Raw genomic sequence first — 72,089 nt, 5'->3', positions numbered from 1 at the left:
CCGTTTGGTCCCATTTGGTCTGAAAAAACTGCTTCCAAAGTTCGAAACCAAGTCTGAAATTAGCATCCATAAAAATCTTTATTTTTCTAAAATTACAACTTGATAGAAATTATTTGACTGAATTCGATTTGACAACGACTCTCATCACTATTCCATAATTTAGCCCGATTGGTCCCATAGAGTCTGTCAACACTGCTTCCATAGTTCGAACCCCATTCTGAAATTGGCGTACATAAAAATCTTTATTTTTCTAAAAATAAAACTTCATGGAGATTATTTGACTGAATTCGATTTGGACAACGACTCCCATCACTTTTCAATAATTTCAGCCCGTTTGGTCCCATAGGGCTTGAAAAAACTAATTCCATAGTTCGAACCCAAGTCTGAAATAAGCGTACATAAAAAACTTAAATTTTTCTAAAAATACTGCTTAATGGAGATTTTATGACTGAAATCAATTCGAACAAAGACTCTCATCACTATTCAATAATAACAGCACGATTGGTCCCATAGAGCCTGAAAAAACTGCTTCCATAGTTCGAACCCAAGTCTGAAATTGGCGTACATAAAAATCTTTATTTTTCTAAAAATACATCTTTATGGAGATTATTTGACTTAATTCGATATGGAATACATATTTTATAAAAATTCCAAAATTTCAGCCCGTTTGGTCCCATAGAGTCTGAAAAAACTTTTTCCATAGTTCGAACCCAAGTCTGAAACTAGCGTCCATAAAAATCATGATTTTTTCTAAAAATACAGCTTTATGGAGATATTGTTACTAAAATCAATTTGAACAACGACTCTCATCACTATTCCATAAATTCAGTCCGATTGGTCAGATAGAGTCTGAAAAATCTGCTTCCATAGTTTGAACCCAAGTCTGAAATAAGCGTCCATAATTCGAAATGGACTACAAATTTCATTACAATTCCCAAATTTCAGCCCGTTTGGTCCCATAAAGCCTGAAAAAACTGCTTCCAAAGTTCGAACCCAAGTCTGAAATAAGCGTCCATAAATATCATGTTTTTTCTTAAAATATAACTTCATGGAGATTTTTTGACTGAAATCAATTTGAACAACGACTCTTATCACTTATCACTATTCCATAATTTCAGACCGTTTGGTCCCACAGAGCCTGAAAAAACTGCTTCCAAATCTCAAACCCAAGTCTGAAATTAGCGTCCATAAAAATCTTTATTTTTCTAAAAATACAACTTTAAAGAGATTATTTGACTGAATTCAATTTGGAAAACGACTCTCATCACTTTTCCATAATTTCAGCCCGTTTTATTCCATAAAGCCTGAAAAAACTGCTTCCAAAGTTCGAAACCAAGTCTGAAATTAGCGTCCATAAAAATCATGTTTTTTCTTAAATTATAACTAAATGGATATTTTTTGACTGAAATCAGTTTGAACAATGACTCTCATCACTATTATATAATTTCAGCCCGTTTGGTTCCATAGAGCCTGAAAAAACTGCTTCCTAAGTTCGAACCCAAGTCTGAGATTAGCGTCCATAAAAATCTTTATTTATCTTAAAATACAACTTTATAGAAATTATTTGACTGAATTCAATTTGGACAACGACTCTCATCATTTTCCCATAATTTCAGCCCATTTTATCCCATAGAGTCTGAAAACACTGCCTCCATAGTTCGAACCCCATTCTGAAATTGGCGTACATAAAAATCTTTATTTTTCTAAAAATAAAACTTTATGGAGATTATTTGACTGAATTCGATTTGGGCAAAGACTTTCATCACTATTCCATAATTTCAGCCCGTTTTATCCCATAGAGCCTGAAAAAACTGCTTCCAAAGTTCGAACCCAAGTCTGAAATTAGCGTACATACAAATCTTTATTTTTCTAAAAATACAAATTTATGGAGATAATTTGACTTAATTCGATATGGACTACAAATTTAATTTAATTTAATGACAATTCCCAAATTTCAGCCCGTTTGGTCCCATAGGGCTTGAAAAAACTGATTCCATAGTTCGAACCCAAGTCTGAAATTAGCGTACATAAAAATCTTTAATTTTTCTAAAAATACAGCTTTATGGAGATTTTATACTGAAATCAATTTGAACAAAGACTCTCATCACTATTCAATAATTACAGCATGATTGGTCCCATAGAGCCTGAAAAAACTGCTTACAAAGTTCGAACCCAAGTCTGAAATAAGCGTCCATAAAAATCATGTTTTTTCTAAAAATAAAACTTTATGGAGATTTTGTGACTGAATTCGATAGGGACTTAAAATATTATGAAAATTTCAAAATTTCCAAATTCCCATATGGCCTGAAAAAAAATGCTTCCAGGGTTCGAACCCAAGTCTGAAATTAGCGTCCATAAAAATCATTTTTTTTCTAAAAATACAATTTTATGGAGATTTTGTTACTGAATTCGATATGGACAGCAAATTTCATCACAATTCCAAAAATTCAGACCGTTTGGTCCCACAGAGCCTGAAAAAACTGCTTCCAAATCTCAAACCCAAGTCTGAAATTAGCGTCCATAAAAATCTTCATTTTTCTAAACATACAACTTTATAGAGATTATTTGACTGAATTCAATTTGGACAACGACTCTCATCACTTTTCCATAATTTCAGCCCATTTTATCCCATAAAGCCTGAAAAAACTGCTTCCAAAGTTTGAAACCAAGTCTGAAATTAGCGTCCATAAAAATCATGTTTTTTCTCAAAATATAACTAAATGGATATTTTTTGACTGAAATCAGTTTGAACAATGACTCTCATCACTATTATATAATTTAAGCCCGTTTTGTTCCATAGAGCCTGAAAAAACTGCTTCCTAAGTTCGAACCCAAGTCTGAAATTAACGTCCATAAAAATCATGATTTTTCTTATAATATAACTTTATGGAGATTTTGTGAGTGAAATCAACTAGGACAAAGTGTCTCGTCACAATTCCCAAATTTCAGCCCGTTTGGTCCCATAGAGCCTGAAAAAACTGCTTCCAAAGTTCGAACCCAAGTCTGAAATTAGCGTCCATAAAAATCATGATTTTTCTTAAAATATAACTTGATGGAGATTTTGTGACTGAATTCGATATGGACTACATATTTTATCACAATTCCAAAATTTCAGCCCGTTTGGTCCCATATGGGTTGAAAAAACTGCCTCCAAAGTTCGAACCCAAGTCTGAAATTAGTGTCCATAAAAATCAATTTTTTTCTAAAAATACAATTTTATCGAGATTTTGTGACTGAATTCAATATGAACAAGAAATTTCATCCTAATTCCAAAATTTCAGCCCGTTTGGTCCCATATGGCCTGAAAAAACTGCTTCCAAAGTTCGAACCCAAGTCTGAAATTAGCGTACATAAAAATCTTTATTTTTCTAAAAATACAACTTTATGGAGATAATTTGACTTTATTCGATATGGACTACAAATTTCATTAAAATTCCCGAATTTCAGCCCGTTTGGTCCCATTGAGCCTGAAAAAACTGCTCCCAAATTCCAAACCCAAGTCTGACATAAGCGTCCATAAAAATCATAATTTTTCTAAAAATACAACTTTATGGAGATTTTGTGACTGAATTCGATATAGACAACAAATTTCATCACAATTCCAAAATTTTAGCCCGTTTGGTCCCATAGAGCCTGAAAAAGCTGCTTCCAAAGTTCGAACCCAAGTCTGAAATTAGCGTCCATAAAAATCTTTATTTTTCTAAAAATACACTTTATGGATATTATTTGACTGAATTCGATTTGACAACGACTCTCATCACTTTTCCATAATTTCAGCCCGTTTTATCCCATAGAGTCTGAAAAAATTGCTTCCATAGTTCGAATCCAAGTCTGAAATAAGCTCACATACAAATCTTTATTTTTCTAAAGATACAACTTTATATGGACGGATACATTTGATATGGACTACAAATTTCATCACAGTTCCGAAATTTCAGCCCGTTTGGTCCCACAGAACCTGAAAAAACTGCTTCCAAAGTACGAACCCAAGTCTGAAATTAGCGTCAATAAAAATCTTAATTTTTCTAAAAATACAACTTTATAGAGATTATTTGACTGAATTCAATTTGGACAACGACTCTCATCACTATTCCATAATTTCAGCCCGATTGGTCCCATAGAGTCTGAAAACACTGCCTCCATAGTTCGAACCCCATTCGAAAATTGGCGTACATAAAAATCTTTATTTTTCTAAAAATAAAACTTTATGGAGATTATTTGACTGAATTCGATTTGGGCAAAAACTTTTAGCCCGTTTTATCCCAAAGAGCCTGAAAAAACTGCTTCCAAAAGTTCGAACCCAAGTCTGAAATTAGCGTACATAAAAATCTTTATTTTTCTAAAAATACAACTTTATGGAGATTATTTGACTGAATTCGATATGGACTACATATTTTATGACAATTCCCAAATTTCAGCCCGTTTGGTTCCATAGAGCCTGAAAAAACTGCTTCCTAAGTTCGAACCCAAGTCTGAGATTAGCGTCCATAAAAATCTTTATTTATCTTAAAATACAACTTTATAGAAATTATTTGACTGAATTCAATTTGGACAACGACTCTCATCATTTTCCCATAATTTCAGCCCATTTTATCCCATAGAGTCTGAAAACACTGCCTCCATAGTTCGAACCCCATTCTGAAATTGGCGTACATAAAAATCTTTATTTTTCTAAAAATAAAACTTTATGGAGATTATTTGACTGAATTCGATTTGGGCAAAGACTTTCATCACTATTCCATAATTTCAGCCCGTTTTATCCCATAGAGCCTGAAAAAACTGCTTCCAAAGTTCGAACCCAAGTCTGAAATTAGCGTACATACAAATCTTTATTTTTCTAAAAATACAAATTTATGGAGATAATTTGACTTAATTCGATATGGACTACAAATTTAATTTAATTTAATGACAATTCCCAAATTTCAGCCCGTTTGGTCCCATAGGGCTTGAAAAAACTGATTCCATAGTTCGAACCCAAGTCTGAAATTAGCGTACATAAAAATCTTTAATTTTTCTAAAAATACAGCTTTATGGAGATTTTATACTGAAATCAATTTGAACAAAGACTCTCATCACTATTCAATAATTACAGCACGATTGGTCCCATAGAGCCTGAAAAAACTGCTTACAAAGTTCGAACCCAAGTCTGAAATAAGCGTCCATAAAAATCATGTTTTTTCTAAAAATAAAACTTTATGGAGATTTTGTGACTGAATTCGATAGGGACTTAAAATATTATGAAAATTTCAAAATTTCCAAATTCCCATATGGCCTGAAAAAAAATGCTTCCAGGGTTCGAACCCAAGTCTGAAATTAGCGTCCATAAAAATCATTTTTTTTCTAAAAATACAATTTTATGGAGATTTTGTTACTGAATTCGATATGGACAGCAAATTTCATCACAATTCCAAAAATTCAGACCGTTTGGTCCCACAGAGCCTGAAAAAACTGCTTCCAAATCTCAAACCCAAGTCTGAAATTAGCGTCCATAAAAATCTTCATTTTTCTAAACATACAACTTTATAGAGATTATTTGACTGAATTCAATTTGGACAACGACTCTCATCACTTTTCCATAATTTCAGCCCATTTTATCCCATAAAGCCTGAAAAAACTGCTTCCAAAGTTTGAAACCAAGTCTGAAATTAGCGTCCATAAAAATCATGTTTTTTCTCAAAATATAACTAAATGGATATTTTTTGACTGAAATCAGTTTGAACAATGACTCTCATCACTATTATATAATTTAAGCCCGTTTTGTTCCATAGAGCCTGAAAAAACTGCTTCCTAAGTTCGAACCCAAGTCTGAAATTAACGTCCATAAAAATCATGATTTTTCTTATAATATAACTTTATGGAGATTTTGTGAGTGAAATCAACTAGGACAAAGTGTCTCGTCACAATTCCCAAATTTCAGCCCGTTTGGTCCCATAGAGCCTGAAAAAACTGCTTCCAAAGTTCGAACCCAAGTCTGAAATTAGCGTCCATAAAAATCATGATTTTTCTTAAAATATAACTTGATGGAGATTTTGTGACTGAATTCGATATGGACTACATATTTTATCACAATTCCAAAATTTCAGCCCGTTTGGTCCCATATGGGTTGAAAAAACTGCCTCCAAAGTTCGAACCCAAGTCTGAAATTAGTGTCCATAAAAATCAATTTTTTTCTAAAAATACAATTTTATCGAGATTTTGTGACTGAATTCAATATGAACAAGAAATTTCATCCTAATTCCAAAATTTCAGCCCGTTTGGTCCCATATGGCCTGAAAAAACTGCTTCCAAAGTTCGAACCCAAGTCTGAAATTAGCGTACATAAAAATCTTTATTTTTCTAAAAATACAACTTTATGGAGATAATTTGACTTTATTCGATATGGACTACAAATTTCATTAAAATTCCCGAATTTCAGCCCGTTTGGTCCCATTGAGCCTGAAAAAACTGCTCCCAAATTCCAAACCCAAGTCTGACATAAGCGTCCATAAAAATCATAATTTTTCTAAAAATACAACTTTATGGAGATTTTGTGACTGAATTCGATATAGACAACAAATTTCATCACAATTCCAAAATTTTAGCCCGTTTGGTCCCATAGAGCCTGAAAAAGCTGCTTCCAAAGTTCGAACCCAAGTCTGAAATTAGCGTCCATAAAAATCTTTATTTTTCTAAAAATACACTTTATGGATATTATTTGACTGAATTCGATTTGACAACGACTCTCATCACTTTTCCATAATTTCAGCCCGTTTTATCCCATAGAGTCTGAAAAAATTGCTTCCATAGTTCGAATCCAAGTCTGAAATAAGCTCACATACAAATCTTTATTTTTCTAAAGATACAACTTTATATGGACGGATACATTTGATATGGACTACAAATTTCATCACAGTTCCGAAATTTCAGCCCGTTTGGTCCCACAGAACCTGAAAAAACTGCTTCCAAAGTACGAACCCAAGTCTGAAATTAGCGTCAATAAAAATCTTAATTTTTCTAAAAATACAACTTTATAGAGATTATTTGACTGAATTCAATTTGGACAACGACTCTCATCACTATTCCATAATTTCAGCCCGATTGGTCCCATAGAGTCTGAAAACACTGCCTCCATAGTTCGAACCCCATTCGAAAATTGGCGTACATAAAAATCTTTATTTTTCTAAAAATAAAACTTTATGGAGATTATTTGACTGAATTCGATTTGGGCAAAAACTTTTAGCCCGTTTTATCCCAAAGAGCCTGAAAAAACTGCTTCCAAAAGTTCGAACCCAAGTCTGAAATTAGCGTACATAAAAATCTTTATTTTTCTAAAAATACAACTTTATGGAGATTATTTGACTGAATTCGATATGGACTACATATTTTATGACAATTCCCAAATTTCAGCCCGTTTGGTCCCATAGGTCCAGAAAAAACTGATTCCATAGTTCAAACGCAAGTCTGAAATTAGGGTACATAAAAATCTTTATTTTTCTAAAAATACAACTTTATAGAGATTATTTGACTGAATTCGATTTGACAACGACTCTCATAACTTTTCCATAATTTAGGCCCGTTTTAGTCTGAAAAAACGTCTTCCATAGTTCGAACCCAAGTCTGAGTTAGCGTTCATAAAAATCATGATTTTTTATAAAATACAGCTTTATGGAGATTTTGTGACTGAAATCAATTTGAACAACGACTTTCATCACTATTCCATAATTTCAGCACGATTGGTCCCATAGAGCATGAAAAAACTGCTTCATTAGTTCAAACACAAGTCTGAAATTAGCGTACATAAAAATCTTTATTTTTCTAAAAATACAACTTTACTGAGATACTTTATTCGATATGGACTGCAAATTTCATTCTTATGCCCAATTTTCCGCCCGTTTGGTCCCATAGAGCCTGAAAAAACTGCTCCCAAATTCCAAACCCAAGTTTGACATTAGCGTCCATAAAAATCATGATTTTTCTAAAAATACATGTTAAAACATACAATGTAATACATTATTTTCTATAATAATAATGTTAGTTTAAAAGTTGGCAACATATTGTGTGTGGCAACCCATTTGGTTTTCTTTTATCTATGCTCTGTACACTGCTGTCATCTTTCTTGTAATACGTACATCGTCAATAAAACCAGTTATTAAAAAGTGTTATATGTTTTAATTTAATAAACACAAAAGATTACAACAGGTTATGGGCCCAGCACGCTTCCGCTGCGCAACTCTGCTTAGTAGCAGAACGTGGTTCCGATCCACGGACCTCTGGGTTAAAGATTACAACAGGTTATTGGCCCAGATCACCACAGGCCACATACCTATCAAAAATAAAGTATAGTGAAGTGACTGGTTGAAAACAATTACCGGAGAAACAAAAATTAATCTCACACCGTGTTGGCGTTGGAGGTTAAGTTGCCGGGAAGGAGAAAAAATACTTGCTACATTCGGCTGCAAGGAAGGAAATACTAGTAAGAAAGGAATTGAAAGACACGATGGACGGAAATAATACAGTTATCAAACTGGAAGGAATAAAAAACTGGAATGTTTGGAAGTTTCAAACAATGGTGTTGTTACGGGGTCAAAATTTAATTAATGTCGTTGAAGGCGTAAAAGGGCAAGGCTCCGAGGAACAGAAAGCATGGGAGACACAAGATGCTAAGGCTCAAACAATGTTAGTGACCAGGATGACCGAGGAAGTGATGTTACATATATTATCTTGCACTACTGCTGCAGAGATGTGGCGAAAGTTAACGAGCATTTTTGAACAAAAAAGTGAAACAAGTATTCACATAATCCAGCAAAGATTCTTCCAATATAAATATGAAGAAGGAATGGAGATGTCAGTCTTCCTGTCAAAAATACAGGAGTTACAAAATCAACTCAAACAAATGGGTGAAGAAATTTCGGAAAAATTCATAATTACGAAGGTATTGATGTCATTGCCAGATATTTACAAACACTTCATATCAGCATGGGAGTCTGCGCCAGATAACAAACAAACCTATGATAACCTTGTCGCTCGTTTGTTAGTGGAAGAGGAGAGAGTAAGGAAAAAGGCTGAACTCGCATCGCCGTCATCTGCGTTTATGGTAAAGAAAACTGCTCCAATTAAAAGAAATATAAAGTGTTTCAAATGTAATAAGATGGGACATTATCAATCTGAGTGTATGAGTCATGTGAATAATTACCATCGTAACTTTCCAAACAAAAGTGAAAAAAAGTGTTTTTATTGCAACAAAGTTGGGCACATCAAGAGTGAGTGCTGGCATAAGAAAGGAAATGAGAAAAATGCGTTTGTAGTACAAAAAATACCTAAAAAACTGTATCAACAGTCAAAGTGGTTGGTGGACACAGGAGCCAGCGAACATATGTGTCAAGACAAAAATCTGTTTTCGACATTTTCACCAGAAGTGTCACAAAAGTCTGTGATAATAGGTGATAGTACTCAAATAAATGTTATTGGTTGCGGACAAGTGGAACTAGAAGTATTCAATGGACACCGGTGGGTCGAGACAACCATATATAATGTACTGTGTGTGCCAGACTTAAAAATAAACTTGTTCTCTGTAAATTGTGCGGCTGACAAAGGTTATGTCATGTTGACAGATCAAAACATTTGCAAATTTTCCAAGAATAATAAAGTATGTGCGGTAGCAAATCGTGTTGGAAATATGTATATTATGGATGTTCGTTATAAATATAAAAACTGCTTTGCAAATGTAACTACAGTTAAATCAAGTTTGAGTGAGTGGCATGAGAAACTTGTTCACCAGAATATACAGCAGGTGAAAGACGTGTTAGAGAACAATAATATTAAAGTCTCAAGTAATTCTCTTCAGAAGTGTCAAGGCTGCTTACAGGGTAAATTACACCGGCTGCCCTTTATGAACTCTGAGACAAAAACTGTTAAAACATGTGAACTGATACATGCCGATGTTTGCGGGCCGATGGAGGCAGTATCTGTCGGCGGGGCGAGGTACTTCTTGATTTTAAAAGATGATTACTCTTGCTATAGAACTGTATATTTTATTAAAAAGAAGGACGAAGTGATTAATTGTATTAAAGATTTTGTAAACAAAGCTGAAAATGTCACGGGTAACAAAATAATCACTTTTAGAAGTGACAACGGCTTAGAATTCATTAATAAGGCTGTGTCAACTTTGTTCTCAAACCGGGGTATAGTACACCAAACTTCTGTACCATACACGCCACAACAGAATGGCAAGGCGGAACGGGAGATAAGAACCTTAACAGAAGCAGCAAGGTCAATGCTGTGTGCCAAGAACCTTAAAAAAAAATTATGGGCAGAAGCAGTCAACACTGCAGCCTATGTTCTCAACAGAACCAGTAGAAGTAATGAACCAGGAAAAACACCCTATGAATTATGGACAGGCAAACATTTTGATCTCAGTAACCTACATATCTTTGGTACGCCCGTAGCTGTTCATATTCCAAAAGAAAAACGAAGAAAATGGGATTCTAAAGGAGAAAATGGAATCATGGTAGGGTACGGAGAAAATGTGAAAGGGTATAGAATTTTTTATCCTGATAAAAATGATGTTCAAATAAAGAGGGATGTCATTTTTCTGGAACCTGTTATTGGGAAATGTAATAGCTTAAACCTAGAGTCTGTAACAGAAGAATACAACGATGAAACTGACAATAACCAGCAAGAGTTAGTAGAAGATGTTGTGAGTGATCCAAACATTACAAATCAGATGTCAGATGATGAGCAGCACAGCTTATATGAACCTGAAGAAACAAGTGATGAAGATAGTGAACGCGATAGTGATAGTAAATTACAGCCAGCTTCTCCTCGTCAAACCAAACGTGTCAGAAAGGCGCCACAATTCTATACTTGCCAAAATATGTACACTGCAGAGACAGAACCAGGCACCTATAAGGAAGCTATGCAGAGGAGTGATGCCTGTCAGTGGGAAGAAGCTATAAAACAAGAACTGGATACTCTCAAAGAAAATAATACTTGGACAGTTTGCGCTGTACCTGAAAAACAAATCATTATTAGTAGTAAGTGGGTATTCAAAATAAAGAAAGTTGATAATATTATTCAATATAAAGCAAGATTGGTTGCCAGAGGTTTTGAACAGAATGATACAAAAGATTTATATGAAATTTACTCACCTGTTGCCAAATCGTCAACATTTAGATTATTTGTTTCAGTTGCTACAAAATTAAAACTATCAATACATCAGATGGATGTCACTGGGGCTTTTTTATATGGGGATATAAAGGAAACTGTGTTTATTAAATTACCGGAAGGGGCATATAATGGTTGTGATAATATTGTAAAACTAAATAAATCATTGTATGGGCTAAAAAAATCCCCTAAATATTGGAATGAAAAATTTAACCATGTAATAAGTAAAGCAGGCTATGTAAAGTCAAAGAATGATCCTTGTTTGTTTACTAAATGTACTGGAGAAAACCAAACTTATGTCTTACTTTACGTCGATGACCTCTTGATGTTTAGTAATAATGAACAGGAATTAAGTGATCTTAAATTAAAATTACACAATGCGTTTAAGATGAAAGATTTGGGACTAATTTCAAATTTTCTTGGTATCAGTGTTAAACAGAATTTGAAAGATGGTGTAACTGAATTATGTCAAAGATCTTATTTAGAAAATGTATTAAAAAGATTTAACATGGAAAATTGCAAACCCATGTATACCCCTATTGATCAAAATTTTAATGTAAAAATCTTAGAATCCAAAGAATGTAAGTCTGACAAGGATATTGAAAATACTTGTAGGAAAATTATTGGAAGTTTAATGTATGCGGTCTCAGGCACTAGGCCAGACCTTTGTGTAGCGGTATCTATATTAAGTAGGTACCAAAATAATGCAAGTGATGTTTTGTTGACTCATTTAAAAATTTTTTTAAGATATATAAAATATACTCTAGATTATAAGCTGATTTTCAAATGTAATGATGATGGACTTATTGGGCATTGTGATGCAGATTGGGGTGGTGACACAAGAGATAGAAAGTCTACCACTGGCTACTGTTTCAAGTTCTCCAATTGTATTATATCGTGGTGTTCTAAGAAACAGTGTTCCGTAAGCTTATCATTTTGTCAAAGATTTAATTAAGGAATGTAAGATATGTTTAGTGTATGTTAAGACTGAGGATCAAATAGCTGATATGTTTACTAAGTCATTAAACAAAAACCTATTGTTTAAATTTGTTACTCAATGTGGCCTCCTGTAAAATCTCTCAGTTATAACATAGGTAGTTAAAAGTTATAGATATAGATAATGTAAGAATGTGTTACATTGAGCGGGGGTGTTAAAACATACAATGTAATACATTATTTTCTATAATAATAATGTTAGTTTAAAAGTTGGCAACATATTGTGTGTGGCAACCCATTTGGTTTTCTTTTATCTATGCTCTGTACACTGCTGTCATCTTTCTTGTAATACGTACATCGTCAATAAAACCAGTTATTAAAAAGTGTTATATGTTTTAATTTAATAAACACAAAAGATTACAACAATACACATTTATGGAGATTTTGTTACTGAATTCGATATAGACAGCAAATTTCATCACAATTCCAAAATTTCAGCCCGGTTGGTCCCACAGAGCCTGAAAAAACTGCTTCCATAGTTCGAACCCAAGTCTGAGTTAGCGTTCATAAAAATCATGATTTTTTATAAAATACAGCTTAATGGAGATTTTGTGACTGAAATCAATTTGAACAACGACTTTCATCACTATTCCATAATTTCAGCACGATTGGTCCCATAGAGCATGAAAAAACTGCTTCATTAGTTCAAACACAAGTCTGAAATTAGCATACATAAAAATCTTTATTTTTCTAAAAATACAACTTAACTGAGATACTTTATTCGATATGGACTGCAAATTTCATTCTTATGCCCAATTTTCCGCCCGTTTGGTCCCATAGAGCCTGAAAAAACTGCTCCCAAATTCCAAACCCAGGTCTGACATTAGCGTCCATAAAAATCATGATTTTTCTAAAAATACATATTTATGGAGATTTTGTGACTGAATTCGATATGGACTACATATTTTATCACAATTCCCAAATTTCAGCCCGTTTGGTCCCATAGGGCTTGAAAAAACTGATTCCATAGTTCGAACCCAAGTCTGAAATTAGCGTACATAAAAATCTTTAATTTTTCTAAAAATACAGCTTTATGGAGATAATTTGACTTAATTCGATATGGACTACAAATTTCATTACAATTCCCAAATTTCAGCCCGTTTGATCCCATATGGCCTGAAAAAACTGCTTCCAAAGTTCGAACCCAAGTCTGAAATTAGCGTCCATAAAAATCTTTATTTTTCTAAAAATACAAATTTATAGAAATTATTTGACTGATTTCGATTTGACAACGACTCTCATCCTTTTTCCATAATTTCAGCCCGTTTTATCCCATAGAGTCTGAAAAAACTGCTTCCATAGTTTGAACCCAAGTCTGAAATTAGCGTCCATAAAAATCATGTTTTTTCTTAAAATAAAACTTTATGGAGATTTTGTGACTGAAGTCGATAGGGACTAAAAATTTTATGAAAATTTTAAAATTTCCAAATTCCCATAGGGCCTGAAAAAACTTCTTCCAAAGTTCGAACCCAAATCTGAAATTGGGGTCCAAAAAAATCATTTTTTTTCTAAAAATACAAATTTATGGAGATTTTGTTACTGAATTCGATATAGACAGCAAATTTCATCACAATTCCAAAATTTCAGCCCGGTTGGTCCCACAGAGCCTGAAAAAACTGCTTCCATAGTTCGAACCCAAGTCTGAGTTAGCGTTCATAAAAATCATGATTTTTTATAAAATACAGCTTAATGGAGATTTTGTGACTGAAATCAATTTGAACAACGACTTTCATCACTATTCCATAATTTCAGCACGATTGGTCCCATAGAGCATGAAAAAACTGCTTCATTAGTTCAAACACAAGTCTGAAATTAGCATACATAAAAATCTTTATTTTTCTAAAAATACAACTTAACTGAGATACTTTATTCGATATGGACTGCAAAATTCATTCTTATGCCCAATTTTCCGCCCGTTTGGTCCCATAGAGCCTGAAAAAACTGCTCCCAAATTCCAAACCCAGGTCTGACATTAGCGTCCATAAAAATCATGATTTTTCTAAAAATACATATTTATGGAGATTTTGTGACTGAATTCGATATGGACTACATATTTTATCACAATTCCCAAATTTCAGCCCGTTTGGTCCCATAGGGCTTGAAAAAACTGATTCCATAGTTCGAACCCAAGTCTGAAATTAGCGTACATAAAAATCTTTAATTTTTCTAAAAATACAGCTTTATGGAGATTTTATGACTGAAATCAATTTGAACAAAGACTCTCATCACTATTCAATAATTACAGCACGATTGGTCCCATAGAGCCTGAAAAAACTGCTTCCATAGTTCGAACCCAAGTCTGAAATTGGCGTAAATAAAAATCTTTATTTTTCTAAAAATACATCTTTATGGAGATTATTTGACTTAATTCGATATGGAATACATATTTTATCACAATTCCAAAATTTCAGTCCGTTTGGTCCCATTTGGTCTGAAAAAACTGCTTCCAAAGTTCGAAACCAAGTCTGAAATTAGCGTCCATAAAAATCTTTATTTTTCTAAAATTACAACTTGATAGAAATTATTTGACTGAATTCGATTTGACAACGACTCTCATCACTATTCCATAATTTAGCCCGATTGGTCCCATAGAGTCTGTCAACACTGCTTCCATAGTTCGAACCCCATTCTGAAATTGGCGTACATAAAAATCTTTATTTTTCTAAAAATAAAACTTTATGGAGATTATTTGACTGAATTCGATTTGGACAACGACTCCCATCACTTTTCAATAATTTCAGCCCGTTTGGTCCCATAGGGCTTGAAAAAACTGATTCCATAGTTCGAACCCAAGTCTGAAATAAGCGTACATAAAAAACTTTAATTTTTCTAAAAATACTGCTTTATGGAGATTTTATGACTGAAATCAATTCGAACAAAGACTCTCATCACTATTCAATAATAACAGCACGATTGGTCCCATAGAGCGTGAAAAAACTGCTTCCATAGTACGAACACAAGTCTGAAATTGGCGTACATAAAAATCATTATTTTTCTAAAAATACATCTTTATGGAGATTATTTGACTTAATTCGATATGGAATACATATTTTATAAAAATTCCTAAATTTCAGCCCGTTTGGTCCCATAGAGTCTGAAAAAACTTTTTCCATAGTTCGAACCCAAGTCTGAAATTAGCGTCCATAAAAATCATGATTTTTTCTAAAAATACAGCTTTATGGAGATATTGTTACTAAAATCAATTTGAACAACGACTCTCATCACTATTCCATAAATTCAGTCCGATTGGTCAGATAGAGTCTGAAAAATCTGCTTCCATAGTTTGAACCCAAGTCTGAAATAAGCGTCCATAATTCGAAATGGACTACAAATTTCATTACAATTCCCAAATTTCAGCCCGGTTGGTCCCATAAAGCCTGAAAAAACTGCTTCCAAAGTTCGAACCCAAGTCTGAGATTAGCGTCCATAAAAATCTTTATTTTTATAAAAATACAACTTTATAGAAATTATTTGACTGAATTCAATTTGGACAACGACTCTTATCACTATTCCATAATTTCAGCCCGTTTGGTTACAAAGAGCCTGAAAAAACTGCTTCCAAAGTTTGAACCCAAGTCTGAAATTAGCGTACATAAAAATCGTTATTTTTCTAAAAATACAACTTTATGGAGATAATTTGACTTTATTCGATATGGACTACAAATTTCATTAAAATTCCCGAATTTCAGCCCGTTTGGTCCCATTGAGCCTGAAAAAACTGCTCCCAAATTCCAAACCCAAGTCTGACATAAACGTCCATAAAAATCATAATTTTTCTAAAAATACAACTTTATGGAGATTTTGTGACTGAATTCGATATAGACAACAAATCTCATCACAATTCCAAAATTTCAGCCCGTTTGGTCCCATAGAGCCTGAAAAAGCTGCTTCCAAAGTTCGAACCCAAGTCTGAGATTAGCGTCCATAAAATCTTTATTTTTCTTAAAATACAGCCTATGGAAATTTTGTGAGTGAAATCAATTTGAACAACGACTCTCATCAGTATTCCATAATTTCAGCCCGATTGGTCCCATAGAGTCTGAAAACACTGCTTCCATAGTTCGAACCCCATTCTGAAATTGGCGTACATAAAAATCTTTATTTTTCTAAAAATAAATCTTTATGGAGATTATTTGACTGTATTCGATTTGGGCAAAGACTTTCATCACTATTCCATAATTTCAGCCCGTTTTATCCCATAGAGCCTGAAAAAAACTGCTTCCATAGTTCGAACCCAAGTCTGAAATTAGGGTACATACAAATCTTTATTTTTCTAAAAATACAACTTTAGGGAGATAATTTGACTGAACATGATGTGGACTATGAATTTCATTACAATTCCCAAATTTCAGCCCGATTGGTCCCATAGAGCCTGAAAAAACTGCTCCCAAATTCCAAACCCAAGTCTGACATTAGCGTCCATAAAAATCAATATTTTTCTAAAAATACAACTTTATGGAGATTTTGTGACTGAATTCGATATGGACTACATATTTTATCACAATTCCAAAATTTCAGCCCGTTTGGTCCCATATGGCCTGAAAAAACTGCTTCGAAAGTTCGAACCCAAGTCGGAAATTAGCGTCCATAAAAATCTTTATTTTTCTTAAAATACAACTTTATGGAGATTATTTGACTGAATTCGATTTGGGCAAAAACTTTTAGCCCGTTTTATCCCAAAGAGCCTGAAAAAACTGCTTCCAAAGTTCGAACCCAAGTCTGAAATTAGCGTACATAAAATCTTTATTTTTCTAAAAATACAACTTTATGGAGATTATTTGACTGAATTCGATATGGACTACAAATTTCATCACAGTTCCAAAATTTCAGCCCGTTTAGTCCCACTGAACCTGAAAAAACTGCTTCCAAAGTTTGAACCCAAGTCTGAAATTAGCGTCAATAAAAATCTTAATTTTTCTAAAAATACATCTTTATAGAGATTATTTGACTGAATTCAATTTGGACAACGACTCTCATCACTATTCCATAATTTCAGCCCGATTGGTCAGATAGAGTCTGAAAACACTGCCTCCATAGTTCGAACCCCATTCTGAAATTGGCGTACATAAACTCTTTATTTTTCTAAAAATAAACTTTTATGGAGATTATTTGACTGAATTCGATTTGGGCAAAAACTTTTAGCCCGTTTTATCCCAAAGAGCCTGAAAAAACTGCTTCCAAAGTTCGAACCCAAGTCTGAAATTAGCGTACATAAAAATCTTTATTTTTCTAAAAATACAATTTTATGGAGATTATTTGACTGAATTCAATTTGGACAACCACTCCCATCACTTTTCCATAATTTCAGCCCGTTTTATCCCATAGAGTCTGAAAAAATTGCTTCCATAGTTCGAATCCAAGTCTGAAATTAGCGTACATACAAATCTTTATTTTTATAAAGATACAACTTTATGGAGATAATTTGACTTAATTCGATATGGACTACAAATTTAATTTAATTTAATGACAATTCCCCAAATTTCAACCCGTTTGGTCCCATAGAGCCTGAAAAAACTGCTCCCAAATTCCAAACCCAAGTCTGAAATTAGCGTCCATAAAAATCATGATTTTTCTAAAAATACACATTTATGGAGATTTTGTGACTGAATTCGATATGGACTACATATTTTATCACAATTCCAAAATTTCAGCCCGTTTGGTCCCATATGGCCTGAAAAAACTGCTTCGAAAGTTCGAACCCAAGTCGGAAATTAGCGTCCATAAAAATCTTTATTTTTCTAAAAATACAACTTTATGGAGATTATTTGACTGAATTCGATTTGGGCAAAAACTTTTAGCCCGTTTTATCCCAAAGAGCCTGAAAAAACTGCTTCCAAAGTTCGAACCCAAGTCTGAAATTAGCGTACATAAAATCTTTATTTTTCTAAAAATACAACTTTATGGAGATTATTTGACTGAATTCGATATGGACTACATATTTTATGACAATTCCCAAATTTCAGCCCGTTTGGTCCCATAGGTCCAGAAAAAACTGATTCCATAGTTCAAACGCAAGTCTGAAATTAGGGTACATAAATATCTTTATTTTTCTAAAAATACAACTTTATAGAGATTATTTGACTGAATTCGATTTGACAACGACTCTCATAACTTTTCCATAATGTAGGCCCGTTTTATCCCATAGAGTCTGAAAAAACGTCTTCCATAGTTCGAACCCAAGTCTGAGTTAGCGTTCATAAAAATCAGGATTTTTTATAAAATACAGCTTTATGGAGATTTTGTGAATGAAATCAATTTGAACAACGACTTTCATCACTATTCCATAATTTCAGCACGATTGGTCCCATAGAGCATGAAAAAACTGCTTCATTAGTTCAAACACAAGTCTGAAATTAGCGTACATAAAAATCTTTTTTTTTCTAAAAATACAACTGTACTGAGATACTTTATTCGATATGGACAGCAAATTTCATTCTTATGCCCAATTTTCCGCCCGTTTGGTCCCATAGAGCCTGAAAAAACTGCTCCCAAATTCCAAACCCAAGTTTGACATTAGCGTCCATAAAAATCTTTATTTTTCTTAAAAATACACATTTATGGAGATTTTGTGACTGAATTCGATATGGACTACATATTTTATCACAATTCCCAAATTTCAGCCCGTTTAGTCCCATAGGGCTTGAAAAAACTGATTCCATAGTTCGAACCCAAGTCTGAAATTAGCGTACATAAAAATCTTTAATTTTTCTAAAAATACAGCTTTATGGAGATAATTTGACTTAATTCGATATGGACTACAAATTTCAGCCCGTTTGATCCCATATGGCCTGAAAAAACTGCTTCCAAAGTTCGAACCCAAGTCTGAAATTAGCGTCCATAAAAATCTTTATTTTTCTAAAAATACAAATTTATAGAAATTATTTGACTGATTTCGATTTGACAACGACCCTCATCCTTTTTCCATAATTTCAGCCCGTTTTATCCCATAGAGTCTGAAAAAACTGCTTCCATAGTTTGAACCCAAGTCTGAAATTAGCGTCCATAAAAATCAATTTTTTTCTTAAAATACAAATTTATGGAGATTTTGTTACTGAATTCGATATGGACAGAAAATTTCATCACAATTCCAAAATTTCAGCCCGGTTGGTCCCACAGAGCCTGAATAATTTGCTTCCAAAGTTCGAACCCAAGTCTGAAATAAGCGTCCATAAAAATCTTTATTTTTCTAAAAATACAACTTTATAGAGATTATTTGACTGTATTCGATTTGGGCAACGACTCTCATCACTATTCCATAATTTCAGCACAATTGGTCCCATAGAGCCTGAATAAACTGCTTCCAAAGTTCGAACCCAAGTCTGAAATAAGCGTCCATAAAAATCTTTATTTTTCTTAAAATACAACTTTATAGAGATTATTTGACTGTATTCGATTTGGGCAACGACTCTCATCACTATTCCATAATTTCAGCACAATTGGTCCCATAGAGCCTGAATAAACTGCTTCCAAAGTTCGAACCCAAGTCTGAAATAAGCGTCCATAAAAATCTTTATTTTTCTTAAAATACAACTTTATAGAGATTATTTGACTGAATTCAATTTGGACAACGACTCTCATCACTTTTCAATAATTTCAGCCCATTTATCCCATAGAGTCTGAAAAAACTGCATCCATAGTTCGAAACCAAGTCTGAAATTAGCGTCCATAAAAATCTTTATTTTTCTAAAAATGCAACTTGATAGAAATTATTTGACTGAATTCGATTCGACAACGACTCTCATCACTATTCCATAATCAAGCCCGATTGGTCCCATAGAGTCTGTCAACACTGCTTCCATAGTTCGAACCCCATTCTGAAATTGGCGAACATAAAAATCTGTATTAAAATACAACTTTATAGAGATTTTTTGACTGTATTCGATTTGGGCAACGACTCTCATCACTATTCCATAATTTCAGCACAATTGGTCCCATAGAGCCTGAAAAAACTGCTTCCATAGTTCGAACCCAAGTATGAAATTAGCGTACATAAAAATCTTTATTTTTCTAAAAATACAACTTTATGGAGTTAATTTGACTTAATTCGATATGGACTACAAATTCAATTTAATTTAATGACAATTCCCAAATTTCAGCCCGTTTGGTCCCATAGGTCCAGAAAAAACTGATTCCATAGTTCAAACGCAAGTCTGAAATTAGGGTACATAAAAATTTTTATTTTTCTAAAAATACAACTTTATAGAGATTATTTGACTGAATTCGATTTGACAACGACTCTCATAACTTTTCCATAATTTAGGCCCGTTTTATCCCATAGAGTCTGAAAAAACGTCTTCCATAGTTCGAACCCAAGTCTGAGTTAGCGTTCATAAAAATCATGATTTTTTATAAAATACAGCTTTATGGAGATTTTGTGACTGAAATCAATTTGAACAATGACTTTCATCACTATTCCATAATTTCAGCACGATTGGTCCCATAGAGCATGAAAAAACTGCTTCATTAGTTCAAACACAAGTCTGAAATTGGCGTACATAAAAATCTTTATTTTTCTAAAAATACAACTTTACTGAGATACTTTAATCGATATGGACTGCAAATTTCATTCTAATGCCCAATTTTCCGCCCGTTTGGTCCTATAGAGCCTGAAAAAACTGCTCCCAAATTCCAAACCCAAGTCTGACATTAGCGTCCATAAAAATCATGATTTTTCTAAAAATACACATTTATGGAGATTATTTGACTTAATTCGATATGGAATACATATTTTATCACAATTCCGAAATTTCAGCCCGTTTGGTCCCATTTGGTCTGAAAAAACTGCTTCCAAAGTTCGAAACCAAGTCTGAAATTAGCATCCATAAAAATCTTTATTTTTCTAAAAATACAACTTGATAGAAATTATTTGACTGAATTCGATTTGACAACGACTCTCATCACTATTCCATAAAATAGCCCGATTGGTCCCATAGAGTCTGTCAACACTGCTTCCATAGTTCGAACCCCATTCTGAAATTGGCGAACATAAAAATCTTTATTTTTCTAAAAATAAAACTTTATGGAGATTATTTGACTGAATTCGATGTGGGCAAAGACTTTCATCACTATTCCATAATTTCAGCCCGTTTTATCCCATAGATCCTGAAAAAACTGCTTCCAAAGTTCGAACCCAAGTCTGAAATTAGCGTACATACAAATCTTTATTTTTCTAAAAATACAAATTTATGGAGATAATTTGACTTAATTCGATATGGACTACAAATTAAATTTAATTTAATGACAATTCCCAAATTTCAGCCCGTTTGGTTCCATAGGGCTTGAAAAAAATGATTCCATAGTTCGAACCCAAGTCTGAAATTAGCGTACATAAAAATCTTTAATTTTTCTAAAAATACAGCTTTATGGAGATTTTATACTGAAATAAATTTGAACAAAGACTCTCATCACTATTCAATATTTACAGCACGATTGGTCCCATAGAGCCTGAAAAAACTGCTTCCATAGTTCGAACCCAAGTCTGAAATTGGCGTACATAAAAATCTTTATTTTTCTAAAAACACAATTTTATGGAGATAATTTGACTCAATTCGATATGGACTACAAATTTTATTACAATTCCCAAATTTCAGCCCGTTTGATCCCATATGGCCTGAAAAAACTGCTTCCAAAGCTCGAACCCAAGTCTGAAATTAGCGTCCATAAATATCTTTATTTTTCTAAAAATACAAATTTATAGAAATTATTTGACTGATTTCGATTTGACAACGACTCTCATCCTTTTTCCATAATTTCAGCCCGTTTTATCCCATAGAGTCTGAAAAAACGTCTACCATAGTTCGAACCCAAGTCTGAGTTAGCGTTCATAAAAATCATGATTTTTTATAAAATACAGCTTTATGGAGATTTTGTGACTGAAATCAATTTGAACAATGACTTTCATCACTATTCCATAATTTCAGCACGATTGGTCCCATAGAGCATGAAAAAACTGCTTCATTAGTTCAAACACAAGTCTGAAATTGGCGTACATAAAAATCTTTATTTTTCTAAAAATACAACTTTACTGAGATACTTTATTCGATATGGACTGCAAATTTCATTCTAATGCCCATTTTTCCGCCCGTTTGGTCCCATAGAGCCTGAAAAAACTGCTCCCAAATTCCAAACCCAAGTCTGACATTAGCGTCCATAAAAATCATGATTTTTCTAAAAATACACATTTATGGAGATTATTTGACTTAATTCGATATGGAATACATATTTTATCACAATTCCAAAATTTCAGCCCGTTTGGGCCCATTTGGTCTGAAAAAACTGCTTCCAAAGTTCGAAACCAAGTCTGAAATTAGCGTCCATAAAAATCTTTATTTTTCTAAAAATACAACTTGATAGAAATTATTTGACTGAATTCGATTTGACAACGACTCTCATCACTATTCCATAATTTAGCCCGATTGGTCCCATAGAGTCTGTCAACACTGCTTCCATAGTTCGAACCCCATTCTGAAATTGGCGAACATAAAAATCTTTATTTTTCTAAAAATAAAACTTTATGGAGATTATTTGACTGAATTCGATTTGGGCAAAGACTTTCATCACTATTCCATAATTTCAGCCCGTTTTATCCCATAGAGCCTAAAAAAACTGCTTCCAAAGTTCGAACCCAAGTCTGAAATTAGCGTACATACAAATCTTTTCTAAAATTACAAATTTATGGAGATAATTTGACTTAATTCGATATGGACTACAAATTTAATTTAATTTAATGACGATTCCCAAATTTCAGCCCGTTTGGTTCCATAGGGCTTGAAAAAAATGATTCCATAGTTCGAACCCAAGTCTGAAATTAGCGTTCATAATTAAATTAGAATCTTTAATTTTTCTTAAAATACAGCTTTATGGAGATTTTATACTGAAATCAATTTGAACAAAGACTCTCATCACTATTCAATAATTACAGCACGATTGGTCCCATAGAGCCTGAAAAAACTGCTTCCATAGTTCGAACCCAAGTCTGAAATTGGCGTACATAAAAATCATTATTTTTCTAAAAATACAATTTTATGGAGATAATTTGACTCAATTCGATATGGACTACAAATTTTATTACAATTGCCAAATTTCAGCCCGTTTGATCCTATATGGCCTGAAAAAACTGCTTCCAAAGTTCGAACCCAAGTCTGAAATTAGCGTCCATAAATATCTTTATTTTTCTAAAAATACAAATTTATAGAAATTATTTGACTGATTTCGATTTGACAACGACTCTCATCCTTTTTCCATAATTTCAGCCCGTTTTATCCCATAGAGTCTGAAAAAACTGCTTCCATAGTTTGAACCCAAGTCTGAAATTAGCGTCCACAAAAATCATGTTTTTTCTTAAAATAAAACTTTATGGAGATTTTGTGACTGAAATCAATTTGAAAAACGACTTTCATCACTATTCCATAATTTCAGCACGATTGGTCCCATAGAGCATGAAAAAACTGCTTCATTAGTTCAAACACAAGTCTGAAATTAGCGTACATAAAAATCTTTATTTTTCTAAAAATACAACTTTACTGAGATACTTTATTCGATATGGACTGCAAATTTCATTCTTATGCCCAATTTTCCGCCCGTTTGGTCCCATAGAGCCTGAAAAAACTGCTCCCAAATTCCAAACCCAAGTCTGACATTAGCGTCCATAAAAATCAATATTTTTCTAAAAATACAACTTTATGGAGTTTTTTTGACTGAATTCGATATGGACTACAAATTTCATCACAGTTCCAAAATTTCAGCCCGTTTAGTCCCACTGAACCTGAAAAAACTGCTTCCAAAGTTTGAACCCAAGTCTGAAATTAGCGTCAATAAAAATCTTAATTTTTCTAAAAATACATCTTTATAGAGATTATTTGACTGAATTCAATTTGGACAACGACTCTCATCACTATTCCATAATTTCAGCCCGATTGGTCCCATAGAGTCTGAAAACACTGCCTCCATAGTTCGAACCCCATTCTGAAATTGGCGTACATAAACTCTTTATTTTTCTAAAAATAAAACTTTATGGAGATTATTTGACTGAATTCGATTTGGGCAAAAACTTTTAGCCCGTTTTATCCCAAAGAGCCTGAAAAAACTGCTTCCAAAGTTCGAACCCAAGTCTGAAATTAGCGTACATAAAAATCTTTATTTTTCTAAAAATACAATTTTATGGAGATTATTTGACTGAATTCAATTTGGACAACGACTCCCATCACTTTTCCATAATTTCAGCCCGTTTTATCCCATAGAGTCTGAAAAAATTGCTTCCATAGTTCGAATCCAAGTCTGAAATTAGCGTACATACAAATCTTTATTTTAATAAAGATACAACTTTATGGAGATAATTTGACTTAATTCGATATGGACTACAAATTTAATTTAATTCAATGACAATTCCCCAAATTTCAACCCGTTTGGTCCCATAGAGCCTGAAAAAACTGCTCCCAAATTCCAAACCCAAGTCTGACATTAGCGTCCATAAAAATCATGATTTTTCTAAAAATACACATTTATGGAGATTTTGTGACTGAATTCGATATGGACTACATATTTTATCACAATTCCAAAATTTCAGCCCGTTTGGTCCCATATGGCCTGAAAAAACTGCTTCGAAAGTTCGAACCCAAGTCTGAAATTAGCGTCCATAACAATTTTTATTTTTCTAAAAATACAACTTTATGGAGATTATTTGATTGAATTCGATTTGGGCAAAAACTTTTAGCCCGTTTTATCCCAAAGAGCCTGAAAAAACTGCTTCCAAAGTTCGAACCCAAGTCTGAAATTAGCGTACATAAAAATCTTTATTTTTCTAAAAATACAACTTTATGGAGATTATTTGACTGAATTCGATATGGACTACATATTTTATGACAATTCCCAAATTTCAGCCCGTTTGGTCCCATAGGTCCAGAAAAAACTGATTCCATAGTTCAAACGCAAGTCTGAAATTAGGGTACATAAAAATCTTTATTTTTCTAAAAATACAACTTTATAGAGATTATTTGACTGAATTCGATTTGACAACGACTCTCATAACTTTTCCATAATTTAGGCCCGTTTTATCCCATAGAGTCTGAAAAAACGTCTTCCATAGTTCGAACCCAAGTCTGAGTTAGCGTTCATAAAAATCATGATTTTTTATAAAATACAGCTTTATGGAGATTTTGTGACTGAAATCATTTTGAACAACGACTTTCATCACTATTCCATAATTTCAGCACGATTGGTCCCATAGAGCATGAAAAAACTGCTTCATTAGTTCAAACACAAGTCTGAAATTAGCGTAAATAAAAATCTTTATTTTTCTAAAAATACAACTTTACTGAGATACTTTATTCGATATGGACAGCAAATTTCATTCTTATGCCCAATTTTCCGCCCGTTTGGTCCCATAGAGCCTGAAAAAACTCCTCCCAAATTTCAAACCCAAGTTTGACATTAGCGTCCATAAAAATCATGATTTTTCTAAAAATACACATTTATGGAGATTTTGTGACTGAATTCGATATGAGATACATATTTAATCACAATTCCCAAATTTCAGCCCGTTTGGTCCCAAAGGGCTTGAAAAAACTGATTCCATAGTTCGAACCCAAGTCTGAAATTAGCGTACATAAAAATCTTTAATTTTTCTAAAAATACAGCTTTATGGAGATAATTCGACTTAATTCGATATGGACTACAAATTTCATTACAATTCCCAAATTTCAGCCCGTTTGATCCCATATGGCCTGAAAAAACTGCTCCCAAAGTTCGAACCCAAGTCTGAAATTAGCGTCCATAAAAATCTTTATTTTTCTAAAAATACAAATTTATAGAAATTATTTGACTGATTTCGATTTGACAACGACCCTCATCCTTTTTCCATAATTTCAGCCCGTTTTATCCCATAGAGTCTGAAAAAACTGCTTCCATAGTTTGAACCCAAGTCTGAAATTAGCGTCCATAAAAATCATGTTTTGTCTTAAAATAAAACTTTATGGAGATTTTGTGACTGAAGTCGATAGGGACTAAAAAATTTATGAAAATTTTAAAATTTCCAAATTCCCATAGGGCCTGAAAAAACTTCTTCCAAAGTTCGAACCCAAGTCTGAAATTGGGGTCCAAAAAAATCAATTTTTTTCTAAAAATACAAATTTATGGAGATTTTGTTACTGAATTCGATATGGACAGCAAATTTCATCACAATTCCAAAATTTCAGCCCGGTTGGTCCCACAGAGCCTGAATAAACTGCTTCCAAAGTTCGAACCCAAGTCTGAAATAAGCGTCCATAAAAATCTTTATTTTTCTTAAAATACAACTTTATAGAGATTATTTGACTGAATTCAATTTGGACAACGACTCTCATCACTTTTCCATAATTTCAGCCCGTTTTATCCCATAGAGTCTGAAAAAACTGCATCCATAGTTTGAACCCAAGTCTGAAATTAGCGTCCATAAAAATCATGTTTTTTCTTAAAATAAAACTTTATGGAGATTTTGTGACAAAAGTCGATAGGGACTTAAAATTTCATGAAAATTTTAAAATTTCCAAATTCCCATAGGGCCTGAAAAAACTTCTTCCAAAGTTCGAACCCAAGTCTGAAATTGGGGTCCAAAAAAATCATTTTTTTTTTTTCTTAAAATACAAATTTATGGAGATTTTGTTACTGAATTCGATATGGACAGCAAATTTCATCACAATTCCCAAATTTCAGCCCGTTTGGTCCCATAGGGCTTGAAAAAACTGATTCCATAGTTCGAACCCAAGTCTGGAATTAGCGTACATAAAAATCTTTAATTTTTTTAAAAATACAGCTTTATGGAGATAATTTGACTTAATTCGATATGGACTACGAATTTCATTACAATTCCCAAATTTCAGCCCGTTTGATCCCATATGGCCTGAAAAAACTGCTTCCAAAGTTCGAACCCAAGTCTGAAATTAGCGTCCATAAAAATCTTTATTTTTCTAAAAATACAAATTTATAGAAATTATTTGACTGATTTCGATTTGACAACGACCCTCATCCTTTTTCCATAATTTCAGCCCGTTTTATCCCATAGAGTCTGAAAAAACTGCATCCATAGTTTGAACCCAAGTCTGAAATTAGCGTCCATAAAAATCATGTTTTTTCTTAAAATAAAACTTTATGGAGATTTTGTGACTGAAGTCGATAGGGACTTAAAATTTTATGAAAATTTTAAAATTTCCAAATTCCCATAGGGCCTGAAAAAACTTCTTCCAAAGTTCGAACCCAAGTCTGAAATTGGGGTCCAAAAAAACAATTTTTTTCTAAAAACACAAATTTATGGAGATTTTGTTACTGAATTCGATATGGTCAGCAAATTTCATCACAATTCCAAAATTTCAGCCCGGTTGGTCCCACAGAGCCTGAATAAACTGCTTCCAAAGTTCGAACCCAAGTCTGAAATAAGCGTCCATAAAAATCTTTATTTTTCTTAAAATACAACTTTATAGAGATTTTTTGACTGTATTCGATTTGGGCAACGACTCTCATAACTATTTTATAATTTCAGCACAATTGGTCCCATAGAGCCTGAAAAAACTGCTTCCATAGTTCGAACCCAAGTATGAAATTAGCGTACATAAAAATCTTTATTTTTCTATAAATACAACTTTATGGAGTTTATTTGACTTAATTCGATATGGACTACAAATTTTATTACAATTCCCAAATTTCAGCCCGTTTGATCCCATATGGCCTGAAAAAACTGCTTCCAAAGTTCGAACCCAAGTCTGAAATTAGCGTCCATAAATATCTTTATTTTTCTAAAAATACAAATTTATAGAAATTATTTGACTGATTTCGATTTGACAACGACTCTCATCCTTTTTCCATAATTTCAGCCCGTTTTATCCCATAGAGTCTGAAAAAACTGCTTCCATAGTTTGAACCCAAGTCTGAAATTAGCGTCCATAAAAATCATGTTTTTTCTTAAAATAAAACTTTATGGAGATTTTGTGACTGAAGTCGATAGGGACTAAAAATTTCATGAAAATTTTAAAACTTCCAAATTCCCATATGGCCTGAAAAAACTTCTTCCAAAGTTCGAACCCAAGTCAGAAATTGGGGTCCAAGAAAATCTTTTTTTTTCTAAAAATACAAATTTTATGGAGATTTTGTCACTGAATTCGATATGGACAGCAAATTTCGTCACAATTCCAAAATTTCAGCCCGGTTGGTTCCACAGAGCCTGAAAAAACTGCTTCCAAAGTTCGAACCCAAGTCTGAAATAAGCGTCCAAAAAAATCTTTATTTTTCTTAAAATACAACTTTCGAGAGATTATTTGACTGAATTCAATTTGGACAACGACTCTCATCACTTTTCCATAATTTCAGCCCGTTTTATCCCATAGAGTCTGAAAAAACTGCTTCCATAGTTCGAACCCAAGTCTGAAATTAGCGTACATACAAATCTTTATTTTTCTAAAAATAAAAACTTTATGGAGATTATTTGACTGTATTCAATTTGGGCAACGACTCTCATCACTATTCCATAATTTCAGCACAATTGGTCCCATAGAGCCTGAAAAAACTGCTTCCATAGTTCGAACCCAAGTGTGAAATTAGCGTACATAAAAATCTTTATTTTTCTAAAAATACAACTTTATAGAGATTATTTGACTGAATTCAATTTGGACAACGACTCTCATCACTTTTCCATAATTTCAGCCCGTTTTATCCCATAAAGCCTGAAAAAACTTAAAGACTAACTATAAAGATTTTTATGGACGGTTATTTCAGACTTGGGTTCGAACTTTGGAAGCAGTTTTTTCAGTTTTCACTGTTATACGATAATTTGACAATTTTAAGGGTTTTTTAATGATTTTCAGTGTAATACGACGATTTTACACTTTTTAATGGTTTTTCTATATTTTACAGCGTTTAAAGATGATTTAACGCTCTTATAAGGTTTTTCTGGTATTTCCACTGTTTTACGACGACTTAACGCTCTTATAAAGTTTTTCTGGTATTTTCACTGTTTAACGACGATTTGACAAATTTTAAGGGTTTTTCAACGATTTTTAGTGTAATACGACGATTTTACACTTTTTAATGGTTTTTCTATATTTTACAGCGTTTAAAGATGATTTAACGCTCTTATAAGGTTTTTCTGGTATTAACACTGTTTTACGACGATTTAACGCTCTTATAAGGTTTTTCTGGTATTTTCACTGTTAAACGACGATTTGACAAATTTTAAGGTTTTTCAATGATTTTTAGTGTAATATGACGATAAACACTTTTTAATGGTTTTTCTATATTTTCCATTGTTTTAAGACCCTTTAACGCTCTTTCAAGGTTTTTTTGGTATTTTCACTGTTTTACGACGATTATACGCTCTTATAAGGTTTTTCTGGTATTTTCACTGTTTTACGACAATTTAATGCTCTTATAAGGTTTTTCTGGTATTTTCACTGTAATACGATAATTTGACAAATTTTAAGGGTTTTTCAATGATTTTCAGTGTTATACGACGATCAAACACTTTTTAATGATTTTTCTATATTTTCCAGCGTTTAAAGACCATTTAACGCTCTTTCAAGGTTTTTTTGGTATTTTCACTGTTTTACGACGATTATACGCTCTTATAAGGTTTTTCTGGTTTTTTCACTGTTTAACGACGATTTGACAAATTTTAAGGGTTTTTAAATGATTTTTAATGTAATACGACGATTTAACACTTTTTAATGGTTTTTCTATATTTTACAGCGTTTAAAGATGATTTAACGCTCTTATAAGGTTTTTCTGGTATTTACACTGTTTTACGACGATTTATCGCTCTTATAAGGTTTTTCTGGTATTTTCACCGTTTTACGACGATTAAACGCTGTTATAAGGTTTTTCTGGTATTTTCACTGTTATACGATAATTTGACAAATTTTAAGGGTTTTTCAATGATTTTCAGTGTAATACGATGATAAAACACTTTTTAATGGTTTTTGTATATTTTCCAGTGTTTAAAGACGATTATACGCTCTTATAAGGTTTTTCTGGTATTTTCACTGTTTAACGACGATTTAACGCTCTTATAAGGTTTTTCTGGTATTTTCACTGTTTTACGACGATTTAAAGCTCTTTTAAGGTTTATCTGGTATTTTCACTATTTTTCGACGATTTAACGAATTTATAAGGTTTATCTGGTATTTTCACTGTTTCAAGACAATTTAACGCTCTTATAAGGTTTATCTGGTATTTTCACTGTTTTACGACGATTTGACAAATTTTAAGGGTTTTTCAATGATTTTTAGTCTTATACGAAGATTTAACACTTTTAAATGGTTTTTCTATATTTTACAGCGTTTAAATATGATTTAACGCTCTTATAAGGTTTTTTTGGTATTTTCACTGTTTTACGACAATTTAATGCTCTTATAAGGTTTTTCTGGTATTTTCACTGTAATACGATAATTTGACAAATTTTAAGGGTTTATCAATGATTTTCAGTGTAATACGATAATCAAACACTTTTTATGGTTTTTGTATATTTTCCAGCGTTTAAAGACGATCTAACGCTCTTATAAGGTTTGCCTTGTATTTTCACTGTTTTACGACGATTAAACACTCTTATAAGGTTTTTCTGGTATTTTCAGTGCTTTACGACGATTATAAGGTTTATCTGGTATTTTCACTGTTTGAAGACGATTTGACAAATTTTAAGGGTTTTTCAATGATTTTTATTTTAATACGAAGTTTTAACACTTTAAAATGGTTTTTCTATATTTTACAGCGTTTATAGATGATTTAACGCTCTTATAAGGTTTTTCTGGTATTTTCACTGTTTTACGAAAATTAAACGCTCTTATAAGGTTTTTCTGTTATTTTCACTGTTTAACGACGATTTGACAAATTTTAAGGGTTTTTCAACGATTTTTAGTGTAATACGACGATTTAACACTTTTTAATGGATTTTCTATATTTTACAGCGTTTTTAGACGATTAAACGCTCTTATAAAGTTTTTCTGGTATTTTCACTGTTATACGATAATTTGACAAATTTTAAGGGTTTTTCAATGATTTTCAGTGTTATACGACGATAAAACACTTTTAAATGGTTTTTCTATATTTTCAAGCGTTTAAAGACGATTTAACGCTCTTATAAGGTTTTCCTGGTATTTTCACTGTTTAACGACGATTTAACGCTCTTATAAGGTTTTTCTGGTATTTTCACTGTTTTACGACGATTTAACGCTCTTATAAGATTTTTCTGGTATGGTCACTGTTTTACGACGATTTGACGCTCTTATAAGGTTTTTCTGGTATTTTCACTGTTTAACGACGATTTGAAAAATATTAAGGGTTTTTCAATGATTTTCAGTGTAATACGACGATCAAACACTTTTTAATGATTTTTCTATATTTTCCAGCGTTTAAAGACCATTTAACGCTCTTATAAGGTTTTTCTGGTATTTTCACTGTTTAACGACGATTAAACGCTCTTATAGGGCTGGAATTTTCACTGTTATACGATAATTTGACAAATTTTAAGGCTTTTTCAATGATTTTCAGTGTAATACGATGATCAAACACTTTTTAATGGTTTTTGTATATTTTCCAGCGTTTAAAGATGATTTAACGCTCTTATAAGGTTTTTCTGGTATTTTCACTGTTTTACGACGATTTGACAAATTTTAAGGGTTTTTCAATGATTTTTAGTGTTTTTCGAAGATTTTACACTTTTAAATGGTTTTTCTATATTTTACAGCGTTAAAAGATGATTTAACGCTCTAATAAGGCTTTTCTGGTATTTTCACTGTTTTACGACGATTTAACGCTCTTATAAGGTTTTTCTGGTATGGTCACTGTTTTACGACGATTTGACGCTCTTTTAAGGTTTTTCTGGTATTTTCACTGTTTAACGACGATTTGAAAAATATTAAGGGTTTTTCAATGATTTTCAGTGTAATACGACGATCAAACACTTTTTAATGATTTTTCTATATTTTCCAGCGTTTAAAGACCATTTAACGCTCTTTTAAGGTTTTTCTGGTATTTTCACTGTTTAACGACGATTTGACAAATTTTAAGGGTTTTTCAATGATTTTTAGTGCAACACGACGATTTAACACTTTTTCATGGTTTTTCTATATTTTACAGCGTTTTAAAACGATTTAACGCTCTTATAAGGTAAAACTGGTATTTTCACTGTTTTACGACGATTAAACGCTCTGATAAGGTTAATCTGGTATTTTCACTGTTTTACGACGATTTAAAGCTCTTATAAGGTTTATCTGGTATTTTCACTGTTTTTCGACGATTTAACGCTGTTATAAGGTTTATCTGGTATTTTCACTGTTTTACGACGATTTAACGCTCTTTTAAGATTGATCTGGTATTTTCACTGTTTTTTTTTTTTTTTTTTTTTTAAAGAAAGACAAACATTCCCAGGTTACGAATAACCCAACAATGTTTGAAAATCTCCTACTACCACCACAGAAAGCCGAAAATGTTGCTTGTGTTGTGATGGAGGACTTAGCCAGCCGAGGAATCGAACACGCGACGCTCGGGTGAGACGACCCAAGCGCTATGCCCACTCAACCACTGACCGGTTTGAAGACGATTTAACGCTCCTATAAGGTTTATCTGGTATTTTCACTGTTTTACGACGATTTAACGCTCTTCTAAGGTTTAACTGGTATTTTAACAGTTTTACGACGATTTAACGCTCTTTTAAGATTTATCTGGAATTTTCACTGTTTGAAGACGATTTAACGCTCTTATAAGGTTTATCTGGTATTTTCACTGTTTTACGACGATTTAACGCTCTTTTAAGATTGATCTGGTATTTTCACTGTTTGAAGACGATTTAACGCTCTTATAAGGTTTATCTGGTATTTTCACTGTTTTACGACGATGTAACGCTCTTCTAAGGTTTAACTGGTATTTTAACTGTTTTACGACGATTTAACGCTCTTTTAAGATTTATCTGGTATTTTCACTGTTTGAAGACGATTTAACGCTCTTATAAGGTTTTTCTGGTATTTTCACTGTTTATCGACGATTTAACGCTCTTATAAGGTTTATCTGGTATTTTCACTGTTTTACGACGATTTAAAGCTCTTATAAGGTTTATCTTGTATTTTCACTGTTTTTCGACGATTTAACGCTGTTTTAAGGTTTTTCTGGTATTTTCACTGTTTTACGACAATTTAATGCTCTTATAAGGTTTTTCTGGTATTTTCACTGTAATACGATAATTTGACAAATTTTAAGGGTTTTTCAATGATTTTCAGTGTTATACGACGATCAAACACTTTTTAATGATTTTTCTATATTTTCCAGCGTTTAAAGACCATTTAACGCTCTTTCAAGGTTTTTTTGGTATTTTCACTGTTTTACGACGATTATACGCTCTTATAAGGTTTTTCTGGTTTTTTCACTGTTTAACGACGATTTGACAAATTTTAAGGGTTTTTAAATGATTTTTAATGTAATACGACGATTTAACACTTTTTAATGGTTTTTCTATATTTTACAGCGTTTAAAGATGATTTAACGCTCTTATAAGGTTTTTCTGGTATTTACACTGTTTTACGACGATTTATCGCTCTTATAAGGTTTTTCTGGTATTTTCACCGTTTTACGACGATTAAACGCTGTTATAAGGTTTTTCTGGTATTTTCACTGTTATACGATAATTTGACAAATTTTAAGGGTTTTTCAATGATTTTCAGTGTAATACGATGATAAAACACTTTTTAATGGTTTTTGTATATTTTCCAGTGTTTAAAGACGATTATACGCTCTTATAAGGTTTTTCTGGTATTTTCACTGTTTAACGACGATTTAACGCTCTTATAAGGTTTTTCTGGTATTTTCACTGTTTTACGACGATTTAAAGCTCTTTTAAGGTTTATCTGGTATTTTCACTATTTTTCGACGATTTAACGAATTTATAAGGTTTATCTGGTATTTTCACTGTTTCAAGACAATTTAACGCTCTTATAAGGTTTATCTGGTATTTTCACTGTTTTACGACGATTTGACAAATTTTAAGGGTTTTTCAATGATTTTTAGTCTTATACGAAGATTTAACACTTTTAAATGGTTTTTCTATATTTTACAGCGTTTAAATATGATTTAACGCTCTTATAAGGTTTTTTTGGTATTTTCACTGTTTTACGACAATTTAATGCTCTTATAAGGTTTTTCTGGTATTTTCACTGTAATACGATAATTTGACAAATTTTAAGGGTTTATCAATGATTTTCAGTGTAATACGATAATCAAACACTTTTTATGGTTTTTGTATATTTTCCAGCGTTTAAAGACGATCTAACGCTCTTATAAGGTTTGCCTTGTATTTTCACTGTTTTACGACGATTAAACACTCTTATAAGGTTTTTCTGGTATTTTCAGTGCTTTACGACGATTATAAGGTTTATCTGGTATTTTCACTGTTTGAAGACGATTTGACAAATTTTAAGGGTTTTTCAATGATTTTTATTTTAATACGAAGTTTTAACACTTTAAAATGGTTTTTCTATATTTTACAGCGTTTATAGATGATTTAACGCTCTTATAAGGTTTTTCTGGTATTTTCACTGTTTTACGAAAATTAAACGCTCTTATAAGGTTTTTCTGTTATTTTCACTGTTTAACGACGATTTGACAAATTTTAAGGGTTTTTCAACGATTTTTAGTGTAATACGACGATTTAACACTTTTTAATGGATTTTCTATATTTTACAGCGTTTTTAGACGATTAAACGCTCTTATAAAGTTTTTCTGGTATTTTCACTGTTATACGATAATTTGACAAATTTTAAGGGTTTTTCAATGATTTTCAGTGTTATACGACGATAAAACACTTTTAAATGGTTTTTCTATATTTTCAAGCGTTTAAAGACGATTTAACGCTCTTATAAGGTTTTCCTGGTATTTTCACTGTTTAACGACGATTTAACGCTCTTATAAGGTTTTTCTGGTATTTTCACTGTTTTACGACGATTTAACGCTCTTATAAGATTTTTCTGGTATGGTCACTGTTTTACGACGATTTGACGCTCTTATAAGGTTTTTCTGGTATTTTCACTGTTTAACGACGATTTGAAAAATATTAAGGGTTTTTCAATGATTTTCAGTGTAATACGACGATCAAACACTTTTTAATGATTTTTCTATATTTTCCAGCGTTTAAAGACCATTTAACGCTCTTATAAGGTTTTTCTGGTATTTTCACTGTTTAACGACGATTAAACGCTCTTATAGGGCTGGAATTTTCACTGTTATACGATAATTTGACAAATTTTAAGGCTTTTTCAATGATTTTCAGTGTAATACGATGATCAAACACTTTTTAATGGTTTTTGTATATTTTCCAGCGTTTAAAGATGATTTAACGCTCTTATAAGGTTTTTCTGGTATTTTCACTGTTTTACGACGATTTGACAAATTTTAAGGGTTTTTCAATGATTTTTAGTGTTTTTCGAAGATTTTACACTTTTAAATGGTTTTTCTATATTTTACAGCGTTAAAAGATGATTTAACGCTCTAATAAGGCTTTTCTGGTATTTTCACTGTTTTACGACGATTTAACGCTCTTATAAGGTTTTTCTGGTATGGTCACTGTTTTACGACGATTTGACGCTCTTTTAAGGTTTTTCTGGTATTTTCACTGTTTAACGACGATTTGAAAAATATTAAGGGTTTTTCAATGATTTTCAGTGTAATACGACGATCAAACACTTTTTAATGATTTTTCTATATTTTCCAGCGTTTAAAGACCATTTAACGCTCTTTTAAGGTTTTTCTGGTATTTTCACTGTTTAACGACGATTTGACAAATTTTAAGGGTTTTTCAATGATTTTTAGTGCAACACGACGATTTAACACTTTTTCATGGTTTTTCTATATTTTACAGCGTTTTAAAACGATTTAACGCTCTTATAAGGTAAAACTGGTATTTTCACTGTTTTACGACGATTAAACGCTCTGATAAGGTTAATCTGGTATTTTCACTGTTTTACGACGATTTAAAGCTCTTATAAGGTTTATCTGGTATTTTCACTGTTTTTCGACGATTTAACGCTGTTATAAGGTTTATCTGGTATTTTCACTGTTTTACGACGATTTAACGCTCTTTTAAGATTGATCTGGTATTTTCACTGTTTTTTTTTTTTTTTTTTTTTTAAAGAAAGACAAACATTCCCAGGTTACGAATAACCCAACAATGTTTGAAAATCTCCTACTACCACCACAGAAAGCCGAAAATGTTGCTTGTGTTGTGATGGAGGACTTAGCCAGCCGAGGAATCGAACACGCGACGCTCGGGTGAGACGACCCAAGCGCTATGCCCACTCAACCACTGACCGGTTTGAAGACGATTTAACGCTCCTATAAGGTTTATCTGGTATTTTCACTGTTTTACGACGATTTAACGCTCTTCTAAGGTTTAACTGGTATTTTAACAGTTTTACGACGATTTAACGCTCTTTTAAGATTTATCTGGAATTTTCACTGTTTGAAGACGATTTAACGCTCTTATAAGGTTTATCTGGTATTTTCACTGTTTTACGACGATTTAACGCTCTTTTAAGATTGATCTGGTATTTTCACTGTTTGAAGACGATTTAACGCTCTTATAAGGTTTATCTGGTATTTTCACTGTTTTACGACGATGTAACGCTCTTCTAAGGTTTAACTGGTATTTTAACTGTTTTACGACGATTTAACGCTCTTTTAAGATTTATCTGGTATTTTCACTGTTTGAAGACGATTTAACGCTCTTATAAGGTTTTTCTGGTATTTTCACTGTTTATCGACGATTTAACGCTCTTATAAGGTTTATCTGGTATTTTCACTGTTTTACGACGATTTAAAGCTCTTATAAGGTTTATCTTGTATTTTCACTGTTTTTCGACGATTTAACGCTGTTTTAAGGTTTATCTGGTATTTTCACTGTTTTACGACGATTTAACGCTCTTTTAAGATTTATCTGGTATTTTCACTGTTTTTTTTTTTTTTTTTTTTTTAAAGAAAGACAAACATTCCCAGGTTACGAATAACCCAACAATGTTTGAAAATCTCCTACTACCACCACAGAAAGCCGAAAATGTTGCTTGTGTTGTGATGGAGGACTTAGCCAGCCGAGGAATCGAACACGCGACGCTCGGGTGAGACGACCCAAGCGCTATGCCCACTCAACCACTGACCGGTTTGAAGACGATTTAACGCTCCTATAAGGTTTATCTGGTATTTTCACTGTTTTACGACGATTTAACGCTCTTCTAAGGTTTAACTGGTATTTTAACAGTTTTACGACGATTTAACGCTCTTTTAAGATTTATCTGGAATTTTCACTGTTTGAAGACGATTTAACGCTCTTATAAGGTTTTTCTGGTATTTTCACTGTTTTACGACGATTTAACGCTCTTATAAGATTTTTCTGGTATGGTCACTGTTTTACGACGATTTGACGCTCTTATAAGGTTTTTCTGGTATTTTCACTGTTTAACGACGATTTGAAAAATATTAAGGGTTTTTCAATGATTTTCAGTGTAATACGACGATCAAACACTTTTTAATGATTTTTCTATATTTTCCAGCGTTTAAAGACCATTTAACGCTCTTATAAGGTTTTTCTGGTATTTTCACTGTTTAACGACGATTAAACGCTCTTATAGGGCTGGAATTTTCACTGTTATACGATAATTTGACAAATTTTAAGGCTTTTTCAATGATTTTCAGTGTAATACGATGATCAAACACTTTTTAATGGTTTTTGTATATTTTCCAGCGTTTAAAGATGATTTAACGCTCTTATAAGGTTTTTCTGGTATTTTCACTGTTTTACGACGATTTGACAAATTTTAAGGGTTTTTCAATGATTTTTAGTGTTTTTCGAAGATTTTACACTTTTAAATGGTTTTTCTATATTTTACAGCGTTAAAAGATGATTTAACGCTCTAATAAGGCTTTTCTGGTATTTTCACTGTTTTACGACGATTTAACGCTCTTATAAGGTTTTTCTGGTATGGTCACTGTTTTACGACGATTTGACGCTCTTTTAAGGTTTTTCTGGTATTTTCACTGTTTAACGACGATTTGAAAAATATTAAGGGTTTTTCAATGATTTTCAGTGTAATACGACGATCAAACACTTTTTAATGATTTTTCTATATTTTCCAGCGTTTAAAGACCATTTAACGCTCTTTTAAGGTTTTTCTGGTATTTTCACTGTTTAACGACGATTTGACAAATTTTAAGGGTTTTTCAATGATTTTTAGTGCAACACGACGATTTAACACTTTTTCATGGTTTTTCTATATTTTACAGCGTTTTAAAACGATTTAACGCTCTTATAAGGTAAAACTGGTATTTTCACTGTTTTACGACGATTAAACGCTCTGATAAGGTTAATCTGGTATTTTCACTGTTTTACGACGATTTAAAGCTCTTATAAGGTTTATCTGGTATTTTCACTGTTTTTCGACGATTTAACGCTGTTATAAGGTTTATCTGGTATTTTCACTGTTTTACGACGATTTAACGCTCTTTTAAGATTGATCTGGTATTTTCACTGTTTTTTTTTTTTTTTTTTTTTTAAAGAAAGACAAACATTCCCAGGTTACGAATAACCCAACAATGTTTGAAAATCTCCTACTACCACCACAGAAAGCCGAAAATGTTGCTTGTGTTGTGATGGAGGACTTAGCCAGCCGAGGAATCGAACACGCGACGCTCGGGTGAGACGACCCAAGCGCTATGCCCACTCAACCACTGACCGGTTTGAAGACGATTTAACGCTCCTATAAGGTTTATCTGGTATTTTCACTGTTTTACGACGATTTAACGCTCTTCTAAGGTTTAACTGGTATTTTAACAGTTTTACGACGATTTAACGCTCTTTTAAGATTTATCTGGAATTTTCACTGTTTGAAGACGATTTAACGCTCTTATAAGGTTTATCTGGTATTTTCACTGTTTTACGACGATTTAACGCTCTTTTAAGATTGATCTGGTATTTTCACTGTTTGAAGACGATTTAACGCTCTTATAAGGTTTATCTGGTATTTTCACTGTTTTACGACGATGTAACGCTCTTCTAAGGTTTAACTGGTATTTTAACTGTTTTACGACGATTTAACGCTCTTTTAAGATTTATCTGGTATTTTCACTGTTTGAAGACGATTTAACGCTCTTATAAGGTTTTTCTGGTATTTTCACTGTTTATCGACGATTTAACGCTCTTATAAGGTTTATCTGGTATTTTCACTGTTTTACGACGATTTAAAGCTCTTATAAGGTTTATCTTGTATTTTCACTGTTTTTCGACGATTTAACGCTGTTTTAAGGTTTATCTGGTATTTTCACTGTTTTACGACGATTTAACGCTCTTTTAAGATTTATCTGGTATTTTCACTGTTTGAAGACGATTTAACGCTCTTATAAGGTTTTTCTGGTATTTTCACTGTTTAACGACGGTTAAACGCTCTTACAGGGCTGGTATTTTCACTGTTATACGATAATTTGACAAATTTTAAGAGTTTTTCAATGATTTTCAGTGTAATACGACGATCAAACACTTTTTAATGGTTTTTCTATATTTTCCAGCGTTTAAAGACCATTTAACGCTCTTATAAGGTTTTTCTGGTATTTTCACTGTTTAACGACGATTTGACAAATTTTAAGGGTTTTTCAATGATTTTTAGTGCAACACGACGATTTAACACTTTTTCATGGTTTTTCTATATTTTACAGCGTTTTAAAACGATTTAACGCTCTTATAAGTTAAAACTGGTATTTTCACTGTTTTACGACGATTTAACGCTCTTTTAAGAATTATCTGGTATTTTTACTGTTTGAAGACAATTTAACGCTCTTATAAGGTTTATCTGGTATTTTCACTGTTTTACGACGATTTATTTATTTATTTATTTATTTATTTATTTGGAAAAGTTGACAGCAAATCTTTAATTATATAATGATACAATAATAATATTATCAATTATGCCAATTATGAACTTTCCACTGATGAATAGTTAATGGTGTTACAATGGTGTTCAATGGCATAGAGATGTTCTCTTAAATTAATTTCTTGTTTAGTTAGGAAATATTAAAAATATTAAAATAAAGGAGGGTGGGGGGGGGAGGGGGAAATATAGGATAAGGATTAAGAGGCAAAGGACGGGAATATATAGGAATTGAACTTCTAGTTTGAGTTTTGTTTATTATTGAGTTTTTGTTTTATGTCGCGTAAGGTCGAGTTAAATATGTCAATATGGTTGTAATTTAAGTTAAAAATGTGTGTGGATCTGTAGATAAATGAGTTTTGTTTGGAATTTGTCTTACAATGAGGGAGATTAAAAGTAAGCGACTGTCTGCTGTTGCGATTGGGAACATGGAATAATAGGCGTTGAAGAAGATCAGGACTATCGATTAAATTGTGTGTAATTTTGAATAACATTACCGAATCTGCTACGTTTCTTCGGAAAGTTAACGTCTGTATATTGAAGAACTTTGCAGAGTCTTCATTACTGATATGAGATCGAAAAGAGCGGAAATTAAGGTACCTTAAAAATCTATTTTGAACACTTTCAATTCTATTTTTATGTATTGCATAGCCTGGGTTCCACACTTGAGATGCGTATTCAAGGATACTACGAGCGTATGAGAAATACAGTGTTTTGAAAGTAGCAATGTCTTTGAATTGTTTACAGGAACGGATTATGAAACCCAGCATAGAAGATGCGTTAGTGACTACGTGGTCAATATGTTTATTGAAATTCAGTTTACTATCAAGTATAACCCCAAGGTCCTTAATTTCTGATTTGGTAGATAAAGGTTGATGATTAATTGAGTATTCGTGTATAAATATGTTTTTGTTTCTAGTAAAGCGTACGATGAAGCATTTGGATATATTTAATTCCAGACAATGGGCATTAACATACGCGTTTAAACGTTGTAAATCCTTTTGCAGCTTGTGACAGTCTTCGATTGATTTTATAGGTGAGAAGATTTTCATGTCATCTGCATATAGGATGGTCTGCGAGTGTAAAAAGCAGTGACCAATATCATTGATATAGATATTAAATAGTAACGGTCCTAACAGGCTGCCTTGAGGAACTCCCGATGTTACAGCAACAGAGTCGGATTTAAATCCAGCAACCACTACTATTTGACTACGGTTGGAGATATAAGAAGAGAGCCAACGATAAAGATTGCCGTGAATACCAATCTTTAAAAGCTTGTTCAACAAGGTTGAGTGATCGACCTTGTCAAACGCCTTACTATAGTCGGTATAGACAGTGTCCACTTGTATTCTGTTATCCAAATTATCCTGCAGGTACTCTGTGAAGGTTAAAAGATTTGTGGTTGTAGATTTACCACTAATGAAACCGTGTTGGGTCGTATTCAGGCTGGGCTTAAGAGCAGAATATAGTCGGTCATAGACTATTTTTTCAAAAATTTTGTTAAATATACAAAGTTTGGAGATTGGCCTGTAGTTTTTAACGTCTGTTTTTTTGCCATTTTTGAAAATAGGAGACACATAAGCAGATTTCCATATAACAGGGACAGTGCAATCGGTTAGGGAACGATTGAAAATTAAAGAAAGGGGTAAGGCTAGATTGTGTGCACATTGTTTGATAAAGATTGAAGGTATTTCGTCAGGACCGGCACCTTTGCGAGTATCAATTTCCTTAAGGTATTTTAAGACAATTTCTCGTGTCACCTCAATATTGCTTATATTGGATGTATGGTTCCCGACGTCAGTTGGATCAAGGGTAAGTGGATCGGAGGGTTTACTGAAAACTGAACTGAAATATTTTGAAAATAAATTTGCAATTTCCGTTCCATTATTGGCTTTCAGCTCTCCAAAATACATACATTTTGGGACACCTTGGGATGCGTTAGAAGATTTGACGTGGCTCCAGAAGTTTTTAGGGTTTGAGGAAATATTGTTTTCAATATTACTCAAGAAACGGGATTTGCTTTTCCGACATAAGTCTTTGTGCCGTTTACGAAGCAGGGAAAATGCGTCATAGTCAGCCTGGTTCTTGTGTTTTTTATATTTGCTAAAGTATTTTGATTTTTCCTTAGTTACCTTAATAAGGGCAGCACTGTACCAAGGAGGATATTTCGAGTTCCACGAAAGTTTATGAGGAATATGAAGATTTATGAGGTATTTCAAAAACGTATAGAAACCGTCAAGCGCTGGTTCTATTTGAGAGGTAGAAAAAATGGAAGCCCAGTCAGCTTGTTCAAGGGCGAAATTAATTGAATCGTAGTCTCCACGATTATATAGAAAAACTTTTCTTTTCGCATTTGTCAATGAAGGAGTTTCATGAAATGGCACACTAATGGATAGAGCTTTATGATGTTCATCTTCGGGAACTAGCGGGTCGTCGTTAGATTCGACGGAGATTAGTAGATTTGACAGAATCAGATCTAGGATATGGCCGCTTGAGTTTAGTTCACCGTTATATTGAGAGAGGTTCAGAAAATGCATACAGTCTACGAAGTAATTACTAACGTGAGTAGAGTAATTACTAGCTGCATAGTGAGCAGATGGCGTAGTTTGGATCCATGAAATTTCAGGAAGATTAAAGTCACCTAAGATAATAAAAGAATCATTGGGGTTATTTGATACTACGTCTGATAACATGTTCAGGAAATTTTCGATTAAATATTGATGTTGAGTCCCTCCGGGGATGTACACGCAACATATATGGACCAAACTGTGAGGTGTAGTATTGGTGCGAATGGTGACCCAAATGTCTTCAGCACAAGAAGTCCATTCTGGTCTGGCGACGCTGATCAGCTCCTGTTTAATAGCTATCACTACACCACCGCCAAGACGCTGACCGGTGGAAGCGTAATCGCGGTCTCTACGATATACATAGTATCGAGGATCGAAAAGTTCCTCGTCTCTGATACCTTTGGTGAGCCATGATTCTGTGAGGGCAATTAAATCGTAATCGTTTGAAAAGGTATTTTGAAGGATCGTCGTAGTCTTGGTACGAAGACCTCTACAGTTCTGGTGGTATATTGCTAAAGACATGGGGAGTATTCGAATAAATATTAGTGAGTAGGCGGTAAGTTATACATATAAATGATAACTTCAATAAGTGAGTTCGGTTATAGTGGTCATGCAGTTTTACAAAGTAAGTACATCTAACACAATTATTTCTTGGTATGGGTGTATAAAGTAGTTTAAAATAATAATGGTATAGAAATCTTATAATACGCATCTCTGGCTCGGCTAGTGATAATATTATTCTGATGTTGATATAATTAGATAGAGGTAGATATCCATATTTGAGGTAAGAGCGGTTAATAATACTATTCAGTTTATATTTGAGTGAAATATTTGTTGACAAATGAGTATACGGTAATTTGCTTACCACGGCGGAGAATATAATTAGTGTGTGTGAGACCGCGATTGTCCGTCGAGTAGGTCTGATTATCGGGAGTGCAGGGGGTCGCCAACATGCGGTAAAATGTATTCCAGGTTGGTTCTTGAGAAGTGTAGACTGATTTAGAAAAGAATTAGAAAGTTTGTGGGAGAGGGTGAAATGGTAGAGGGAGGGTGAGTGTAATAGGAGTGGATAAAAGGAGGGGGGAAATGTATGGGGAGACACATGAGTGTATGAAAAATCCATTTTACGACGCGAAGAGAATGCAGATCGACTCAGGCTATTTTCTTTAGGTCCTCTTCCTTGAAAATTGGTATGGGAGGCGAAGTGGGATTTTTTCTCACAAATATCCTGGTGTTTTTTATCCACGTGAACTGGAATCCCTTCTCCTTGGCAATCCCCTTGGCCCGAAAAAGGAGGTTTTTGTTAGAACTAGTCAGATGGTCGTTGACATAGATTTTTCTATCGTCACCAGGGTAATTCAGGTCCTTCGTGCTTATTCCTTTCCTTCGTCGAATTTCGGTGATGAATTCATTTTTACGCGAGCGGGTGGTAAATTTAACAATTATTGGTTTGATTAATTTGGAATTAAGTGGGTCTTTCGCCGAGACTCTGGTGGCGAACTCAATTTCGTTAGTTTTAAAATTGTGTAAGCCAAGTTTGTTTGCCATCTCTGATAGAATGTTTGGAATGTTTTCATTGTTATCTTGAGGTATTCCTTTTATTTCGACATTTTGTAGTCTCATCCATTGCTCCCTTTTGTTGGAATCTTCTTGTATTTGTTTGATGGTCGATTTAAGGGAGGAAACTTCTTGTTCCAAAAAGTCTACTTTGCTCATTGACTGTTCGAAAGCTTGGAATCTATTGGAAAAGTCATCCAATTTTGAGTTGTTGAAGTCCACAGATTTTTTCAGTTCTGACATGTCTTCCTTGACTTGCTTATTAAGTGTTTTGAGAGAGGCAAGTTCAGAAGATATTTTTTTTATTTCTACCATTACATCTTCTATTGGGTTGGTTGACGTAGCGGATGATTGGAGTGAAGTTTTGCATGTAGTACAGCGCCAGCTTCTTCTTTTCTCGTTATTAGCCTTTCTGAATGTAGTTTCAGATGTTCCTCCGCATTCGTAATGAAACTGCTTACTGCAGGAGTAACACGTGATGCCGTCGGTAATAGTTAGTTGGCACTTAGAACAGTTCATGTTGAAAAGGTTGGGCACCTCTGGATTGTCGGGCACCGGCGATGAAGTGGATATATAGCTGAGTATGTATGTCTGTCAGAGCACGCACGGCACTGCACTGCCACTAGTAGGTAGTATTAAATATGGCTACGCGGAACTGCACCTTACTGGACTTTATAATATTGGTTTCACAGAAAATTAACATCAACACTGTAGAGATTATATAAGAGTCAATTTTATGTGAGTTCACTGAAAAATTTTGCGAGGTTCAATGATACAATTTGATGTTTTAACTGTAGGAAAGCAATTACTTTAAGAGAGCGAAAAATGACGTGTGTGTTAGGGTGTGTCAATTATTTCAACTTTTGAATTCAGAAACGCCTGATGTCTCAAAAGTTGCGTCTTACAAAGAAAATGAGAAGTACATTTAAAATTGTTTTTTAAAAAATGGTTATTAGCTCGCTAAAATGCATTGAAAATCAGAAAAAAAACCTAAAACATGTATTTTTAAATAATGGTAATTAATATTTTCTTCACCATAATTTAACCTTTTAACGTTTGTTTATTATTAGAAACTGCGTATAGTTGACAAATATTAAATAAAAAAATCAATTTCATTAATGCAAGTAAATCTACAAGAATTCCGAAATTAACAAAAAAATGATAAAAATCCACTAAAACGTTTTCCATTGCCATTTAGTTTGCTTTAATTTTCAATTATTGGACTTGGTTTGATATTTGAAGACTCAAATGAACATCTCCCCTTTCCTTTCGTCTGCTCCACCACCTCCTTCTCCTACCACTGTACCCCTACTCCTGCCACAATAAGATGTTTGTTTTTTGTCAAGTTTAAGTTGTTAGTCGCCCGCACGCGCCCGCCCATCGCCCGCCCGCTGCAGTTGTCTGTATTGTTTTATGCGACAGTGTATTGTTTTGTTATCTAAGTCTATAAAATTATTAACATTACGTTAGCAGTATAATTTCCAAACGTATAGACACTAGATTATCTACCAAATTAAGTATTTTCGACAAGTTTCCTGAAGAAATGAAGTGGACTACTCTGCCAAGTTATGAAGATGTCATCAGGCATTACGAGTAGTTGCGGTATAAAATGAAGCTAACAACATTGAAAAAGCCATTTGCCGCAGAATTCTCCACAAAGGTATCCCAAGTGTTGACTGAGATACGGCAGAAATTTTCAATTACTATTATTTCTTTTCAAAGAATAAAATTCCTTGTTTTTTCCTACATAACTGAATACAAACAACTATTGAAAAATTTAAAAACAAGTACCTACCAGCAAGTCCCAAGCATACATCAATAAACTAGATGCATTCATCGTGAAGGGTCAACAACTTTTTGATATTGCAGCCTGTAAATGTACAAACTATTCCATCTGCAAATGTGGCAGGCTGAGGTCAGTCCCACAACAAGAACGTCTTTTTTTGGAGGATCAACGTAGTCAAAGATTAATGATTATGGGGAATATCGATTTCAACACTACGCAAAAACTTGGTAAAAAATAGACAAGGGCGCAAAGGATTGTAAATCCGAATAAGTCACGACCTTTAGAAAAACCATCTACTCTTCTTCCGCTTCTTTCCAACAGTTTTTCAGATTCTGATGAGGAACCAGCGCTAAGTGAAGATCATCAATCTGCAGTGGCTCATGATACATTATCTCCTCGAAATATACAATATTCGAAGATGAAGAATCCCTTGACGAAGTTATCTCAAATTTGTGATCGATACGGCGTATCACACAGAGCAGCAGCTGCCATTGCTTCTGCGGTTTTACAAGATGTAAGTGAAGCTGGTCCGTCTAACGTTATAGATCATAATAGATTACGAAGAGCTAGAAAGCAAACTAGAGATATGTTATTAAATAGCCGTAAATTGACAAATATCGAAGGTTTATTTTTCGATGGGCGCAAGGACAAAACAATGTTGATTATCAAGAAAGAAAGTAAATTTTATCGACGAATAAAAGTTGAAGACCACAAAACGTTTGTGCAGGAGCCAGGATCAGTGTATCTCGGACACGCTACGCCATAATCTGGTACTGCTAAAGACAGCGAAAATGCCATATGTTCTCTTTTGGAAGAGGAAAATCGTCAAATGGAGAAAATTGTTGCAGTTGGTTGTGACGGAACAAATACAAACACTGGCCGGAAAAATGGGAATCATTTTAAGAATGGAACAGAGACTTGGAAAGCCATTGCAATGGCTTATCTGCCAGCTGTACGCCAATGAACTACCATTGCGACATCTGCTAACTTCATTAGATTGACCGACTAGTGGACCTATAGCTTTCTCGGGACCAATCGGAAGAAACTTAAAAAAATGTGAGAACATGAAAATTATTCGGTTTGTTCCCATTCAATCATCCATACCGGAAAATATAACAGAAAAATTAAGCACGGACCAAAATTATTTATATAATATGTGTCTGGCTGTGTCAAGAGGTATGATAACTGTAGAATTGGCAAGGAAACAACCAGGGAAAATGTCTCATGCCAGGCGGCTAACAACTGCAAACAGAATAATACGGCTATATGTTACAAAGGAAAACCCAACAGGAAATTGGCAGATATTGGCCACCTTTATTGTGAGAGTATATTCTCCAACAAGGTTTACCATAAAGTGCAATAGTTCTTGTATAGATGGAGCCCGTAATCTCTGGAAAATGGTTAGCATTTCCAGATATCTTTCAGCAGAATTGAAAGCTATTGTCGACCCCGTGATTCAGAGGAACGGATATTTTGCACACCCGGAAAACATTATTCTATCAATGCTAACCGATGACAATAAATGTATAAGGGAGCTAGGGTGTAGAAGAATCATTAAATATAGGGCCCTTCAAACTTCAGGAGTGAGAGAGTTCATAATTCCAAAAATTAATTTCAATTGCAATAGCTACATAGAATTAATTGGAGAATTAATTGACTGGCAGGCCACAGATTTAATTCTGACAGAACCTCCACTCCTGAGCAACGTAAAAACGGACGAATTACTTAAATTGTGTGATGAAGGAAATGTAAAAAGGTTTTATTTTACTAAATTTCCTTGCCACACACAATTAGTGGAAAGGTGTGTGAAGTTGACCACAGAGGCGTCTTCTTCTGTTGCTGGTTACAATGCTAGAAAAGGTTATATTTACGCCAAGCAACATTTTAAGTAATTACTGTTTTAACAATATGTTATCATTCAATTTTGAGCATCCATTAATTTTTATTCGTTGTATTTTGGTCAAAAATGTTGTTGTACGTTATTGTTTAGTATCTTGAATTTAACCATAAAAAGTGTTATTTTCCCCTTTTATATTTTTAACAAACACATCACATATGTATAAAAAAATATTTATTTTTCGTTCTTTGTACTGCAGTTATGGAAATAAAATTAAGTGTGCTACAAAATATAAAACATGGACCCATTATTTTATTTTTTTCCCAAATCACGAAATCAAATTTTTTTCAAAACTTCCGACCATTTTAGCGAGCTAATAATGAACACCAATTTCATTTATTTTTACGTTTTCGAATATCTACAGATCGTACGCAACTTTTGAGACCCCAGGCGTTTAAAAATACGGCAATTTTTTTTCTCTCTATGGAGAGCGACACACGCTAGTGTGTGTGACACTGTAATTTGTAATGTAAATTTAAAGCTCTTATAAGGTTTATCTGGTATTTTCACTGTTTTTCGACGATTTAACGCTGTTATAAGGTTTATCTGGTATTTTCACTGTTTTACGACGAATTAACGCTCTTTTAAGATTGATCTGGTATTTTCACTGTTTGAAGACGATTTAACGCTCTTATAAGGTTTATCTGGTATTTTCACTGTTTTACGACGATTTAACGCTCTTCTAAGGTTTAACTGGTATTTTAACTGTTTTAAGACGATTTAACGCTCTTTTAAGATTTATCTGGTATTTTCACTGTTTTACGACGATTTAAAGCTCTTATAAGTTTATCTGGTATTTTCACTGTTTTTCGACGATTTAACGCTGTTATAAGGTTTATCTGGTATTTTCACTGTTTGAAGACAATTTAACGCTCTTATAAGGTTTATCTGGTATTTTCACTGTTTTACGACGATTTAACGCTCTTATAAGGTTTATCTGGTATTTTCACTGTTTTACGACGATTTAAAGCTCTTATAAGGTTTATCTGGTATTTTCACTGTTTTTCGACGATTTAACGCTGTTATAAGGTTTATCTGAAATTTTCACTGTTTTACGACGATTTAACGCTCTTTTAAGATTGATCTGGTATTTTCACTGTTTGAAGACGATTTAACGCTCTTATAAGGTTTATCTGGTATTTTCACTGTTTTACGACGATTTAACGCTCTTCTAAGGTTTAACTGGTATTTTAACTGTTTTACGACGATTTAACGCTCTTTTAAGATTTATCTGGTATTTTCACTGTTTGAAGACGATTTAACGCTCTTATAAGGTTTATCTGGTATTTTCACTGTTTTACGACGATTTAACGCTCTTTTAAGATTGATCTGGTATTTTCACTGTTTGAAGACGATTTAACGCTCTTATAAGGTTTATCTGGTATTTTCACTGTTTTACGACGATTTAACGCTCTTCTAAGGTTTAACTGGTATTTTAACTGTTTTACGACGATTTAACGCTCTTTTAAGATTTATCTGGTATTTTCACTGTTTTTCGACGATTTAACGCTCTTATAAGGTTTATCTGGTATTTTCACTGTTTTTCGACGATTTAACGCTGTTATAAGGTTTATCTGGTATTTTCACTGTTTGAAGACAATTTAACGCTCTTATAAGGTTTTTCTGGTATTTTCACTGTTTTACGACGATTTAACGCTCTTTTAAGATTGATCTGGTATTTTCACTGTTTGAAGACGATTTAACGCTCTTATAAGGTTTATCTGGTATTTTCACTGTTTTACGACGATTTAACGCTCTTCTAAGGTTTAACTGGTATTTTAACTGTTTTACGACGATTTAACGCTCTTTTAAGATTTATCTGGTATTTTCACTGTTTGAAGACGATTTAACGCTCTTATAAGGTTTTTCTGGTATTTTCACTGTTTAACGACGGTTAAACGCTCTTATAGGGCTGGTATTTTCACTGTTATAAGATAATTTGACAAATTTTAAGGGTTTTTCAATGATTTTCAGTGTAATACGACGATCAAACACTTTTTAATGGTTTTTCTATATTTTCCAGCGTTAAAAGACGATTTAACGCTCTTATAAGGTTTTTTTGATATTTTCACTGTTTTACGACGATTTAACGCTCTTATAAGGTTTTTCTGGTATTTTCACTGTTATACGATAATTTGACAAATTTTAAGGCTTTTTCAATGATTTTCAGTGTAATACGATGATCAAAATCTTTTTAATGGTTTTTGTATATTTTCCAGCGTTCAAAGATGATTTAACGCTCTTATAAGGCTTTTCTGGTATTTTCACTGTTTTACGACGATTTAACGCTCTTATAAGGTTTTTCTGGTATGGTCACTGTTTTACGACGATTTGACGCTCTTATAAGGTTTTTCTGGTATTTTCACTGTTTAACGACGATTTGAAAAATATTAAGGGTTTTTCAATGATTTTCAGTGTAATACGACGATCAAACACTTTTTAATGATTTTTCTATATTTTCCAGCGTTTAAAGACCATTTAACGCTCTTATTAGGTTTTTCTGGTATTTTCACTGTTAAACGACGATTTGACAAATTTTAAGGGTTTTTCAATGATTTTTAGTGCAACACGACGATTTAACACTTTTTCATGGTTTTTCTATATTTTACAGCGTTTTAAAACGATTTAACGCACTTATAAGGTAAAACTGGTATTTTCACTGTTTTACGACGATTTAAAGCTCTTAAAAGGTTTATCTGGTATTTTCACTGTTTTTCGACGATTTAACGCTGTTATAAGGTTTATCTGGTATTTTCACTGTTTTACGACGAATTAACGCTCTTTTAAGATTGATTTGGTATTTTCACTGTTTGAAGACGATTTAACGCTCTTTTAAGAATTATCTGGTATTTTTACTGTTTGAAGACAATTTAACGCTCTTATAAGGTTTATCTGGTATTTTCACTGTTTTACGACGATTTAAAGCTCTTATAAGTTTATCTGGTATTTTCACTGTTTTTCGACGATTTAACGCTGTTATAAGGTTTATCTGGTATTTTCACTGTTTTACGACGATTTGACAAATTTTATGGGTTTTTCAATGATTTTTAGTGTAATACGAAGATTTAACACTTTTAAATGGTTTTTCTATATTTTACAGCGTTTAAAGATGATTTAACGCTCTTATAAGGTTTTTCTGGTATTTTCACTGTTTTACGAAAATTAAACGCTCTTATAAGGTTTTTCTGGTATTTTCACTGTTTAACGACGATTTGACAAATTTTAAGGGTTTTTCAACGATTTTTAGTGTAATACGACGATTTAACACTTTTTAATGGATTTTCTATATTTTTTAGCGTTTTTAGACGATTAAACGCTCTTATAAGGTTTTTCTGGTATTTTCACTGTTATACGATAATTTGACAAATTTTAAGGGTTTTTCAATGATTTTCAGTGTTATACGACGATAAAACACTTTTAAATGGTTTTTCTATATTTTCAAGCGTTTAAAGACGATTTAACGCTCTTATAAGGTTTTTCTGGTATTTTCACTGTTTTACGACGACTTAACGCTCTTATAAGTTTTTTCTGGTATTTTCACTGTTTAACGACGATTTGACAAATTTTAAGGGTTTTTCAACGATTTTTAGTGTACTACGATGATTTTACACTTTTTAATGGTTTTTCTATATGTTACAGCGTTTTAAGACGATTTAACGCTCTTATAAGGTTTATCAGGTATTTTCACTGTTTTTCGACGATAAAACGCTGTTATAAGGTTTATCAGGTATGTTCACTGTTTTACGACGATTTAACGCTCTTTTAAGATTTATCTGGTATTTTCACTGTTTGAAGACGATTTAACGCTCTTATAAGGTTTATCTGGTATTTTCACTGTTTTACGACGATTTAACGCTCTTATAAGGTTTATCTGGTATGATCACTGTTTTACGACGATTATACGCTCTTATAAGGTTTTTCTGGTATTTTCACTGTAATACGATAATTTGACAAATTTTTAGGGTTTTTCAATGATTTTCAGTGTAATACGACTATCAACCACTTTTTAATGATTTTTCTATATTTACCATCGTTTTAAGACCATTTAACGCTCTTATAAGGTTTTTCTGGTATTTTCCCTGTTTTACGACGATTTAACGCTCTTATAAGGTTTATCTGGTATTTTCACTGTTTTACGACGATCAAACGCTCTTATAAGGTTTTTCTGGTATGGTCACTGTTTTACGACGATTTGACGCTCTTATAAGGTTTTTCTGGTATTTTCACTGTTTAACGACGATTAAACGCTCTTATAAGGTTTCTCTGGTATTTTCACTGTTTAACGACGATTTGACAAATTTTAAGGGGTTTTCAATGATTTTTAGTGTAACACGACGATTTAACACTTTTAAATGGTTTTTTCTACATTTTACAGCGTTTAAAGATGATTTAACGCTCTTATAAGGTTTTTCTGGTATTTTCACTGTTTTTCGACGATTTAACGCTGTTATAAGGTTTATCTGGTATTTTCACTGTTTGAAGACAATTTAACGCTCTTATAAGGTTTTTCTGGTATTTTCACTTTTTTACGACGATTTAACGCTCTTTTAAGATGGATCTGGTATTTTCACTGTTTGAAGACGATTTAACGCTCTTATAAGGTTTATCTGGTATTTTCACTGTTTTACGACGATTTAACGCTCTTCTAAGGTTAAACTGGTATTTTAACTGTTTTACGACGATTTAACGCTCTTTTAAGATTTATCTGGTATTTTCACTGTTTGAAGACGATTTAACGCTCTTATAAGGTTTTTCTGGTATTTTCACTGTTTAACGACGGTTAAACGCTCTTATAGGGCTGGTATTTTCACTGTTATAAGATAATTTGACAAATTTTAAGGGTTTTTCAATGATTTTCAGTGTAATACGACGATCAAACACTTTTTAATGGTTTTTCTATATTTTCCAGCGTTAAAAGACGATTTAACGCTCTTATAAGGTTTTTTTGATATTTTCACTGTTTTACGACGATTTAACGCTCTTATAAGGTTTTTCTGGTATTTTCAATGTTTTACGACGATTAAACGCTCTTATAAAGTTTTTCTGGTATTTTCACTGTTATACGATAATTTGACAAATTTTAAGGCTTTTTCAATGATTTTCAGTGTAATACGATGATCAAACACTTTTTAATGGTTTTTGTATATTTTCCAGCGTTCAAAGATGATTTAACGCGCTTATAAGGCTTTTCTGGTATTTTCACTGTTTTACGACGATTTAACGCTCTTATAAGGTTTTTCTGGTATGGTCACTGTTTTACGACGATTTGACGCTCTTATAAGGTTTTTCTGGTATTTTCACTGTTTAACGACGATTTGAAAAATATTAAGGGTTTTTCAATGATTTTCAGTGTAATACGACGATCAAACACTTTTTAATGATTTTTCTATATTTTCCATTGTTTTAAGACCATTTAACGCTCTTTCAAGGTTTTTTTTGGTATTTTCACTGTTTTACGATAATTTGACAAATTTTTAGGGTTTTTCAATGATTTTCAGTGTAATACGACGATAAAAACACTTTTTAATGATTTTTCTATATTTTCCAGCGTTTAAAGACCATTTAACGCTCTTATAAGGTTTTTCTGGTATTTTCACTGTTTAACGACGATTTGACAAATTTTAAGGGTTTTTCAATGATTTTAAGTGCAACACGACGATTTAACACTTTTTCATGGTTTTTCTATATTTTACCGCGTTTTAAAACGATTTAACGCTCTTATAAGGTAAAACTGGTATTTTCACTGTTTGACGACGATTTAACGCTCTTTTAAGAATTATCTGGTATTTTTACTGTTTGAAGACAATTTAACGCTCTTATAAGGTTTATCTGGTATTTTCACTGTTTTACGACGATTTAAAGCTCTTATAAGGTTTATCTGGTATTTTCACTGTTTTTCGACGATTTAACGCTGTTATAAGGTTTATCTGGTATTTTCACTGTTTTACGACGAATTAACGCTCTTTTAAGATTGATTTGGTATTTTCTAGTGTTCTACGACGATTTTAAACTTTTTAATGGTTTTTCTATATTTTACAGCGTTTTTAGACGATTTAACGCTCTTATAAGGTTTATCAGGTATTTTCACTGTTTTTCGACGATAAAACGCTGTTATAAGGTTTATCAGTTATGTTCACTGTTTTACGACGATTTAACGCTCTTTTAAGATTTATCTGGTATTTTCACTGTTTGAAGACGATTTAACGCTCTTATAAGGTTTATCTGGTATTTTCACTGTTTTACTACGATTTAACGCTCTTATAAGGTTTATCTGGTATGATCACTGTTTTACGACGATTATACGCTCTTATAAGGTTTTTCTGGTATTTTCACTGTAATACGATAATTTGACAAATTTTTAGGGTTTTTCAATGATTTTCAGTGTAATACGACTATCAACCACTTTTTAATGATTTTTCTATATTGACCATCGTTTTAAGACCATTTAACGCTCTTATAAGGTTTTTCTGGTATTTTCCCTGTTTTACGACGATTTAACGCTCTTATAAGTTTTATCTGGTATTTTCACTGTTTTACGACGATCAAACGCTCTTATAAGGTTTTTCTGGTATGGTCACTGTTTAACGACGATTTGACGCTCTTATGAGGTTATTCTGGTATTTTCACTGTTTAACGACGATTAAACGCTCTTATAAGGTTTCTCTGGTATTTTCACAGTTTAACGACGATTTGACAAATTTTAAGGGTTTTTCAATGATTTTTAGTGTAACACGACGATTTAACACTTTTAAATAGTTTTTTCTACATTTTACAGCGTTTAAAGATGATTTAACGCTCTTATAAGGTTTTTCTGGTATTTTCACTGTTTTACGACGACTTAACGCTCTTATAAGTTTTTTCTGGTATTTTCACTGTTTAACGACGATTTGACAAATTTTAAGGGTTTTTCAACGATTTTTAGTGTACTACGACGATTTTACACTTTTTAATGGTTTTTCTATATTTTACAGCGTTTTAAGACGATTTAAAGCTCTTATAAGGTTTTTCTGGTATTTTCACTGTTTTACGACGATTTAACACTTTTCAATGGTTTTTCTATATATTGCAGCGTTTTTAAACGATTTAACGCTCTCATAAGGTTTTTCTGGTATTTTCACTGTTTTACGACGATTTAACACTTTTCAATGGTTTTTCTATATTTTACAGCGTTTTTAAACGATTTAACGCTCTTATAAGGTTTTTCTGGTATGTTCACTGTTTTACGACAATCTAATGCTCTTATAAGGTTTTTCTGGTATTTTCACTGTTTCACGACGATTAAGCGCTCTTATAAGGTTTTTCTGGTATTGACACTGTTTAACGACGATTTGACGCTCTTATAAGGTTTTTCTGGTATTTTAACTGTTTTACGACGATTAAACGCTCTTTTAAGATTTATCTTGTATTTTCACTGTTTGAAGACGATTCAACGCTCTTATAAGGTTTTTCTGGTATTTTCACTGTTTTACGACGATTTAACGCTCTTATAAGGTTTTTCTGGTATTTTCACTGTTTTACGACGATTTAACGCTCTTATAAGGTTTTTCTGGTATGGTCACTGTTTTACGATGATTTGACGTTCTTATAAGGTTTTTCTGGTATTTTAACTGTTTAACGACGATTTGACAAATTTTAAGGGTTTTTCAACGATTTTTAGTGTACTACGACGATTTTACACTTTTTAATGGTTTTTCTATATTTTACAGCGTTTTAAGACGATTTAAAGCTCTTATAAGGTTTTTCTGGTATTTTCACTGTTTTACGACGATATAACACTTTTCAATGGTTTTTCTATATATTGCAGCGTTTTTAAACGATTTAACGCTCTCATAAGGTTTTTCTGGTATTTTCACTGTTTTACGACGATTTAACACTTTTCAATGGTTTTTCTATATTTTACAGCGTTTTTAAACGATTTAACGCTCTTATAAGGTTTTTCTGGTATGTTCACTGTTTTACGACAATCTAATGCTCTTATAAGGTTTTTCTGGTATTTTCACTGTTTAACGACGATTTGACAAATTTTAAGGGTTTTTCAACGATTTTTAGTGTACTACGACGATTTTACACTTTTTAATGGTTTTTCTATATTTTACAGCGTTTTAAGACGATTTAAAGCTCTTATAAGGTTTTTCTGGTATTTTCACTGTTTTCGACGATTAAACGCTCTTATAAGGTTTTTCTGGTATTTTCACTGTTATACGATAATTTGACAAATTTTAAGGCTTTTTCAATGATTTTCAGTGTAATACGATGATCAAACACTTTTTAATGGTTTTTGTATATTTTCCAGCGTTCAAAGATGATTTAACGCTCTTATAAGGCTTTTCTGGTATTTTCACTGTTTTACGACGATTTAACGCTCTTATAAGGTTTTTCTGGTATGGTCACTGTTTTACGACGATTTGACGCTCTTATAAGGTTTTTCTGGTATTTTCACTGTTTAACGACGATTTGAAAAATATTAAGGGTTTTTCAATGATTTTCAGTGTAATACGACGATCAAACACTTTTTAATGATTTTTCTATATTTTCCAGCGTTTAAAGACCATTTAACGCTCTTATTTGGTTTTTCTGGTATTTTGACTGTTTAACGACGATTTGACAAATTTTAAGGGTTTTTCAATGATTTTTAGTGCAACACGACGATTTAACACTTTTTCATGGTTTTTCTATATTTTACAGCGTTTTAAAACGATTTAACGCTCTTATAAGGTAAAACTGGTATTTTCACTGTTTTACGACGATTTAAAGCTCTTAAAAGGTTTATCTGGTATTTTCACTGTTTTTCGACGATTTAACGCTGTTACAACGTTTATCTGGTATTTTCACTGTTTTACGACGAATTAACGCTCGTTTAAGATTGATTTGGTATTTTCACTGTTTGAAGACGATTTAACGCTCTTTTAAGAATTATCTGGTATTTTTACTGTTTGAAGACACTTTAACGCTCTTATAAGGTTTATCTGGTATTTTCACTGTTTTACGACGATTTAAAGCTCTTATAAGTTTATCTGGTATTTTCACTGTTTTTCGACGATTTAACGCTGTTATAAGGTTTATCTGGTATTTTCACTGTTTTACGACGATTTGACAAATTTTATGGGTTTTTCAATGATTTTTAGTGTAATACGAAGATTTAACACTTTTAAATGGTTTTTCTATATTTTACAGCGTTTAAAGATGATTTAACGCTCTTATAAGGTTTTTCTGGTATTTTCACTGTTTTACGAAAATTAAACGCTCTTATAAGGTTTTTCTGGTATTTTCACTGTTTAACGACGATTTGACAAATTTTAAGGGTTTTTCAACGATTTTTAGTGTAATACGACGATAAAACACTTTTAAATGGTTTTTCTATATTTTTTAGCGTTTTTAGACGATTAAACGCTCTTATAAGGTTTTTCTGGTATTTTCACTGTTATACGATAATTTGACAAATTTTAAGGGTTTTTCAATGATTTTCAGTGTTATACGACGATAAAACACTTTTAAATGGTTTTTCTATATTTTCAAGCGTTTAAAGACGATTTAACGCTCTTATAAGGTTTTTCTGGTATTTTCACTGTTTTACGACGACTTAACGCTCTTATAAGTTTTTTCTGGTATTTTCACTGTTTAACGACGATTTGACAAATTTTAAGGGTTTTTCAACGATTTTTAGTGTACTACGATGATTTTACACTTTTTAATGGTTTTTCTATATGTTACAGCGTTTTAAGACGATTTAACGCTCTTATAAGGTTTATCAGGTATTTTCACTGTTTTTCGACGATAAAACGCTGTTATAAGGTTTATCAGGTATGTTCACTGTTTTACGACGATTTAACGCTCTTTTAAGATTTATCTGGTATTTTCACTGTTTGAAGACGATTTAACGCTCTTATAAGGTTTATCTGGTATTTTCACTGTTTTACGACGATTTAACGCTCTTATAAGGTTTATCTGGTATGATCACTGTTTTACGACGATTATACGCTCTTATAAGGTTTTTCTGGCATTTTCACTGTAATACGATAATTTGACAAATTTTTAGGGTTTTTCAATGATTTTCAGTGTAATACGACTATCAACCACTTTTTAATGATTTTTCTATATTTACCATCGTTTTAAGACCATTTAACGCTCTTATAAGGTTTTTCTGGTATTTTCCCTGTTTTACGACGATTTAACGCTCTTATAAGGTTTATCTGGTATTTTCACTGTTTTACGACGATCAAACGCTCTTATAAGGTTTTTCTGGTATGGTCACTGTTTTACGACGATTTGACGCTCTTATAAGGTTTTTCTGGTATTTTCACTGTTTAACGACGATTAAACGCTCTTATAAGGTTTCTCTGGTATTTTCACTGTTTAACGACGATTTGACAAATTTTAAGGGGTTTTCAATGATTTTTAGTGTAACACGACGATTTAACACTTTTAAATGGTTTTTTCTACATTTTACAGCGTTTAAAGATGATTTAACGCTCTTATAAGGTTTTTCTGGTATTTTCACTGTTTTTCGACGATTTAACGCTGTTATAAGGTTTATCTGGTATTTTCACTGTTTGAAGACAATTTAACGCTCTTATAAGGTTTTTCTGGTATTTTCACTGTTTTACGACGATTTAACGCTCTTTTAAGATGGATCTGGTATTTTCACTGTTTGAAGACGATTTAACGCTCTTATAAGGTTTATCTGGTATTTTCACTGTTTTACGACGATTTAACGCTCTTCTAAGGTTAAACTGGTATTTTAACTGTTTTACGACGATTTAACGCTCTTTTAAGATTTATCTGGTATTTTTACTGTTTGAAGACGATTTAACGCTCTTATAAGGTTTTTCTGGTATTTTCACTGTTTAACGACGGTTAAACGCTCTTATATGGCTGGTATTTTCACTGTTATAAGATAATTTGACAAATTTTAAGGGTTTTTCAATGATTTTCAGTGTAATACGACGATCAAACACTTTTTAATGGTTTTTCTATATTTTCCAGCGTTAAAAGACGATTAAACGCTCTTTTAAGGTTTTTTTGATATTTTCACTGTTTTACGACGATTTAACGCTCTTATAAGGTTTTTCTGGTATTTTCAATGTTTTACGACGATTAAACGCTCTTATAAAGTTTTTCTGGTATTTTCACTGTTATACGATAATTTGACAAATTTTAAGGCTTTTTCAATGATTTTCAGTGTAATACGATGATCAAACACTTTTTAATGGTTTTTGTATATTTTCCAGCGTTCAAAGATGATTTAACGCGCTTATAAGGCTTTTCTGGTATTTTCACTGTTTTACGACGATTTAACGCTCTTATAAGGTTTTTCTGGTATGGTCACTGTTTTACGACGATTTGACGCTCTTATAAGGTTTTTCTGGTATTTTTACTGTTTAACGACGATTTGAAAAATATTAAGGGTTTTTCAATGATTTTCAGTGTAATACGACGATCAAACACTTTTTAATGATTTTTCTATATTTTCCATTGTTTTAAGACCATTTAACGCTCTTTCAAGGTTTTTTTTTGGTATTTTCACTGTTTTACGATAATTTGACAAATTTTTAGGGTTTTTCAATGATTTTCAGTGTAATACGACGATCAAACACTTTTTAATGATTTTTCTATATTTTCCAGCGTTTAAAGACCATTTAACGCTCTTATAAGGTTTTTCTGGTATTTTCACTGTTTAACGACGATTTGAAAAATTTTAAGGGTTTTTCAATGATTTTAAGTGCAACACGACGATTTAACACTTTTTCATGGTTTTTCTATATTTTACCGCGTTTTAAAACGATTTAACGCTCTTATAAGGTAAAACTGGTATTTTCACTGTTTGACGACGATTTAACGCTCTTTTAAGAATTATCTGGTATTTTTACTGTTTGAAGACAATTTAACGCTCTTATAAGGTTTATCTGGTATTTTCACTGTTTTACGACGATTTAAAGCTCTTATAAGGTTTATCTGGTATTTTCACTGTTTTTCGACGATTTAACGCTGTTATAAGGTTTATCTGGTATTTTCACTGTTTTACGACGAATTAACGCTCTTTTAAGATTGATTTGGTATTTTCTAGTGTACTACGACGATTTTAAACTTTTTAATGGTTTTTCTATATTTTACAGCGTTTTTAGACGATTTAACGCTCTTATAAGGTTTATCAGGTATTTTCACTGTTTTTCGACGATAAAACGCTGTTATAAGGTTTATCAGGTATGTTCACTGTTTTACGACGATTTAACGCTCTTTTAAGATTTATCTGGTATTTTCACTGTTTGAAGACGATTTAACGCTCTTATAAGGTTTATCTGGTATTTTCACTGTTTTACTACGATTTAACGCTCTTTTAAGGTTTATCTGGTATGATCACTGTTTTACGACGATTATACGCTCTTATAAGGTTTTTCTGGTATTTTCACTGTAATACGATAATTTGACAAATTTTTAGGGTTTTTCAATGATTTTCAGTGTAATACGACTATCAACCACTTTTTAATGATTTTTCTATATTGACCATCGTTTTAAGACCATTTAACGCTCTTATAAGGTTTTTCTGGTATTTTCCCTGTTTTACGACGATTTAACGCTCTTATAAGTTTTATCTGGTATTTTCACTGTTTTACGACGATCAAACGCTCTTATAAGGTTTTTCTGGTATGGTCACTGTTTAACGACGATTTGACGCTCTTATGAGGTTTTTCTGGTATTTTCACTGTTTAACGACGATTAAACGCTCTTATAAGGTTTCTCTGGTATTTTCACAGTTTAACGACGATTTGACAAATTTTAAGGGTTTTTCAATGATTTTTAGTGTAACACGACGATTTAACACTTTTAAATGGTTTTTTCTACATTTTACAGCGTTTAAAGATGATTTAACGCTCTTATAAGGTTTTTCTGGTATTTTCACTGTTTAACGACGACTTAACGCTCTTATAAGTTTTTTCTGGTATTTTCACTGTTTAACGACGATTTGACAAATTTTAAGGGTTTTTCAACGATTTTTAGTGTACTACGACGATTTTACACTTTTTAATGGTTTTTCTATATTTTACAGCGTTTTAAGACGATTTAAAGCTCTTATAAGGTTTTTCTGGTATTTTCACTGTTTTACGACGATTTAACACTTTTCAATGGTTTTTCTATATATTGCAGCGTTTTTAAACGATTTAACGCTCTCATAAGGTTTTTCTGGTATTTTCACTGTTTTACGACGATTTAACACTTTTCAATGGTTTTTTTATATTTTACAGCGTTTTTAAACGATTTAACGCTCTTATAAGGTTTTTCTGGTATGTTCACTGTTTTACGACAATCTAATGCTCTTATAAGGTTTTTCTGGTATTTTCACTGTTTAACGACGATTTGACAAATTTTAAGGGTTTTTCAACGATTTTTAGTGTACTACGACGATTTTACACTTTTTAATGGTTTTTCTATATTTTACAGCGTTTTAAGACGATTTAAAGCTCTTATAAGGTTTTTCTGGTATTTTCACTGTTTTACGACGATTAAACGCTCTTATAAGGTTTTTCTGGTATTTTCACTGTTATACGATAATTTGACAAATTTTAAGGCTTTTTCAATGATTTTCAGTGTAATACGATGATCAAACACTTTTTAATGGTTTTTGTATATTTTCCAGCGTTCAAAGATGATTTAACGCTCTTATAAGGCTTTTCTGGTATTTTCACTGTTTTACGACGATTTAACGCTCTTATAAGGTTTTTCTGGTATGGTCACTGTTTTACGACGATTTGACGCTCTTATAAGGTTTTTCTGGTATTTTCACTGTTTAACGACGATTTGAAAAATATTAAGGGTTTTTCAATGATTTTCAGTGTAATACGACGATCAAACACTTTTTAATGATTTTTCTATATTTTCCATTGTTTTAAGACCATTTAACGCTCTTTCAAGGTTTTTTTTGGTATTTTCACTGTTTTACGATAATTTGACAAATTTTTAGGGTTTTTCAATGATTTTCAGTGTAATACGACGATCAAACACTTTTTAATGATTTTTCTATATTTTCCAGCGTTCAAAGACCATTTAACGCTCTTATAAGGTTTTTCTGGTATTTTCACTGTTTTACGACGATTTAAAGCTCTTATAAGGTTTATCTGGTATTTTCACTGTTTGAAGACAATTTAACGCTCTTATAAGGTTTATCTGGTATTTTCACTGTTTTACGACGATTTAAAGCTCTTATAAGGTTTATCTGGTATTTTCACTGTTTTTCGACGATTTAACGCTGTTATAAGGTTTATCTGGTATTTTCACTGTTTTACGACGAATTAACGCTCTTTTAAGATTGATTTGGTATTTTCTAGTGTACTACGACGATTTTAAACTTTTTAATGGTTTTTCTATATTTTACAGCGTTTTTAGACGATTTAACGCTCTTATAAGGTTTATCAGGTATTTTCACTGTTTTTCGACGATAAAACGCTGTTATAAGGTTTATCAGGTATGTTCACTGTTTTACGACGATTTAACGCTCTTTTAAGATTTATCTGGTATTTTCACTGTTTGAAGACGATTTAACGCTCTTATAAGGTTTATCTGGTATTTTCACTGTTTTACTACGATTTAACGCTCTTATAAGGTTTATCTGGTATGATCACTGTTTTACGACGATTATACGCTCTTATAAGGTTTTTCTGGTATTTTCACTGTAATACGATAATTTGACAAATTTTTAGGGTTTTTCAATGATTTTCAGTGTAATACGACTATCAACCACTTTTTAATGATTTTTCTATATTGACCATCGTTTTAAGACCATTTAACGCTCTTATAAGGTTTTTCTGGTATTTTCCCTGTTTTACGACGATTTAACGCTCTTATAAGTTTTATCTGGTATTTTCACTGTTTTACGACGATTTGACGCTCTTATGAGGTTTTTCTGGTATTTTCACTGTTTAACGACGATTAAACGCTCTTATAAGGTTTCTCTGGTATTTTCACAGTTTAACGACGATTTGACAAATTTTAAGGGTTTTTCAATGATTTTTAGTGTAACACGACGATTTAACACTTTTAAATGGTTTTTTCTACATTTTACAGCGTTTAAAGATGATTTAACGCTCTTATAAGGTTTTTCTGGTATTTTCACTGTTTAACGACGACTTAACGCTCTTATAAGTTTTTTCTGGTATTTTCACTGTTTAACGACGATTTGACAAATTTTAAGGGTTTTTCAACGATTTTTAGTGTACTACCACGATTTTACACTTTTTAATGGTTTTTCTATATTTTACAGCGTTTTAAGACGATTTAAAGCTCTTATAAGGTTTTTCTGGTATTTTCACTGTTTTACGACGATTTAACACTTTTCAATGGTTTTTCTATATATTGCAGCGTTTTTAAACGATTTAACGCTCTCATAAGGTTTTTCTGGTATTTTCACTGTTTTACGACGATTTAACACTTTTCAATGGTTTTTCTATATTTTACAGCGTTTTTAAACGATTTAACGCTCTTATAAGGTTTTTCTGGTATGTTCACTGTTTTACGACAATCTTATGCTCTTATAAGGTTTTTCTGGTATTTTCACTGTTTCACGACGATTAAGCGCTCTTATAAGGTTTTTCTGGTATTGACACTGTTTTACGACGATTTGACGCTCTTATAAGGTTTTTCTGGTATTTTCACTGTTTTACGACGATTTAACACTTTTCAATGGTTTTTCTATATATTGCAGCGTTTTACGATGATTTGACGTTCTTATAAGGTTTTTCTGGTATTTTAACTGTTTTACGACGATTTTACGCTCTTATAAGGTTTTTCTGGTATTTTCACTGTTTTACGACGATTTAACGCTCATATAAGATTTTTCTGGTATGGTCACTGTTTTACGACGATTATACGCTCTCCTAAGATTTTTCTGGTTTTTTCACTGTTTAACGACGATTTGAAAAATTTTAAGGGTTTTTCAATGATTTTCAGTGTAATACGACGATCAAACACTTTTTAATGCTTTTTCTATATTTTCCATTGTTTTAAGACCATTTAACGCTCTTTCAAGTTTTTTTTGGTATTTTCACTGTTTTCCGACGATTTGACAAATTTTATGGGTTTTTCAATGATTTTTAGTGTAATACGAAGATTTAACACTTTTAAATGGTTTTTCTATATTTTACAGCGTTTAAAGATGATTTAACGCTCTTATAAGGTTTTTCTGGTATTTTCACTGTTTTACGAAAATTAAACGCTCTTATAAGGTTTTTCTGGTATTTTCACTGTTTAACGACGATTTGACAAATTTTAAGGGTTTTTCAACGATTTTTAGTGTAATACGACGATAAAACACTTTTAAATGGTTTTTCTATATTTTTTAGCGTTTTTAGACGATTAAACGCTCTTATAAGGTTTTTCTGGTATTTTCACTGTTATACGATAATTTGACAAATTTTAAGGGTTTTTCAATGATTTTCAGTGTTATACGACGATAAAACACTTTTAAATGGTTTTTCTATATTTTCAAGCGTTTAAAGACGATTTAACGCTCTTATAAGGTTTTTCTGGTATTTTCACTGTTTTACGACGACTTAACGCTCTTATAAGTTTTTTCTGGTATTTTCACTGTTTAACGACGATTTGACAAATTTTAAGGGTTTTTCAACGATTTTTAGTGTACTACGATGATTTTACACTTTTTAATGGTTTTTCTATATGTTACAGCGTTTTAAGACGATTTAACGCTCTTATAAGGTTTATCAGGTATTTTCACTGTTTTTCGACGATAAAACGCTGTTATAAGGTTTATCAGGTATGTTCACTGTTTTACGACGATTTAACGCTCTTTTAAGATTTATCTGGTATTTTCACTGTTTGAAGACGATTTAACGCTCTTATAAGGTTTATCTGGTATTTTCACTGTTTTACGACGATTTAACGCTCTTATAAGGTTTATCTGGTATGATCACTGTTTTACGACGATTATACGCTCTTATAAGGTTTTTCTGGCATTTTCACTGTAATACGATAATTTGACAAATTTTTAGGGTTTTTCAATGATTTTCAGTGTAATACGACTATCAACCACTTTTTAATGATTTTTCTATATTTACCATCGTTTTAAGACCATTTAACGCTCTTATAAGGTTTTTCTGGTATTTTCCCTGTTTTACGACGATTTAACGCTCTTATAAGGTTTATCTGGTATTTTCACTGTTTTACGACGATCAAACGCTCTTATAAGGTTTTTCTGGTATGGTCACTGTTTTACGACGATTTGACGCTCTTATAAGGTTTTTCTGGTATTTTCACTGTTTAACGACGATTAAACGCTCTTATAAGGTTTCTCTGGTATTTTCACTGTTTAACGACGATTTGACAAATTTTAAGGGGTTTTCAATGATTTTTAGTGTAACACGACGATTTAACACTTTTAAATGGTTTTTTCTACATTTTACAGCGTTTAAAGATGATTTAACGCTCTTATAAGGTTTTTCTGGTATTTTCACTGTTTTTCGACGATTTAACGCTGTTATAAGGTTTATCTGGTATTTTCACTGTTTGAAGACAATTTAACGCTCTTATAAGGTTTTTCTGGTATTTTCACTGTTTTACGACGATTTAACGCTCTTTTAAGATGGATCTGGTATTTTCACTGTTTGAAGACGATTTAACGCTCTTATAAGGTTTATCTGGTATTTTCACTGTTTTACGACGATTTAACGCTCTTCTAAGGTTAAACTGGTATTTTAACTGTTTTACGACGATTTAACGCTCTTTTAAGATTTATCTGGTATTTTCACTGTTTGAAGACGATTTAACGCTCTTATAAGGTTTTTCTGGTATTTTCACTGTTTAACGACGGTTAAACGCTCTTATATGGCTGGTATTTTCACTGTTATAAGATAATTTGACAAATTTTAAGGGTTTTTCAATGATTTTCAGTGTAATACGACGATCAAACACTTTTTAATGGTTTTTCTATATTTTCCAGCGTTAAAAGACGATTAAACGCTCTTATAAGGTTTTTTTGATATTTTCACTGTTTTACGACGATTTAACGCTCTTATAAGGTTTTTCTGGTATTTTCAATGTTTTACGACGATTAAACGCTCTTATAAAGTTTTTCTGGTATTTTCACTGTTATACGATAATTTGACAAATTTTAAGGCTTTTTCAATGATTTTCAGTGTAATACGATGATCAAACACTTTTTAATGGTTTTTGTATATTTTCCAGCGTTCAAAGATGATTTAACGCGCTTATAAGGCTTTTCTGGTATTTTCACTGTTTTACGACGATTTAACGCTCTTATAAGGTTTTTCTGGTATGGTCACTGTTTTACGACGATTTGACGCTCTTATAAGGTTTTTCTGGTATTTTTACTGTTTAACGACGATTTGAAAAATATTAAGGGTTTTTCAATGATTTTCAGTGTAATACGACGATCAAACACTTTTTAATGATTTTTCTATATTTTCCATTGTTTTAAGACCATTTAACGCTCTTTCAAGGTTTTTTTTGGTATTTTCACTGTTTTACGATAATTTGACAAATTTTTAGGGTTTTTCAATGATTTTCAGTGTAATACGACGATCAAACACTTTTTAATGATTTTTCTATATTTTCCAGCGTTTAAAGACCATTTAACGCTCTTATAAGGTTTTTCTGGTATTTTCACTGTTTAACGACGATTTGAAAAATTTTAAGGGTTTTTCAATGATTTTAAGTGCAACACGACGATTTAACACTTTTTCATGGTTTTTCTATATTTTACCGCGTTTTAAAACGATTTAACGCTCTTATAAGGTAAAACTGGTATTTTCACTGTTTGACGACGATTTAACGCTCTTTTAAGAATTATCTGGTATTTTTACTGTTTGAAGACAATTTAACGCTCTTATAAGGTTTATCTGGTATTTTCACTGTTTTACGACGATTTAAAGCTCTTATAAGGTTTATCTGGTATTTTCACTGTTTTTCGACGATTTAACGCTGTTATAAGGTTTATCTGGTATTTTCACTGTTTTACGACGAATTAACGCTCTTTTAAGATTGATTTGGTATTTTCTAGTGTACTACGACGATTTTAAACTTTTTAATGGTTTTTCTATATTTTACAGCGTTTTTAGACGATTTAACGCTCTTATAAGGTTTATCAGGTATTTTCACTGTTTTTCGACGATAAAACGCTGTTATAAGGTTTATCAGGTATGTTCACTGTTTTACGACGATTTAACGCTCTTTTAAGATTTATCTGGTATTTTCACTGTTTGAAGACGATTTAACGCTCTTATAAGGTTTATCTGGTATTTTCACTGTTTTACTACGATTTAACGCTCTTTTAAGGTTTATCTGGTATGATCACTGTTTTACGACGATTATACGCTCTTATAAGGTTTTTCTGGTATTTTCACTGTAATACGATAATTTGACAAATTTTTAGGGTTTTTCAATGATTTTCAGTGTAATACGACTATCAACCACTTTTTAATGATTTTTCTATATTGACCATCGTTTTAAGACCATTTAACGCTCTTATAAGGTTTTTCTGGTATTTTCCCTGTTTTACGACGATTTAACGCTCTTATAAGTTTTATCTGGTATTTTCACTGTTTTACGACGATCAAACGCTCTTATAAGGTTTTTCTGGTATGGTCACTGTTTAACGACGATTTGACGCTCTTATGAGGTTTTTCTGGTATTTTCACTGTTTAACGACGATTAAACGCTCTTATAAGGTTTCTCTGGTATTTTCACAGTTTAACGACGATTTGACAAATTTTAAGGGTTTTTCAATGATTTTTAGTGTAACACGACGATTTAACACTTTTAAATGGTTTTTTCTACATTTTACAGCGTTTAAAGATGATTTAACGCTCTTATAAGGTTTTTCTGGTATTTTCACTGTTTAACGACGACTTAACGCTCTTATAAGTTTTTTCTGGTATTTTCACTGTTTAACGACGATTTGACAAATTTTAAGGGTTTTTCAACGATTTTTAGTGTACTACGACGATTTTACACTTTTTAATGGTTTTTCTATATTTTACAGCGTTTTAAGACGATTTAAAGCTCTTATAAGGTTTTTCTGGTATTTTCACTGTTTTACGACGATTTAACACTTTTCAATGGTTTTTCTATATATTGCAGCGTTTTTAAACGATTTAACGCTCTCATAAGGTTTTTCTGGTATTTTCACTGTTTTACGACGATTTAACACTTTTCAATGGTTTTTTTATATTTTACAGCGTTTTTAAACGATTTAACGCTCTTATAAGGTTTTTCTGGTATGTTCACTGTTTTACGACAATCTAATGCTCTTATAAGGTTTTTCTGGTATTTTCACTGTTTAACGACGATTTGACAAATTTTAAGGGTTTTTCAACGATTTTTAGTGTACTACGACGATTTTACACTTTTTAATGGTTTTTCTATATTTTACAGCGTTTTAAGACGATTTAAAGCTCTTATAAGGTTTTTCTGGTATTTTCACTGTTTTACGACGATTAAACGCTCTTATAAGGTTTTTCTGGTATTTTCACTGTTATACGATAATTTGACAAATTTTAAGGCTTTTTCAATGATTTTCAGTGTAATACGATGATCAAACACTTTTTAATGGTTTTTGTATATTTTCCAGCGTTCAAAGATGATTTAACGCTCTTATAAGGCTTTTCTGGTATTTTCACTGTTTTACGACGATTTAACGCTCTTATAAGGTTTTTCTGGTATGGTCACTGTTTTACGACGATTTGACGCTCTTATAAGGTTTTTCTGGTATTTTCACTGTTTAACGACGATTTGAAAAATATTAAGGGTTTTTCAATGATTTTCAGTGTAATACGACGATCAAACACTTTTTAATGATTTTTCTATATTTTCCATTGTTTTAAGACCATTTAACGCTCTTTCAAGGTTTTTTTTGGTATTTTCACTGTTTTACGATAATTTGACAAATTTTTAGGGTTTTTCAATGATTTTCAGTGTAATACGACGATCAAACACTTTTTAATGATTTTTCTATATTTTCCAGCGTTCAAAGACCATTTAACGCTCTTATAAGGTTTTTCTGGTATTTTCACTGTTTAACGACGATTTGACAAATTTTAAGGGTTTTTCAATGATTTTAAGTGCAACACGACGATTTAACACTTTTTCATGGTTTTTCTATATTTTACCGCGTTTTAAAACGATTTAACGCTCTTATAAGGTAAAACTGGTATTTTCACTGTTTGACGACGATTTAACGCTCTTTTAAGAATTATCTGGTATTTTTACTGTTTGAAGACAATTTAACGCTCTTATAAGGTTTATCTGGTATTTTCACTGTTTTACGACGATTTAAAGCTCTTATAAGGTTTATCTGGTATTTTCACTGTTTTTCGACGATTTAACGCTGTTATAAGGTTTATCTGGTATTTTCACTGTTTTACGACGAATTAACGCTCTTTTAAGATTGATTTGGTATTTTCTAGTGTACTACGACGATTTTAAACTTTTTAATGGTTTTTCTATATTTTACAGCGTTTTTAGACGATTTAACGCTCTTATAAGGTTTATCAGGTATTTTCACTGTTTTTCGACGATAAAACGCTGTTATAAGGTTTATCAGGTATGTTCACTGTTTTACGACGATTTAACGCTCTTTTAAGATTTATCTGGTATTTTCACTGTTTGAAGACGATTTAACGCTCTTATAAGGTTTATCTGGTATTTTCACTGTTTTACTACGATTTAACGCTCTTATAAGGTTTATCTGGTATGATCACTGTTTTACGACGATTATACGCTCTTATAAGGTTTTTCTGGTATTTTCACTGTAATACGATAATTTGACAAATTTTTAGGGTTTTTCAATGATTTTCAGTGTAATACGACTATCAACCACTTTTTAATGATTTTTCTATATTGACCATCGTTTTAAGACCATTTAACGCTCTTATAAGGTTTTTCTGGTATTTTCCCTGTTTTACGACGATTTAACGCTCTTATAAGTTTTATCTGGTATTTTCACTGTTTTACGACGATTTGACGCTCTTATGAGGTTTTTCTGGTATTTTCACTGTTTAACGACGATTAAACGCTCTTATAAGGTTTCTCTGGTATTTTCACAGTTTAACGACGATTTGACAAATTTTAAGGGTTTTTCAATGATTTTTAGTGTAACACGACGATTTAACACTTTTAAATGGTTTTTTCTACATTTTACAGCGTTTAAAGATGATTTAACGCTCTTATAAGGTTTTTCTGGTATTTTCACTGTTTAACGACGACTTAACGCTCTTATAAGTTTTTTCTGGTATTTTCACTGTTTAACGACGATTTGACAAATTTTAAGGGTTTTTCAACGATTTTTAGTGTACTACCACGATTTTACACTTTTTAATGGTTTTTCTATATTTTACAGCGTTTTAAGACGATTTAAAGCTCTTATAAGGTTTTTCTGGTATTTTCACTGTTTTACGACGATTTAACACTTTTCAATGGTTTTTCTATATATTGCAGCGTTTTTAAACGATTTAACGCTCTCATAAGGTTTTTCTGGTATTTTCACTGTTTTACGACGATTTAACACTTTTCAATGGTTTTTCTATATTTTACAGCGTTTTTAAACGATTTAACGCTCTTATAAGGTTTTTCTGGTATGTTCACTGTTTTACGACAATCTTATGCTCTTATAAGGTTTTTCTGGTATTTTCACTGTTTCACGACGATTAAGCGCTCTTATAAGGTTTTTCTGGTATTGACACTGTTTTACGACGATTTGACGCTCTTATAAGGTTTTTCTGGTATTTTAACTGTTTTACGACGATTAAACGCTCTTTTAAGATTTATCTTGTATTTTCACTGTTTGAAGACGATTCAACGCTCTTATAAGGTTTTTCTGGTATATTCACTGTTTTACGACGAATTAACGCTCTTATAAGGTTTTTCTGGTATTTTCACTGTTTTACGACGATTTAACGCTCTTATAAGGTTTTTCTGGTATGGTCACTGTTTTACGATGATTTGACGTTCTTATAAGGTTTTTCTGGTATGTTCACTGTTTTACGACAATCTAATGCTCTTATAAGGTTTTTCTGGTATTTTCACTGTTTAACGACGATTTGACAAATTTTAAGGGTTTTTCAACGATTTTTAGTGTACTACGACGATTTTACACTTTTTAATGGTTTTTCTATATTTTACAGCGTTTTAAGACGATTTAAAGCTCTTATAAGGTTTTTCTGGTATTTTCACTGTTTTACGACGATTTAACACTTTTCAATGGTTTTTCTATATATTGCAGCGTTTTTAAACGATTTAACGCTCTCATAAGGTTTTTCTGGTATTTTCACTGTTTTACGACGATTTAACACTTTTCAATGGTTTTTCTATATTTTACAGCGTTTTTAAACGATTTAACGCTCTTATAAGGTTTTTCTGGTATGTTCACTGTTTTACGACAATCTAATGCTCTTATAAGGTTTTTCTGGTATTTTCACTGTTTCACGACGATTAAGCGCTCTTATAAGGTTTTTCTGGTATTTACACTGTTTTACGACGAATTGACGCTCTTATAAGGTTTTTCTGGTATTTTAACTGTTTTACGACGATTAAACGCTCTTTTAAGATTTATCTTGTATTTTCACTGTTTGAAGACGATTCAACGCTCTTATAAGGTTTTTCTGGTATTTTCACTGTTTTACGACGATTTAACGCTCTTATAAGGTTTTTCTGGTATTTTCACTGTTTTACGACGATTTAACGCTCTTATAAGGTTTTTCTGGTATGGTCACTGTTTTACGATGATTTGACGTTCTTATAAGGTTTTTCTGGTATTTTAACTGTTTTACGACGATTTAACGCTCTTATAAGGTTTTTCTGGTATTTTCACTGTTTTACGACGATTTAACGCTCATATAAGATTTTTCTGGTATGGTCACTGTTTTACGACGATTATACGCTCTCCTAAGATTTTTCTGGTTTTTTCACTGTTTAACGACGATTTGAAAAATTTTAAGGGTTTTTCAATGATTTTCAGTGTAATACGACGATCAAACACTTTTTAATGCTTTTTCTATATTTTCCATTGTTTTAAGACCATTTAACGCTCTTTCAAGTTTTTTTTGGTATTTTCACTGTTTTCCGACGATTATACGCTCTTATAAGGTTTTTCTGGTATTTTCACTGTTTTACGACGATTTAAAGCTCTTATAAGGTTTATCTGGTATTTTCACTGTTTTTCGACGATTTAACGCTGTTATAAGGTTTATCTGGTATTTTCACTGTTTGAAGAC

The 72,089-nt window shown here is 32.4% G+C and overlaps 1 protein-coding gene across 1 annotated transcript; it reads right to left on the bottom strand.

Moving 5' to 3' along the window:
• Positions 1-43,768: 43,768 nt before the first annotated feature.
• Positions 43,769-44,416, bottom strand: LOC149413457 (uncharacterized). The gene has a single exon (XM_089644403.1). The coding sequence runs from the start codon at positions 44,414-44,416 to the stop codon at positions 43,769-43,771; it is 648 nt and encodes a 215-aa protein (XP_089500529.1).
• Between the last annotated feature and the right edge of the window lie 27,673 nt (positions 44,417-72,089).

This window comes from Hesperophylax consimilis, chromosome 21, assembly GCF_061612785.1.
Source record: "Hesperophylax consimilis isolate HC1 chromosome 21, BYU_Hcon_1.0, whole genome shotgun sequence".
NCBI lineage: Eukaryota > Metazoa > Arthropoda > Insecta > Trichoptera > Limnephilidae > Hesperophylax > Hesperophylax consimilis.
This window is presented reverse-complemented; position numbering and strand designations above follow the sequence as displayed.

Bases quoted from the DNA above. Each gene is read 5' to 3' on its own strand.
- LOC149413457 (XM_089644403.1), bottom strand. From the start codon at position 44,416: ATGTCAGAACTGAAAAAATCTGTGGACTTCAACAACTCAAAATTGGAT.